Here is a 59907-nt window from a genome sequence, read left to right as displayed (position 1 = left end):
TCGACAGTTCACTCCCCTCCCTCACCCTCGACAGTTCACTCCCCTCCCTCAGTCTCCTGACGTGTTCACTCCCCTCCCTCACACCCCCGACAGTGCTCACTCCCCTCCCTCACACCCCCAACAGTGTTCACTCCCCTCCCTCACCCTCGACAGTTCACTCCCCTCCCTCACCCTCGACAGTTCACTCCCCTCCCTCACCCTCGACAGTGTTCACTCCCCTCCCTCACACCCCCAACAGCGTTCACTCCCCTCCCTCACACCCCCAACAGCATTCACTCCCCTCCCTCAGTCTCCTGACGTGTTCACTCCCCTCCCTCACACCCCCGAGAGTGTTCACTCCCCTCCCTCACACCCCCAACAGTGTTCACTCCCCTCCCTCACCCTCGACAGTTCACTCCCCTCCCTCACCCTCGACAGTTCACTCCCATCCCTCACCCTCGACAGTGTTCACTCCCCTCCCTCACACCCCCGACAGAGTTCACTCCCCTCCCTCAGACTACTGACATTGTTCACTCCCCTCCCTCAACCTCGATAGTTCACTCCCCTCCCTCATCCTCGACAGTGTTCACTCCCCTCCCTCGCCCTCGACAGTTCACTCCCTTCCCTCACACCCCTGACAGCGTTCACTCCCCTCCCTCACCCTCGACAGCGTTCACTCCCCTTCCTCAGACTCCCGAGTGTTCACTCCGCTCCCTCACACCCCCGACAGTGTTCATCTCCTCCCTCAACCTCTCCTCACCCCACCTGAATCCTCAGCCTCTCCCCTCCCCCCCCACTCTGCTATACTCTTCGTGTGGGCGGTGGGTGGGGAGTGGGGAAGAAGGGGTTGAATGCTGTCTGGGGCTCGGGCTGGGGCGAACATTGTCAGGAGGGAACTGAGCATTTCTGGGTAGGGGGGTCGGGGGAGGTAGTGAACATTGCTGTGGGTTTGTGCTTTAACACTCCAGCTGATTGACTTGGAGTTACGTTGGTTTTATACCAGCTATTCCAAATTTTGTATCATCCGGAAGTTGTGAATTTGTGCCTGTACACCACAGTCTGAGTCATTAATATATATCAGGAAGAGCAGGGGTCCTAACACTGATCCCTAGGTTACTCCACCATAAGCCTTCCTCTTTGCTTCCTGTCACTCAGTCAATTTTGTATCCATGTTGCTATTGTCCCTTTTTATAGGGTGGTGGAGACACCAGATGACTGGAGTGTGGCAAGGATGATACCTTTATTCAAGATAAGGTGAACGGACAGTCCTAGGAACTACAGACAGATCAGTGGTGGGTAAGGTTTTGGAAACAATCATCAGGTTGATGAAGGGAATGCAGTGGATGTTGTTTATATGGATTTGAAGAAAACATTTGACAAAGTTCCACATGAAAGGCTGGTTAACCAAACTGATGCTCATGGAATGGGAAGTTCAGTGTCAGTTTGGATTAAAAAATTGTCTTAAGGACAGAAAACAGTGAGTCATGGTAAATAATTATTTTTCAGACAGGAGGATGGTAGACAGTGGTGTTCCCCAAGGGTCGGTGCTGGGTGTATCTGTATGGGACTTGCATCCTGGAATACACAGTGAAATTTCAAAATTTGCTGATGATTCTAAACTTGGAGGTGTGGCTGACTGCGAGGATGAAACAAATCACCTGCGACAGGGCATAGATAGGTTCACACTGGGATGTTCACCACCACCACCCCAACCCCCAACAGTGTACACCCCCCTTCGTCAAACCCCGGACAGTGTTCACTCCCCTCCCTCAGCCCTCGACGGTGTTCACTCCCCTCCCTCAGCCCTCGACGGTGTTCACTCCCCTCCCTCAGCCCTCGATGGTGTTCACTCCCCTCCCTCAGCCCTCGATGGTGTTCACTCCCCTCCCTCAGCCCTCGACAGTGTTCACTCCCCTTCCTCAGCCCTCAACGGTGTTCACTCCCCTCCCTCAGCCCTCAACGGTGTTCACTCCCCTCCCTCAGCCCTCGATGGTGTTCACTCTCCTCCCTCAGCCCTAGACAGTGTTCACTCCCCCCCCTCAGCCCTAGACAGTGTTCACTCCCCTCCCTCAGCTCTCAATGGTGTTCACTCCCCTCCCTCAGCCCTCGACGATGTTCACTCCCCTCCCTCACCCTCGACGGTGTTCACTCCCCTCCCTCAGCCCTCGACGGTGTTCACTCCCTTCCCTCAGCCCTCGATGGTGTTCACTCCCCTCCCTCAGCCCTCAACGGTGTTCACTCCCCTCCCTCAGCCCCCGATGGCGATCACTCCCCTCCCTCAAATGCCGTTTCATGTGAGGGGCCACATTTCAATTTTGTTCTCTCACTCACTGGGTAGGTGAGCAAATTTCCAGAAGGATAGGGAATTGGAAATTTATCTCTCTGTTAATGAAAACAACAACAACAATGTGCATTTTTATGAACAGGCTTCAAATGAGAGGAATAGTTTATTAGCTTACGTTCTCCTCACCTTAATGGATTCCTCTGCAAAGGGCCGGCATGGATTTGATGGGCCAAATGGCCCCTTTCTGTTCCCTGATGATGCTATGACTTTAGGAGCTGAACCTGGGACTGTGGATTCTGAGTTGCGCAGGGAGACAGGATTCCATAGCGGATCCCTGGGAGTTATTGTTATCGCACAGCACGATCCAAGTGTTGGTGATGGATTTATCTCATTGTCAGGAATTCCAGCATCCTACCCTGAAGAGTCTGCAGTGGCAGGACTTCCTCTGGAAGCTCTCAAACACTCCCATGCTGGACAAGTACCTTGACGCACTGGAGGAGGGAAGCGATCGCCAAATTGCGGAGCAAATCATTCAGCAATTCAAGGAGAAGATACTTCCAAATCTCAGCAAGTTCCGTAAAAGTAAGTGGCCACCTCTCTTGGGCCAAAACCCTACGGGGCTGAAATTTCTAAAACCGCTGGAATCGATGTCCCATCAGTTATACGGCTGACTTGACAATCAGATCTACTGTAGTCAACAGAATCGAATATCGGGCTGAGCCTATAACAGGCCGTCCATAGGCCAGTACCCAGAATGCATTCCCACCCCTGGCGATCCTAATACTTTCCATGTGAGGCGGAGAGAAAGTGAGAGTGAATCTCCACCATCCTCTGTCTTCCTATTTGTTAATTTAAACGATATTGATATAAAGCCAGAACAACCGAGGTGCGGCGATCATAGTCGAATTGCCACTCTGCTCCTTATTACTTAGCTTTGGCGGGAGCTGCTCATTTCTGGCCTGACCTTCTGACTCAGGCCTGGTGAGAAATGTGCAGCATTACCGGCTCCTGGGACTCTTCTGTGCAGGGCAGAAGCATCGGGCGGGGGAGGGAGTGCTTTTTACAGCACCAGCTGCCGTAAAGCGGTACGGTTTGCCAGTGACGAGGTAGGTGTGTCAGGTAAGTGGGTAGAATGGGGGTGGGTGGTGGTAGGGTTAGTCTGGAGATTGGGGAGGGTAGTCGGAGGGGGTGGGGTTTGGGGTTAGTTGGGGGTGGGGGGTGTCGGGGCATTGGGGAGTAGTCAGGGAGGGTGGGGGTGTAGTCGTGGGGTGAGAAGAGTAGTTGAGGGGGTAGCTGGGGGTTGAGAGGGTAGTTGGGTGGTATTGGGGGGGTCAGGAGGGCAGTCGGGGTTGAGGGGGGTAGGAGTAGTCGGGAGGGGTAGGTATGGGGCAGTTGGGGGTTGGGGGCATAGTAAAGGGGTGGGAAGGGTAGTAGAGGGGGTATTTGGGGGTTGAGAGGATAGTTGGGTGATATTGGGGGGGTCAGGAGGGCAGTCGGGGTTGAGGGGGTAGGAGTAGTCGGGAGAGGTAGGTATGGGTTAGTTGGAGGTTGGGGGCATAGTAAAGGGGTGGGAAGGGTAGTAGAGGGGGTATTTGGGGGTTGAGAGGATAGTTGGGTGATATTGGGGGTAGACGGAGGCTGGGGAGTAGTCGGGGAGATGAGGGGTAGTGGGGACGGGTGGGTGCGGGGTAGTCGGAGGGGAGTCCGCTGAGGGGTCGAGGAGTCAGTACCATAATTACCCAGGAGTTAGAAGTAGTTTTAGTTCTTCTATCCTGCTTACCAGAGAGTGGAATCACCTTAAATCTCTGATTTAAATCGGAGTATCGGGTGGTTCCAGGTGCACAGTAAATGGAAGTTTAAGCTTCCCGGCCAACTCCGTGCAGTGTTCACCTGGGGACTCCTGGGGGGAGCCCCCACCCATCTCTGGGCTAACCTCCTGGGTACATTCCTCCGGAGATCGGACGTTCTGGGCCCCAGTTTAATTCTGTAATTAGGGCTGAGGGTTTAGATCTGACTGGAATTGTTGCATTTCTGAACTTACTTATTTTGCACAAAAGATTAAGAGGAGATAGATTCCAATTTCACATCCAGGAAAATGGGCTGGGTAACTCAGGTGAAAACCATTGAAATGACTTTAGACTTGAGGTGAGGAAGGTGGAATTAACAAACCTGCAGCAAGTCTTCAGATTGTGTTCTCTGCACAGCTGGGCAACAGGTGGAGAAGACAGTCAGCAACTGGCGGTTAAGGAGTTAACCCAACAACGTAGAGGACAAGAGCTCAAAATCCACCACAGTAAATGGTGAAAATAAATGTTCTCAGTGAGTCAGGTGATACAATAAAGTGTGACAGTGAATGTGTGACCTTTTTATTCTTTCATAGAATGTGGGTGTCACTGGCTAGACCAGCATTTATTGCCCATCCCTAATTGCCCTTGAGAAGGTGGTGGTGAGCTGCCTTCTTGAACCGCTGCAGTCCGTGTGGTGTAGGTACACCCACGGTGCTGTTAGGGAGGGAGTTCCAAGATTTTGACCCAGCGACAGTGAGGGAACGGTGATATATTTCCAAGTCAGGATGGTTTGTGGCTTGGAGGAGAACTTTCAGGTGGTGGTGTTCCCATACATCTACTGCCCTTGTCCTTCTTGGTGGTAGAGGTCACAAGTTTGGAAGGTGCTGTCTAAGAGCCTTGGTAAGTTGTTGCAGTGCATCTTGTAGATGGTACACACTGCTGCTGCTGTGCATTGGTGGTGGAGGGAGTCAATGTTAGTGGATGGGGTGCCAATCAACAGGGCTGCTTTGTCCTGGACGGTGTTGAGCTTCTTGAGTGTTGTGGGAGCTGCACTCATCCAGGCAAGTGGGGAGTATTCCATCACACTCCTGACTTGTGCCTTGGAGATGGTGGACAGGCTTTGGGGAGTGAGGAGCGAGCATGAAACGCGCGCTCGGAGCCTCAGTGCTGCCTGGGTGGGGGCGGGAGGACCGTGAGCGCTGAAGTCTGCACATGCGCGGGGGAGAATGCACTGAAAGCTCCCTGAAGGCACAGGGCTGCCTCAGGGAGCTGAAGAATTTCAAAATGAGAAATAAACATTTTACAAATGATAAAAACATGTGATTCAGTCACATGAAAGGGGGACACGTTCAAAATGATGTTGAAAATTTTTATTGTTTTTTTAGTAACCGTTGGAAACCTCATCCCGCCCGTGAATGAGATTTCGTAAAAAGTGCAAAGGCCGCCTGGCCTATTCACCCGCCCACCAACCGAATGGTTGAGGGGGCAGCGAGAAATACAAATTCATTACTTGTTTAAGGGCCTTAATAGGCCTCTTAATTGTCGGCGGGCGTGCTGCCGCCTCTCGTGTGCGCCCACCGACTGAGAGATCGTGAGTGCGCGATGACATTGGGACGTTATCGCGCACCATTTCGCTCCCGTTCGGGTTGGGCCTGCCCACAGGAGGAAACATTTTGCCCATAGTGACGCCTGCAATCGACACTTAGAACTTTATTTTCCAGATCTTTATGTTAGCCTATCTTTGAATGGGCACTGAGCCATGGTGGATATTGGGTGAGCTGGCATGGTAGGTTTGAAGGAAAAGGGTGGTGGGTGAAGGTGCATAGGTTGGCGCTAAATTGGCATAGGGCCTATAAAGACCCATGAGGGTGGGAACAGGGGCATTGGTTGGCATGGAATTTTAGAGGGGTTATGAGGTGGGTGAAGGGGCATAGGCTCACACAGAGGATACCCTGCCATGGGGGGGTGGTGGGTACAGGGGCATGGGTTGTCCAGAAGGGTATAGGGTCTTATGGGTTTGGATACAAGTCATGAGGTGGCATGGGTTGTCCAGGAGGGTATAAGGTCTTATGGGGGTGGGTACAAGTCATGAGGTGGCATGGGTTGTCCAGGAGGGTAGAAGGTCTTATGGGGGTGGGTACAAGTCATGAGGTAGCATGGGTTGGCATGGGGAGTGTGTGTGGGAGGGTGAGGGCTGGAGGGATGTTTCACGTTTTATTCTTTATTTTTAAGTTTTGGACACAATGCCTGACCCTTCCCTGAGGCAGACCTTCTGCCCAGCCCACCTCTGCCTCCTCAGTTTTTCAGGTTGCCTGACCCGACTTCTATCACAGCCCATCCCTCCAGAACGAAAATCCAACGTCTGGTCAGCCATTTGCAAAGGTCGGGTTCGTGGAGCCGGGAATTCTCCCGGCTCACAGACAAAAATCCAGACCTGAGATTCCAGTGCAGTGCGGAGAGAATGCTGCACTATTGGGGGGTGCCACATGTCAGAAGAAAAGTTAAACTGAGGCTCTATCCACCTCTCATGTAGATGTCAAAAATCCTCTGGGACTAACTGAAGAAGAGCAGAGGAGTTCTCCCTGGCTTCCTAATCAATATTTACCTCTCACCCAGTGACACTAAAACAGATTATCTGATCATTATTTAGTTTTAACAGCAATTGTGCATCAGCGAGTAAAGTCCATGTAGGGAATAGTAATAAAAAAGAAATTAAAGGCTATTAATCTGAATGCGTGAAGCATCTGTAATGATAGATGAGCTAATAAAGGTTTCGGCCTAATCGCTATTACAGAGACATCATTACGTGGTGACCAAGGATTTTTAAAAAATTCATTCATGGGGTGTGGGCGTCGCTGGCTAGGCCAGCATTTATTGCCCAACCCTAATTGCCCTTGTTTAGAGGGCATTTAAGAGTCAACCCCATGGCTGTGGATCTGGAGTCACATGTAGGCCAGACCAGATAAGGACAGCAGATTTCCTTCCCTAAAGGACATTAGTGAACCAGATGGGTTTTTACCACAATCGACAATGGTTTCATGGTCATCATCAGACTTTTAATTCTAGATTTTTTTACTGGATTCAAATTCCACCATTCAAACCCAGGTCCCCAGAGCATTGCGCTGGGTCTCTGGATTACTGGCCCAGTAACAATACCACTACGCCATTGCCTCCCCTTCACCTTTGGGAAATAAATATTCTGGGGTACACAATATTTTGAAAAGATAGGCAGAATGGCAAAGGAGGAGAGGTAGCCCTGATAGTAAAGGATGACATAAGGACATTTGTGAAAAAGGATCTTGACTCAGAAGATCATGAAGTAGAATCAGCATGGGTGGAAATTAGGAATAGCAAGAGTCAGAAAACGCTGTTGAGAGTAGTTTACAGGCCCCCCTAACAGTAGTTATACCTTTGGACAGGACATTAAACATTTGCTAGGAACTAGTGATCATAATGTAATTGAATTCTATGTTAAGTTTGAAAGTGAGGTACTCTAATCACAGACAAGAGTCTTAAACTTAAACAAGGCCAATTACAGAGGTGTGAAGGGGAGAACTGGCCAAGGTTAATTGGATAAACAGACTAAAAATTGCGACGGTAAATAAACAGGAAGTGAGTGACACTTCCGCTCGGGGGCAGGATGATTGGCCACATGTGACCACATGGCAGCTAGCTAATTAGCTATGCATGGTCAAGGATTGCGGAGAATCAGGAAGTGGAGGTGGGCAGGAAGTTGGCGCTCGTGCCATTACCTCAGAGGTTTTAATATCCAGGTGCCATAGCCAAAGGGCAGACAAACCCAGACAGATATTCGTGCCTTGAGAGTCAGCAGCATCAGTGCAGCTGTGACTCGAGGCTTAAGGAATTAAGGAAGTCTTAACAATAATGGTATTGTCAGGCAAAGTCAACATGGTTTCATGAAAGGTAAATCGTGATTGACAAATTTATTAGAGTCCTTTGAAGATGTAACTAATAGGGTAGATAAAGGGGAACCAATGGATGTAACATACTTGGATTTCCAAAAGGCATTCAAAAAGATGCCACAGAAAAGTTAAAATAGGCAAGATAAGGAGTTGGGGGGGACGTAACATATTAGCATGGGTAGAGGATCGGTTAATGGACAGGAAGCAAACAGTAGACATAAACAGGGCATTCTCAAGTCGGCAGGCTGTGACTATTGGAGTGCTGCAAGGATCAGTGCTAGGGCCCAAGCGTAGATAAAGAGACAGAGCGTAATGTCTCCAAGTTTACTGATGATACAAAGCTAGGTGGAAATGTAAGTTGTGAGATACATATGGGTTAAGTGAGTGGGCAACAAGATGGCAGATGGAGTATAATGTGGGGAAGTGTGAAGTTATCCACTTTGGTTGCAAGAATAGAAAAGCAGAATATTTCTTAAACGGCATGAAACCTGTAAATGTTAACATTCAGAGCGACTTGGGTGCACTCGTACATGGAACGCAAAAAGTTAGCATGCAGATACAGCAAACAAATAGGATGGCAAATGGCATGTTGGCCTTTAATGCAAGGGGATTGAAGTACAGGAATAAGGAAGTCTTGCTACAATTGCACAGGGTTTTGGTGATACCACACCTGGAGCACTGTGTACAGTTTTGGGACGGGATTTTAAGGCCCCTTCATGGTGGGATGGGGCCATTCAAAAGCCCATTGACTTCAGCAGGGCTGTAAAATCCTGCAAGCGTAAAATTCTGCCCAAGGTCTCCATATTTAAGGAAGGATATATTGCATTGGAGGCAGTACAGTGAAGGTTCACTAGATTGGGCCCTGGGATGAGAGAGTTGTCCTATGATGAGAAGCTGATTACATTGAGTCCATGTTCCCTGGAGTTTAGAAAATTGGGAGGTGATCTCATTGAAACGTACCAGGTTCTGAAGGGGCTTGATAGGGTGGACACTGAGTTTCCGCTGGTCGGGGAATCTAAAACACGGGGGCACAGTCTCAGGATAAGGGGCAGATCGTTTAGGACTGAGATGAGGAGAAATTACTTCACTTAAAAGGTTGTGGATGTTTGGAATTCTCTACCCCAGAGGGTGGAGGATGCTCCATTGTTGACCATATTTAAGGCTGGGATAGACAGATTTTTGATCTCATGGGGAATCAAGGGATTTGGGGAGTGAGCAGGAAAGTGGCGGTGAAGCCCAAGATCAGCATCATATTAAACAGTGGAGCAGGCTCGATGGGCTGAATGGTCTACTCCTGTTCCTATCTCTTGTATTCTTGTGATATCAGTCTGCTGTTCGCGGGAGCTTGCTGTGCACTAACTAGCCCCTATATTTCCTATATTATCACAGTGCCCACATTTCAAAAGTGCTTCATTGGCTATAAAGGACTTTGGGACATTCTGAGATGTAAAAGGTGCTTTATAAATACAAGTTCTTGCATTCAATCTCCCAGCATCACTGTTCATTCAGACAGGAGAATTAACTCCAAAGATTCTCTGTAAGAAACTGGTTGGAAAATGGTTGCTCTGAGATGCCAGGTGTGAAATCATTGACCCAATGCGACCCTGGCATTCTCCATTTCTTTATAGAATTGTACAGAGCAAAAGGCAGCCATTCAGCCCTTTGTGCCTGTGCTAGCTCTTCGACAGAGCTATCCAATTAGCCCCTTTTATCCTCCATTGCCTCTCAGCCCCACCCACCCTCCATTGCCCCTTGGATAAACCCTCATTTGTCCATTGGTCCCACTCGCCCTCCATTGCCCCTTAGCTCCACTCACCCCACGCTCCATTGCCCCTTAGTCCCACTCGCCCTCCATTGCCCCTTAGCTCCACTCACCCCACCCTCCATTGCCCCTTAGCCCCACTCGCCCTCCATTGCCCCTTAGCTCCACTCACCCCACCCTCCATTGCCCCTTAGCCCCACTCGCCCTCCATTGCCCCTTAGCTCCACTCACCCCACCCTCCATTGCCCCTTAGCCCCACTCAGCTGCCATTGCCCCATAGTTCTGCAGATTTTTCCTTTTCAAATAGGCATCCAATTCCCTGTTGAAAGTTATAATTGAATCAGTTTCTATCACCCTTTATTTCAATGGGCTCCAGATCACAACAACTCGCTGCGTAAAAATAATTCTCCTCATCTCATATCTTGTTCTTTTGTTAAATACCTTAACACGGTGTCCCTTTAGTTAATGGCCCTCCTGTCAATGTAACGTTTCTCTCTTTCCGCTATCTCGAAACCCTTTTCCTTTTGAACACAACTATTACATTTCTCCCGAAACTTTGCTGCCTTAATGGGAAGAATCCCAGCCTCTCCAGTCTCTCCGTGTAACTGAAGCCACTCATCCCCGAGACTCATCCCATCCTCAGCCTCTTGATATGCTGCTGTGGCTACTGAGGATTAACATGTGCGTGTGCGTGTGTGTGTGCACATGTGCTGTCTGTCTGTCTGTGTGTGCGTGTGTGTCTATACGTATACATGGCCAACAGAGTTGGACCAGTGACCAAGCGCAGCCGGGATAAAAGGAATGGGAACAGAGAGGACACAGGACAAAGAGGCGATCATTTGGTGAGTATTACTTCATTTTGTGCTCTTTAAGCTACAGCAATGATTTAAACTAAGAGCTGGGTAACTATACTTAATACATTATTAAAAATCATTAACATAAACTAGATAAACTACTTTGTTAATAAATGTAATATATTGAGTGAATAAAAAGCTAATGAACTAAATGCAAAAAAGAAAATGCTGGATAAGGATGGACGGTGTTGTAAATGCAGCATGTGTGGGAGCTGGTGGACACCTGTGAGATTCTAAACAACCACATTTGCAGCAAGTGCCCTCAACTCCAGAAAATGCAGCTCAGAGTTGATGCATTAGAAGCCGAACTGCAGACATTGCAATGCATCCACAAGGCAACCAGACCTCTTGGGATAAGTAATAATTTAGAGTTTATCCATGGTCAGAGGCAAAAGGGTGTGACTGAGAGTCAGGCAGGTATGGGGATCCAGAATGTAGTGATGGAGGAGCCTTAGACTTCGACTTTGACCAACAGATATGAGGTACTAATCCTGTATAGATTAGAAAAAAGACTGAATTGAGGATGGGCAAATTAATCACGGTACAGTGATATAGGAGACCATTCAAGTTGGGGGCACTGAAAGGGAATGTGGGTAGTTAAACAGTATAGAACAGACACTGCTCTCTGCAACCAAGACTGGGAGTTCCAAAGGTTGTTTGTGCCTGTCCTGTGCCAGGGTTAAAGACATTTCCTTGTGGCTTGTACACAACTTGGAAAATAAGGGGGAGGATCCAATTGTCATGGTCTACACAGGCACCAAGTACAAAGGTAGAATGAGGAATGATGTTCTGCTGAGAGAGTTTGAGTAGCTACGGTATGAATTAAAAATGCAGAACCACAAAGATGACAATTACTGGATTACAACATGAGCCACATACCAATTGGTGTAGTGTGAATCAGTTTAGAGTCAGACCCAAGGCTCAGAGAGTGGCATGGAGACAAGAGTTTTGATTAATTGGACACTGGCACCAGTATTGGGGAAAGAGGGATTAGTTGTGATTGGGACGAGTCCCACATAAACCAGGCTGAGACCAGTGTCCTGGCGCATTGAGTCATTAGGACTGTAGGTCAGGCTTTAAACTAAAAAATGCAGGGGGAGGCTGCAGGAGAAGGAAATTTATAAACATAAAGAGGAAAATCAACACCATGGAGCAGGATCGCGATTTGGATAAAAATAAGCAGAATGTGAGAAGAAGGGATAGAGAGTTTAACGGTAATAGTGAATGAGGTCCAATCACGGGTGTTTTTGTAAGAAAATGAACTAATTAATGGCACAAATAGAAAGAAATGAGTTTTACCTAAATACCATTATGGAGACCTGGTTTCATGGTCACTGTTTCGAGTTCAAAGACAGCAGTGCTTTCTCGTTGTGGGTCTTTCGTGAACTGATCTAAAATGGCAGCCCACAGAGAGTTTGCCTCATGGCAGAGGTCACTTGGCTACAGCAAGCCAGATAGACATGTAGTACAGTTGCATTTCAAAATCCAAACATCATCTTTTTCCTAATAAACAAAAGACAAATTTGCATGCATGATCATGTGTAACTGTGAGTTACCCAAGTTACCCACTATACACCCACTGTTCTTATGCATTAACAACTATTTGTTCTACTAGTCAGTCTCTGCACCTGCATTGCATACATAGTCTTTAAATCATGCAGGCCTCTTAATGGTACGCGTGCACGTTGTCATTGATAGTTCGTCTGGGTGTCATAGAGTCATAGAGGTCTACAGCACAGAAAAAGGCCCTTCAGCCCATCGAGTGTGCGCTGGTCAAACAAGTACCTAACTATTCTAATCCTATTTTCCAGCACTAGGCCCATAGCCATGTATGTCATGGCATCGCAAGTGAACATCCAAATACTTCTTCAATGTTATGAGGGTTTCTGCCTCTACCAACCTTTCAGTGAGTTCCAGATTCCCACCACCCTCTGGGTGAAAAAATACTTCCTCACATCCCCTCTAAACTTTCTGCCCCTTACCTTAAATCTATGCCCCTTGGTTATTGATCCCTCCACCAAGGGGAAAAGTTCCTTCCTGTCTACCCTATCTATGCCCCTCATAATTTTGTCCCCCCTCAATCTCCTCTGCTCCAGGGAAAATATCCAATCTCTCCTCATAACTAAAACTCTCCAGCCCAGGCAACATCTCCTCTGCACTCTGTCTAGTGCAATCACATCCTTCCTATAATGCAGACTCCAGAACTGCACGCAATATTCTAGCTGTGGCCTAACCAGCGTTTTATACAGTTCCAGCATAACTTACCTGCTCTTATATTCTATCCCACAGCTAATAAAGGCAAGTATTCCATATGCCTTCTTAACCACCTTATCTACCTGTCCCGCTACCTTAAGTGACCGGTGGACATGTATGCCAAAGTCCCTCTGATGCTCAGTACTTCCCAGGGTCCTACCAAGGCGATGTTCCTTGACCAGAGAATGTTATTCCCCTAGCATTTGTTGCCGTGGTCACTATTGTTATTCCATTTCCGTTGTTGGGGACAATTGGACCTCTGGGAGTGATGGTCCTACTGTACTCTGTACAGCTGGTGAGATTCCATCTTCCTGACCAGTCAACTGCAGTGAAGGAACAGCTTCGCCAGTTGTTCGTATATACCTGTGTTTGTGTCGGTATTTTTGGTCGTTCACTTCCACTGTGTACAACTGAGGTGACAATTTCTCTACGCATGTCCCAAGTTGCCACATGGGCTGAGTCCTGTTGAGAGCATTGAAGGTTTTCACCCCGACTGGCTCTCCAATGCTCAGCTCTGGCTGTGGTTTGGTAGTCTCGTCAAAATGGAATTTGCCATTTCACTTAGTTTTTATCACTCATGCCTGTTCTTACTTCTGGTTTCAGTAGCATTTTTGACATTGGAATAGTTTGTTTGTTTGTGACATTAGTCTTTGGACTCAACTACTTTCCATGCCTTCAGTCAGTGTATTTCTCCACTCGAGGGTTGCCTTGTGTACATCTGGGCTAGATTTACTCGATTTCTTGGTGGTTCCTTTGGTGATTTTCACTGCCACCTCAGCCTTTCCATTCGACTGGGGATAGTGCAGATGTTTAGTGCTGAATTTCGCAATTCTTTGCAAAGCGGCTGAATTCTTCATTCAATGAACTAAGGGCCATTGTCACACATCACAATGTCTGGAATGCCGTAATGACTGAGTGCGCTTTCGGGCATTCTACTATTTCTCCTGTTATCACTGAAGTAAGCTGGTTTAGCTCCCAGTAGTCAGAATAGTAGTCTACAGTGACAAGATAATTAGTTCTTGCTAGAGTGAAGAAGTCTACTCCCAGTTTCATGCATCATCACTGCTCTCTAGCTTGTTTGGCTTGGTACTCATTACAAGCACTGCACTGGCCTATGTAGTTTTAAATTATATTGCTCATGTTTGGCCAGAGCACTTCTCATGCCTTTCTCAGGCTCAGTTCAATTACTTGATGGCTTGCATCTCTCCTCTCATCTCCTTCGGGATGATCACTCTATTTCCTTTGTATGAGATGCCATCTTGGGCTGCCAATTCATCTTGGTATGCCCAATATGCTCTTGTGACCACTGGTGTGTCCTTGATGCTCTCAGGCCTCCTTTCATCGCTACATCTTGTAGCACTTGAAGAGTTGCATCATATTGGGTAGTTCGCTGATTTGAGCAGGACATTTGTCCATCAGGTTCAATTTCTGTGCTGGGTTGATGACTTCCAGATCATGTCAAGCTGCTGTTTCACGTTAAACCTGGAAGATTTCACATTCTGTTGTAGGATCCTCAACTTTCTTCATGGGGAGTGCTGCTCTCGACAGCTTGTCTGCAATGTACATCTGTGTCCCTTGCTTGTATGTCCCTGTAAATTAAGTAACATTCTTTGCAGATGCCTTGGAGCAGATAGTAGCGGTTTGAGGAAAATGCATTGAAGTGTCTTGTGGTCGGACTCCACTGTTACCTTGTCTCTCCATGCAGGTATTGATGAAAATGCTTACAAGCAAAAACAATAGTTTGGCATTCTTTCTTGATATGAGTGTAGCATCATCCAGTGCTTCTATCTTGTCTTTTAGGCTTGACTTAAAGGCAACTGGAAATCTTCTTGGCAGGTGCTGAATTGGTCTTACACTCTCATCTACTTCAAGATGATATTCTCCTAGTAGACACGCCAACCCTGTAAACACATCTTTGTTTTCCTCTAGGATCTGTTCAACAATGAATGGTTTTGTGTAAATCTCTGTTGGCACGTTCAGGGTTACCAGTCCAAGCTTTAGACTCGCTTCAGCTGAGATGAGTGACTGTTGTGTCCCATCTATAATCTGGAACTCTAGATCTCCCTTTTTGCCATTACTTTGGGCTCTCAGACTAATTTGTCCTCTCGGTGTGAGTATCATGTCATCATATAGCCTCAACCTTACTTTCGAGGGTTTCATTTTCGGATCATCATGTTGAGCCACTTCACACAGGTCTGTGAAAGTCAAGATGTTGCAGGATGCACCAGTGTCCATCTGACACTTCTTGTTCGATACTCTCCTTCTGAAGTCATCATTGTGACAGTCACAAACCATTTGTCACCTATAAACTTGACTGAACCAACCTGTTGTATTGTGTACAGTGCTTCATCAGGCTCTTCTGCTGATACCTCTCCAGTGGCCATCTGTATTGGTTTGTTTTGCCTCTTTCTAGCCAAACACGTGTGTGAAATGATTCAGCTTCTTGCAGCTAAAACACTGCTTTCTCCATGCTGTGTTATCCTTCTTTTCCTTTGTACGATGTCCTCCACGGTATTTGCATCCTGCCCTCTGTCCATGATGGCTCTGATCTTTTGGCCAGGAATGTCTCTCAGCATAAGGTATCTCCTGGTCTGCTCTGCCATACATGTGCTCTAGCTGACATTTTACAAGCTCTGCATTTCTACACATGTCTATCACTTTCCTGAGTGTAAATTTCTCCTCTTTCAGTAGACTTTTCTCACTGGGGAGTCTGATGCCTAACAGTATTCTATTTTTAATCGGACGATCTGCTGGCTGCCCAAATTCACATGGTTCTGTAAACTGTATTACTGCAGTCACATACTGTTCAATAGTTTCCTTTTCATCCTGAGCTATAGTGTTAAGTACATAGCGTTCATAAGTAACATTCACTCAGGGTTCAAAATATGTGTTCAAGGCTTTCAAAATCTTTGTTGTCTGTTTCCTTTGTTTGTCGGCTAGATTTAGGGTGGTATACAATTTGTAGCAGTCCCTCCCCAGCAGCATTAGAAGTGTAACTACTCGTATCTATTCCAGCCTGTTAATTAAATCTATTGCCAGCTTGTAGTTTTGCCATTACATGTGGAAAGATTGCTGGTTCTGCCACATATCGCCTTTCATTTCTACCTGAGACGGGACTGGAAAGTTTACTGCCATGTTTACTCACCCAGTATTTCACTTGCAGCCTTTGGCATGTGTTTGATTTTCCTTGTCCTTTTTCAGCAGCTTTTCGCAAATTTGAGCATTTTTGTGTGCCTTTCTAAGCTGTGCCTTCTCTGCAACATTTCCAGGGCTTCAAAACTCTATTTTTTCTCCACTCCTTGACACTGTGTTTCAAGTTCAAAGACAGCAGTGCTTTCTCACAGTCAGTCTTCATTGAACTGATCTAAAATGGCAGCCTACTGAGAACTGGCTTCGTGGCAGACGTCACAGGACTACAGCAAGCCAGATAAGACATGTAGCACTATTGCACTTCAAAACCCAAACAGTGACCAAAGGTGGAGCTATTCCAGGGTACTTGACATTTTGAAAAGAATGACAAATTTGAAAATGTTGGCAGATTTGGGAGGAGAGCGGGGTGTTGTGATAATGAAGGATGACATAAGGACAGTAACAAGGAAGGATCTTGGCTTAGAAATTCAGGAAGTAGGAGGAGAGAAGAATTAACAAGAGGCAGAAAATGCTGGTGGGAGAAATTTATAAACCACTGTGACAGTAGCTATACTGTTGGACAGAGTATTAATCAGGAGATAAACAGAGCTTGGAACAAAGGTAACACAATAATCATGGGGAAGTTTAATCTCCATATAAGCTAGGCAAATCAAATTGGAAAAGTATTTTATTATTATTGTTATTATTCATTTATGTGTAATTTTTTTTTAACAAATGAGCAATATTATCCGAAATGAATCTCCGCATGAATTTCCACATGGATAATATAATGAAATTGATTGGTTTGGTGAAAGAGTTCCTGTAATGCATTCCTAGAACAAAACATCATCGAACCAGAGAAGATTATTTTAGATCTTGCCAAGTTATTAATGATATCATTTACGTAATTTTCATGAACATACATTCCATTGAGGAATAAAACCTATACGGGAAAAGTGATCCATTTTTAGCTAACTAAAGGTAGTGATAGTATTAGATTAAAAGAAAAAGTTTATAATGTAGCCAAGAAGAGCCTGAAGATTGGGAGAGTTTTAGAAACTAGCAAAGGACGACCGAAACATTGATAAATAAAAGAGTAAACTTGGAAAAAATATAAAAAAAGACAGTAAGATCTTGTACAAGTGTATAAAAAAGGTAACATGAAAGAAAATGTGAGTTCCTTGGAGGTTGTGACAGGAGGAGTTGTCATGGGGACTAAGGAAATGTCAGAGATATTGAATAAATATTTTGTGTCTGTCTCTAAGTAGAGTGAATAAAAACATACCTGAAATAAAGGGGAACCAAGGAGCTAATGAGATTGAGGAACTTATAGGGGGAGCCGATGGTGAAGTGGTATTGTCGCTGGACTAGTATTCCAGAGACCCAGGGTAATGCCCTGGGGACCCAAGTTTGATGCCCCACCACACCAGATGGTGGAATTTGAATTCAATAAAAATCTAGAACTAAAATGAGGACCAAGAAACCATTGTCGATTGTTGTAAAAACCCATCTGGTTCACTAATGTCCTTTAGGGAAGGAAATCTGCCATCCTTACCTGGTCTGGCCTACATGTGACTTCAGACCCACAGTACAGCAATGTGGTTGACTCTTAAATGTCTAGCAAGTGTCACCCACATCCCATGAATGAATATTTAAAAAGTAATTAGTTGGGAAATAAGACTGGAAAAAGTAATGGGACTAATAAGCTAATAAATCCCCTGGACCTGAGTGCCCACATCCAACATTCTGGATACATAGGTTGTGATCTTCCAAAGTTCTCTAGATTCTAGATTGGTCACAGTAGTTAGGGAGGTAGCAAATGTAACATGATTATTCAAGAAAGGAATGAGAGAGAAAACAGGGAACTACAGGCCAGTTAGCTTAACATCAGTCATTGTGGTAACAAGGTACTTAGAAAATCATAATATGATTAGGCAGGATCAACATGGCTTTATGAAAGGAAAGTTGTGTTTGACCAATTTATTGAGTTTATTGGGATTGCAAGAGTAGGGAAGCTTTGGTACAATTGTACAGGTCCTTGCTGAAAGCATACCTGGAATACTATGTACAGATTTGGTCTCCATGCCTAAGGAAGAATATACGTGCCTTGATAGATGGCCTAATGTAACAAGGTTGATTCCAGGGATAAGAGGGCCTAGTTCAGCTCCTATTTATGTTCTTCAGTGTCAGTTTTTATAAAACCAGTGGACTAGCTGAATGCACACCTACTACTAGACCCACCAACATCTTCCCCATCAACCCATTAATGGGGAATGCCCACACGAGTGTGATGAACAAATATTTTGACACATGCCACGAAAAGTAGGTTTGAGGTCTCCTGTGATGCAAATTCAAAATGCCAAAGAAATTAGTGGAAATGGTCCATTTATTGTCCAGAAGTTAGGTGGTTATCATACAATAATCATGTCACACACAGTTTTATCAGGGTTTAATGTGTCTGCAGCACTCTGGAAGATTAGGCTCGTTATCTCTATGCACAGAGACAACTGGGCAACCAGTAAATGTCTGGTTTTCCATTCAGTCCTCAATTTCTGCTGGTACAGAAAGAGTTAAACTGCTGAATGGCCACAATCAACCTCAAGGGTGGGGGATAGGCTGTGGCAGTATTTAGGAACATAGGAACAGGAGGAGGCCATTCAGCCCTTTGAGACCGTTCCACCATTCAGTTAGATCATAGCTGATCTCTAGCTCAACTCCATTTGCCTGCCTTTGTTTCATCTCCCTTGATACCCTTACCCATCTAACCATCTCAATCTTGAAAGTTTCAACTGACCCTCAGCATTCACGGCCTTTCAGTGGAGAGAGTTCCTGATTTACAGCTGTCCTTTGTGTGGAGAAGTGCTTCCCAAATACCCCCGCTCTAGCTTTAAAGGTACATCCACCCTATTGAACACTTCTTAAAAACATTTTAAACACCTCAGTCAAATCGGCTCTCAATCTTCTGAACTCAAGGGAGAACAAGCCGTCTGTCCTCATAATTTAACCCTTTTAGCCGTGGTATTATTCTGGTGAATCCGTACCATGCCCCCAAAGCCAATTTATCCTTCCTGAGGTGTGGGGCCCAGAACTGACAGCAGTCACTCCAAATGGGTCTGACCCAGGCTCAATTTGTCTCACTCTCGTATCTGAACCTGATGAATAGTGCCCAGGTCAGCCTAATTTAAACACGGTGAGGGTCTCCTCTGTAGTGTTTCACCCATGGGCAGGGTCCTGGGTGGAGAAGCCGTAGGTTTGCTGCACTCTGGACTGACACAATAAGAGTGGTGTTGCACAGGAAAGGAATCAAGTGCAACTCTGGGGAAAATTCCGCCCAGGATATTCTGACACAGGATGTTCTGGGATGGGGCGTTCAAACGCATTCAAACCTAAGGGGAGGTTTACCATCTGACCTCCTCCTCCTCCCAGGGATCAGGTGTCAATGGGAGGCAGCCACTTACCCCCAAAGAGGGTATTAAACAGGCTCAGCAGCGTTTACAATAGATCAGGTGGTCTGGGGTCTATGGAAGGGTCAGAAGTAGGCTGAATGGCCTTTTCCTGATCCTAGCTTTCTTCTGCTTAACTCTTGACATGAAAAAGAGAAGTTGTTGAAGGAAATGTAACTCTGCTCAGCTGTTTGAGGGGGACTCGTACTGTTGGAGGTGATACAATAATAGTTCTGAGATCTTTGCCCTGCCTGTTGAAGATCTCGTTATCATTGCTGAAAAGAGACATGCTGCCAAATCTTTTCATCTTCCACTCATCAGGGAAAATGCAAGAATACCAAATTTCAAACAATCACAACAATTTATGCCACAGCAGAAAAGGGTGCTGATTGGTTGACAAGTCGACTCTGATTGGCTGAGGCATTGCCATGGAGAAACCAACAGGGAACTATAAGCTCTCCAAGCTCCTGGGTAATTGAAGAAAGGTGTGTGGCTTGAACAGATTCCTTTTGTTTGCAGAGAATGTCCTTTCATATTACTGATAATGACGCACGCACTCTAGTTCTGATAGGAATCGGCTATATCAAACCAGATCCTTTCCACTGCCTCTTTACCCGCTTCCCATAGTTGATGCAGATGCCTCCAGCCTTTTCTCGCCGTGATCATGATGTATTCTTCATTCTCTGGATCGAGCAGGACACTATGCCCAGCAATAAGCAGCGACTGAGAAAACCTACAGAGCACCAGCAAGAACAGGGCATCTCTCTCCTCCTCCGTCAGTGGGATCACGCTCTCAAAACCGGCAATAACATGGCCACCCACCCCTATGGGGTCCTGGCTGTCAATCATCAGAGACATGATGCTGATAACTAATTCATAGACAAGGCAGCTGTAATTCATGTCTCCAAAGTCTAGGATAGCAGAAATCTGGAATTCTGGTTGTGGGTGGGTCAGGCTGGGTCTCTCCACCGTACCTCCAGCTGATAGATCCACAGGCTCCAGCAGGATGTTGTATTCGTTGCAGTCTCCATGAATAATACCTGGAAGAAATAGAAAAACCTTTGATCCTACATTTCTGAGGGAAGAACACTGGTTAGCTAATATCAGGAACCAGAAAGTATTGACTCATTCAGGTAAGATTTCTTGAAGAAAACAGTATTATAATGCGATGCAGTATATGAGTAATTTAAAACATGATACGTTAAGTGTAACATGATTGGAAGGAACAAGCGACTTTGGACTTCCATCACTCAGCATTTCTTCACCTCATGTCTGGGTCTGTTGTAGATTAATTGTCATAGACTAATTGATAAAGAGTGATAGAGAGTGTATTTAAGACCGAGCTAGATAGGTTCTTGATTGGTAAGGGGATCAAAGGTTATGGGGAGAAGGCGGGAGAATGGGGTTGAGATGGGCCGAATGGCCTAATTTCTGCTCCTATGTCTTATGTCTTATCACTAGGATTACTTATACAAACATACATATGAACATGAGAATTAGGAGCAGGAGTAGGCTGCTCGACCCCTTGAGCCTGCTCTGCATTCAATAAGATCAAGGCTAATCTGATTTTAACCTCAACTCTACATTCCTACCTACCCCTGATAACCTTTCACCCCTTTGCTTATCAAGAATCTACCTAGCTCTGCCTTAAAAATATTCAAAGACTCTGCTTCCACCGACTCTTGAGGAAGAGAGTTCCAAAGACTCATGACCCGCTGAGAGAAGGGCGACCCCTTATTTTTAAACCCTAGTTCTAGATTCTCCCACAAGAGGAAACATCCTCTCCACATCCACCCTGTCAAGACCCCTCAGGATCTTAAAGGTTTTGATCAAGTTACTCTTCTAAACTCCAGCAGAGACAAGCCTAGCCTGTCCAGCCTTTCCTCATAAGGCAATCCACACATTCCAGGTATTCATCTAGTAAACATTCTCTGCACAGCTTTCAATGCATTTACATCCTTCCTTAAATAAGGCGTCCTGTTCTATACACAGTACTCCAGATGTGGTCTCACCGATGCCCTGTATAACTGAAGCATAACTTCCCTACTTCTATATTCAATTCCCCTCGCAATAAATAACATTCTATTAACTTTTCTAATTACTTTCTGTACGTGCATAACTAACCTCTTGTGATTCATGCACTAGGACACACAGATCCCTCTGCATCTCAGAGCTCTGCAATCTCTCACGATTTAGATACTATGCTTCTTTTTTCCTGACAAAATGGACAATTTCACATTTGCCCACATTATACTCCCATTGGCCAGATCTTTGCTCACTCACTTAACCTATCAATATCCCTTTTTAGCCTCCTTTTGTCCTCTTCACAACTTATTTTCCTACCTATCTTTGTGTCATCAGCAAATTGAGCAACCAATTCTTCAGTTCCACAGGGGAGATAGAGAGGGGCTGCAGGGGAGACAGACAGGGGGCCACAGGGGAGACAGACAGGTTGTGCGGGGGAGACAGACAGGCTGCACAGGGAGAAGGGCTCTGTTGGACAGATCTTTACCTTCAGTATAAACAGGGAATGAGGGAGCAGTTTTAACATTGAAGAGTTTGTGGATTTAGGTGCGGGTGGGGGTTAAATTTGGTGTAAAATCTTATTAAATTTCCATAAACTTTTATTTCTCTACATTTTAAACAGATAGTCCCAAGCAGACATTTTACTGAAATTTATTCAAGTTGCAAGTTCAAAGTTCAAATGGGAATTCTGAAGAGCACTTTTGATTACCGCAGTTTCATGAAGCCAATAGTTTGCCAGTTGTATGAGGATCTGCAAAATTTCCTTATAATCAAGTACTTAGCTTAATTACGCACACACTACTTACAGTATTCAGTAAACACTGATGGTAAGTGGTAAACTGTGTGATGGAAAAAGCTGAGATAGCTCAGCATATGGATGCAGTAGTCCAAGGTCCCAGTTCTTTTGTAAGTGAGTATGCTTTGCATGATTTGCTATAATGCACCTTACATTTTGAAGGGACTATAGTACATGTTTGGATGGTGGGTCTTGGACTTCAGGATTTAACTCGGGTTTGCTCTGTTTCACTAGCTCCACCCTGAGAATCAGGGTAATGATTAGAAAATTTAATTCCGTGCATTTTAACCAGTTTTTAAGATATTTTTTAAATTTAACAGCACATCAACAGGTTCCCCAGCTTCCTGAAATTCACCAAAGAAAGAATCGAAACACCAAATCGTGGGGCTCAGGGATTTCCGATGATAAATACTCAGTGTTCACAGCTGCTTCCCTATCCAGCATTGGGAAAGGGCTTGTTGGGAATAATTGTGTTACCCGGCTAATTTGTGCATGTTGGAGGTATTGAGATTCAGATCAGGATGGGGGAGGGGGTCGCCTTGTTGCCTTGGATTGTCATCTTGCTCCTGGTCCAAGGTCCAATCAGGGGTAGCAGAGTAAAAAGTGGGGAGGGCCAGCAGAGAAGAAAGGGGGGCAGACAGGGGGCAACAGAGCAAGGGGGGACTGAGAGGGGCAGCAGACAGGGGGCAGCAGAGCAAGGTGGGGGTCATGAGGGGCAGCAGTCAGGGGCAGCGGAGATTTGAGCAGTAGGGGAGAGGGCAGTGGAGAAGGGGGCAGTGGGGGAATGAAGCTCACCGGAGGCACTACCCATGGAATGGGGCAGAGGCTCAGTTTCTGATGTCTGGGTGGAGCAGTGATTCTGGAAGCTGAGGTTTGTCAGGAGATTGACATCTGAAGCCCTCTGGAAGACCTGCTCTCTGCTGGAACTGGTGGTCGTACAGCACCAGGGGCTGGCAAATTGACCCTGAGCTCAAGGCTTTGCTTCCTGATCCTTCCAGGGTTCTACCAGCGACATTTCCAGGCTGCACCCCAATACATTTAGCAGATCACTGATGGGTTGCTTGTCAGGGTTGCCAATTGTGTCAACTTTACCTGTGATAATGCCAGTCAGGATGAGCATGCTCTTGGGTTTGTGTCTCTGACTGCCTTCCCACAGATACAGGGGGTCATTGGCTGCCCAAGTGTGGTAACCATGCACTCCTACTTCAAACCAGGCGTGTTTGTAAGGCACAAGAGTTTCCAATCCATCAGTGTGCAGCTGGTGTGCAGCCACAAGGAAAAGTTTCTGCAAGCGTGTGCCAGATACCCAGGAGTGGCCATGATGCTTTCATCCTGCAGTAGTCATCGATCATCAGTTAAGTGATGGAAGGGGTCATCCACAGTGCTATCAAGCGACACTCGCTTCACAATAACCTGCTCACTGACGCTCAGTTTGGGTTCCGCCCAGGCCACTCAGCTCCTGACCTCATTACAGCCTTGGTCCAAACATGGACAAAGGAACTGAATTCCAGAGGTGAGGTGAGAGTGACTGCCCTTGACATCAAGGCAGCATTTGACTAAGTGTGGCATCAAGGAGCCCGAGCAGAACTGGAGTCAATGGGAATCAGGGGGGAAACTCTCCGCTGTTTGGAGTCATACCTAGTACAAAGGAAGATAGTTGTGGTTGTTGGAGGTCAGTCATCTCAGCTCCAGGACATCACTGTAGGAGTTCCTCAGGGTAGTGTCCTCAGCCCAAACATCTTCAACTGCTTCATCAATGACCTTCCTTCCATCATAAGGTCAGAAGTGGGGATGTTCACTGATAATTTCACAAAGTTCATCACCATTCGTGACTCCTCAGATACTGAAGCAGTCCATGTCCAAATGCAGCAAGACTTGGACAATATCCAGGCTTGGGCTGACAAGTTGCAAATAACATTCATGCCATACAAATGCCAGGCAATGACCATCTCCAACAATTGACATTCAATGGCATTACCATTGCTGAATCCTCCACTATCAACATCCTGGGGGTTACCATTGACCAGAAACTGAACTGGACTAGCCATATAAATACTGTGGCTACAAGAGCAGGTCAGAAGCTAGGAATCCTGTGGCAAGTAACTCACCTCCTGACTCCCCAAAAACTGACCGCCACCTACAAGGCACAAGTCAGGAGTGTGATGGAATACTCCCCACTTGCCTGGATGAGTGCAGCTCCCACAACACTCAAGAAGCTTGACACCATCCAAGATAAAGCAGCCCGCTTCATTGGCACCCCATCCACAAACATTCACCACCGATGCACAGTGGCGGCAGTGTTTATCATCTACAAGGTGCACTATGCAGGAACTCACGAAGGCTCCTTAGACAGCACCTTCCAAACACATGACCACTACCATCTAGAAGGACAAGGGCAGCAGATACATGGGAACACCACCACCTGGAAGTTCCCCTCCACGCCATTCACCATCCTGACTTGGAAATATGTCATTGTTCCTTCACTGTCGGTGGGTCAAAATCCTGGAACTCTCTCCCTAACAGCACTGTGGATGTACCTACACCACATGGACTGCAGCGGTTCAAGAGGAAGGCTCACCACCACCTTCTCAAGAGCAATTTGGGATGGGTATTTAATAAAAACAGAAAATGCTGGGAAAACTCAGCAGGTCTGACAGCATCTGTGGAGAGAGAAAGGGAGACAATTGTTTCAAGTCCAATATGACTCTGCTTTAGATTTACAGCATCAACATTCTTTTGCTTTGATTTTATGGGCATTAAATGCTGGCCTAGCCAGTGATGCCCACATCCCATGAATGATTAAAAATAAGTCACTGCTCAGTGATCTCTTTGGACCAGGGAGCAGACTTAACAGGTAACTGCAAGGGGACGAAGATTATCCCCTTCAAACTTGACTGGTGACACCCATGAGAAGCCCAACCTCTGAAGACCAAGAGCCTTGAGAACCAGGTGTGGTCCTGAGCAAGCGATCGGCATGTTCAAGATGTGAGTCATGTGCCTGAACAGATTAGGAAGCTCCCCTCGGGCATCTACCAGTTGGGGGTGGGGGGTGGGAGATCGGGGGAGTCTCCAGAAACATTGCGATCTGCTACACCCTGCACAGCAGCTGTGAGGATTGTTGGAGGAGGAAGATTAGAAGAGGCAAAGGGTTAGATGAGGAGGATTGGAAGATGAAAAGGAGAAGGATGAAGATGCTGACACCAATTTAATATCAGCTGTTCATAAGCCTGCTCTGGATACCAGCGATTACCTTCCATCTCCAAGCTTCAGTTAGTTACCAGCTCTGGACTGATCTAACAATGGCACCCAAAGCCCACTCTCCCACCCCCAATCTCACTGATTTAAAACAGTCCTGCAACCAACCATCCACCCATTACACATCCCTCCTCCAGTGCTCCCAGTAATTCCTGTCCTCCCACTCATCGACAAACAACTAAAATGGTGATGCCACTGAGCAACCTAGAATGGGCAACACTCGGAAAGTGGTGTAAAATTATAAGTTTTATGTGATCATGTTAAAGAACAGAAACTTCTCAATATCACATTTTGTCAGAGAGCCTCACACAGACCCTTTTACACCTACAAAGCTTTACTCTTCCTTTTGCAATAGCTCCAGCACAGAGCAGTCCCAGTGGCTTCAGCAGAGTAAGAGGTGGCTCCTCAGACCCCCCACTCTGTTCTCAGATCCTTGCTTTTACTGCTCAGATCCCTGATGGGTGTTAGATTCTGTGAGGGACCTGCCAAAGATTGCTCCAGCCTTCTGCTTCTTTTGTGGAAAGTGGGTGTGTTGTTGGCAAGACCAACATTTGTTGCCCATCCCTAATTGCCCTTGAACTGAGTGGCTTGCTAGGCCGTTGCAGAGGGCATTTAAGAGCCAGCCATATTGCTGTGGGTCTGGAGTCACATGAAGGATAGCAGATTTCCTTCTCAAAGGACATTAGTGAACCCAGATGGGTTTTTACAGCAATTGATTGGAGTTTCGTGGCACCATTACTGAGGCTAGCTTTCAACTGCAGATTTTTTTGATTAATTTACATAATTTATTAATTAATTGATTTTAAATTCCACCAATTGCCATGGCGGGATTTGAGCCCATGTGCCCAGCGCATTAGCCTCTGAATTGCTAGTGCAATAATATTTCCAGTATGCCACCACCTCCCCTATAGCTGCACCTGTACACGGGCAGACTTGACCATCGGGGAAGAAGGTAGTGTTTTGGATACCTGCTGAGAAATGGGAGTGTTTTGAGTGGAGTTCGGAATTCCATGGCCCCTTTCATCAGCATCATCATCATCCCTTTCAGGAGTCAGCCTCCCTTCGCTGCTGGGGAACAGCTCACTGTGAATCAGTGAGGAACTGTAAGGATAAGGCTAGGGTGACTATTGTCCTTTTAAGGCAGCAGATACATCCAGAGTCTGCAGAGCAAGGATCAATATTAGAACAGAAGTAGGAGCAGGAGGAGACCATACAGCCCCTAAAGCCTACTCCGCCATTCAGTAAGATCATGGCTGAACTTATACATCAACTGCACTTTCCTATTTCAATCTGAATTACCTCGATTCCCTTGAACCTATCGATCTCAGTCTTGGAACAAACTCAACAACTGAAGATCCATAGCTCTCCACATTCGAGAATTCCAAAGATTCACAAAGCTTCATTTCAGTCCTCAATGGTTAACCTCTTAACCTGCCCCCTCGTTCAAAATTCTCCAGCCAGAGGAAAAGCCGCTCAGCATCTACCCTGACAAGCCCTTGAAGAATTTTGAACAATTGAGCCTATACTGGAGTTTAGAAGAATAAGAGGTGATCTCTTATTCTTCTAAACTCCAGAGTATAGGCTCAATTTACTCAGCTTCTCATTCCTGGAACTATTCTAGTGAACTTTCATCCCACACCCTCTAGGACAAATAAATCTTTCCTTATTTATGAAGATCAAAACTGCACACAGTACTCCAAGAGTGGTATCACCAAAGCCCTATATAATTTCAGCAAACTGCCCTTACTCTTTCTACTCCAACCTCCTTGCAACAAAGGCTAACATTCCATTTACCTTCCTCTGCTTCTCTTAGGTAGTCCCTCACAATTGAGGATGACTTGCTTCCACTCTGATGGATTCTGAGATGGCTGATAAGTGCAATAGATGATCGGTACATGGGGCAGGGGGTCCTGGAGGTTTGGGTAGATGAGGTTTTTGGAGGTTTGCACCTCGATTTTGCTTTTGTGTGCTCCCAACGACGTCTCTCAAGGTGTCCGGTGTCTTCCCAAATGAACCTTCTCCACTTATGTCAATCACAAACCAAGGACTCCCATGAGTCGATGGGAATGTTTAACCTTTTCAGGGTTGCTTTCAGGACATCGCTAAAGCATTTCCGATGTCCTCCTGGGGGTCTCCTGCTGCAACCAGTTCTGAGCAGAGCATTTGCTTCAGAAGGTCTGGTGCCAGGCATACGAATGACATGTCCTGCCCAGCGGAGCTGCTTTTGCGTGATTAGTGCCTCAACCCTGGGCATGTTGGCTTGGGAGAGGACACCGCAGTTGAACCACCTTTCTTGCCACTAGATTTGGAGGGTTTTGTGGGGGCACTCCTGGTGGTACTTCTCCAGTGCTTTGAGATGCCTGCTGTAGGTTGTCCAACTCTTGTAATTAGCTTTCCTAATTGTTTGCTGTACCTTGCATGTTAACTTTGTGCTTTGCGATACCAAAATCACTCTACAAACCAACATTACTCAGAGGCCGTCAAATCCGAAATGAACTCATTTGATCGTCCACAGAGCTGGACACTCTATCCATGGAAGAAGCAGTCCTCTCTGTGCCCTGTGGTATTAACCCACTCATGTTTGAGGTGGACTCCTCTATTCTCTCTGCAATCTTGGTCCGTATGTTCTCTGCTGCCCCTCAATGGTTCTCCTTTTCACCGATGGTTCCCCCGAGGTACAGCATCTGTGTCCAGGTAGTTCAGAGAGGGCTATATTCTCTGCCGTGAACTCTCCAACCTTCTCCCTCCCAGACAACATGACTGGCTGTTGCATCACATGTGGATCATTGATATTTAATTATTTCACTGGGTCACTAGGAGATCCCTGTCTCTTCATCTCTATTGACCAAGGACACTGAAACACCACTGGATCGCCAACACTTCCTCCTGTGCAGTTGTCATCTGTGAGCTCTGTGAAGGACCACCTCCTGTTCTCTCCCTCTCTCCATGTCCTGTGCTCTCTTCTCCTGCAACAGCAGAAAGATCAGATCTTTGAGTGAGCGTTTACCCGATAGATGCAGGGCATTTGGTGAGGGAGAGATGTCAAACAGCATAAGGATGAGGGAGAGTGGCAGAGTTGGATGGATAGATGGAGATGTGAAAAAGTGTAGGGAAAGAGAAGGGTGTTTTTCTTATTCATTCATGGGATGTAGGCATCGCTGGCTAGGCCAGCATTTCTTGCCCATCCCTAATTGCCCTTGAGAGGTGGTGGTGAGCCATCTTCTTGAGTCGCTGCAGTCCACGTGATATACCCATTGTGCTGTTAGGAAGGGAGTTCCAGGATTTTAACCTAGTAATGCTGTGAGTGGGTTGGTGTGATGGAGTCAGCTTAACAAGAGAGTGTGGAGGGAATGATGTGCACAGCAGGGTGTGGGGTGAATGTGCAACTGTACTTACCTTTCCTGACCTGGTGAGGTTATTAAACATCTTCCTGTGTTGAATCCGGCAAATGTGGCACTGGACTCCTGATACTTACCTCCTCAACCACCTCCAGTCATGTCTTCTTCATGTCAGCAGGAGGTTTCCTCTTCTCGGACTGGGGAAGAAAATCTCTCTCCCATCTCGTCAATACGTCAGGAATGAATCACTAGATTGAGGCCCAGGCCTCAATGACGAAATTCTCTCTCTCTTTGTTCAAACTCCTCCTAATTTCACCTTTAAATAGTGGAGTTGAGACAGTTTTTTTGGTCTGCACCATGTCTGCTGATGTGAATTCAAAGTTTAAGCCGGATGTAATATTATAATTAGGCGGCTGTATTAAAATGCCACAGATAGATACACTGAATGTACTTTGGGGTCTCCCAACCAATATTGCATCCTCCACCCTCCTGTAACCACCCTACCCCAACTCCACCCACAAACTCCCCAACCACCGAATCTCCACTCCTCTCCCCCAACCCTTTAACCCCATCCCCAAACTCCCAACCTCCGCCCCTCCACAGTCTCCTGACTTCCTAAACCCACCCGCAAAGTCCCAGCCTTCTCAGACCCCACCCACTCCCAACACCTCAACCCCATCCCCAAAATCCCAACCCCATCCCTCCCCAACATCTCTACTTCCTAAGCCCACCCTGAAAACTCCCAAGCCTCTCAACCCCCACCCCCAAACTCCCAATTCTCTCAGCACCCACCCTCCTCCCCCAACCCTTTAACCCCCATCCCTAAACTCCCACCCTCCACCCCTTCCTGACTTCCCTAAACCCACCCGCAAACTCCTAACCTTCCCAGACCCCACCCACTCCCAACACCTCAATCCCATCGCCAAACTCCCAACCCCATCCCTCCCCAACATCCCAACTTCCCTAAACCCACCCGCAAACTCCCAAGCCTCTCAACCACCCATCCCCAAACTCCCAATTCTCTCAGCACCCACCTCCCTCCCCCAACTCTCCCAACGCCCACCACCAGCCCCAGCCTCACCCCCATGTGCCTCAGAGTTATTACTGGGGCCAGATAATCTTCATAGGTCAATAAGACAGTAATGAAAGGGCACAAATTTAACTTGATTGCAAAAAACAATGAGAGGTCAGGGTTAAAGAAACATTTTTCAGACAAAAGGGAGTTACAAGGTAAAAATTCGCTGCCACAAGCCATTGGTGAAATAAGGGCCATTGAAAAAATATTCCACTTCACCACTGATTTCAACAGAATAAAGATCGTGTAGCTTCCATAACAGAGATGAGGGGAAGGTGAGAATAGGCTGGGATGGGTGAGGGGGGCTAGGTGTAAGGTTAGGCAGGTGATGATGAGGGGTTTGGGGTGGAGTTAGGTGGATGACGTGTTGGAGTGAGGGGCTGGGTGATGGGGATAGGGGGTGAAGGGGCGGGAGAGAGTTTGGGAGTGGGATTGGTGGTGAGGGTTTAGAGGGTGGATTGGGGTGAGAGACAGTGGTGAGGGGGTGGGTGTGGGGCGGGAGGAGTGGGTGATGGGTGAAGGTTTGGGAGGGATGGGGGTGTGAGGGGGTGAGGGGTGTGGGTGATGCGGTGGGTTTTGGGGGATGACTGCACCTTGGGGAGGAGGGATCATCTGCTCCTCCAGGTTCCCAAACCACACACCCCTACCCCCCCACAACCCCACCTCCATGGTGAAGATAAAAGCTGCCACCTGTCCCTCCATGAAGTCTTTCAATGAGGAGTTAAACAGGGCTGTGGGCATGGGGAGTGAGTGGGATTAGTCTAGGTGTTGAGGCAAACACTGGATGGGCCAAATGGCCTGGCTCTGTGCTGGAACATTCTACCTCCCTGTGACCTGTCAGCATCGGGAACACAACCAGTTTCTCAACAAGGACGAACTTACTTCCACGAAACTTGCTGAGGTTAGGGAGAATCTTTTCTTTGAACTGTTGAATAACTTGCTGGACGATTAAGCGTGTGTCACCTTCCTCCAACTCATGCAGGTACTTCTCCAGGAGATGAAGATTTGAAAGATTCCACCTGAACCCTTCACGGTGCAGGCTCTTTGTGGTTGGGTGCTGGAACTCCTAACAGTGGGATAAATGACCAATTCGTAAGGGTGTGGGTTAGTGTGAATGAGGAAATGCTGGTCAACCCATCCTCACCATTTCATTCCTTTTTGCAGACTGGAGGCTGATGTCAACCTCACATCTTTTGAACTGAAAGAGCAGCTGGTGGAAACTCTCGGCGGGTAAGCTCACCAGAAACAATGTGCCTGAAATGTTAACTCTCTCTCTCTCTCTCTCTCCACAGAGGCTGCCTGACCTGCTATTTAGAGTTTTTATTTCAGATTTCCAGCATCTGCAGTATTTTGCTTGTTTCTCCTTCTGTTCCTTGTTGACCTAACTGCCCAACATAGGAACATAAGAACATTAAAAAATAGGAACAGGGATAGGGTAGGCCATTCGGCCCCTCGAGCCTGCTCCACCATTCAATAAGATCATGGCTGCTCTTCCTGTGTTTCGAATACCACATTCCCATCTACCCCCGATCACCTTTCATATCTACCTCTGCCTCAAAAATATTCAATGACCCCCACCTCTACCGCCTTCTAAGGCAGAGAATTCCAAAGTCCTCTGAGAGAAAAAAATTCTCATCTCTGTCCTAAAAGGACAACCCCTAATTTTAAAACAGTGTCCCCTAGTTCTGGACTCACCCACAAGAGGAAACATCCTTTCTACGTGCACCTTGTTAAGGCTGTTTAGGGTCTTATGCTCTTCACTCTTCTAAACTCCAGTAGAAACGAGACATGTCAGCGCTTCTGACATGTCTTCCTTCTTCCTTAACGAGGTTTCCGACCCACCATGTTTGACAGGACCCTCAACCGTGTCCGATCCATCTCCCGCGCCTCTGCCCTCACACCTTCCTCTCCCTCCCAGAACCACGATACAGCCCCACTTGTCCTCACTTTTCACCCCACCAGCCTCCGCATTCAAAGGATCATCCTCCGCCGTTTTTGACAACTCCAGCTTCACGCCACCACCAAACATGTCTTCCCCTCCTGTTGGCATTCCGTAGGAACTGTTCCCTCCGGGACACCCTGGTCCACTCCTCCATCACCCCCAACACCTCAACCCCCTCCCATGGCACCTTCCCATGCAACCGCAGAAGGTGCAACACCTGCCCCTTTACTTCCCCTCTCCTCACCATCCAAGGGCCCAAACATTCCTTTCAAGTGAAGCAGCATTTCACTTGCACTTCCCTCAATTTAGTCTACTGCATTCACTGCTCCCAATGCAGTTTCCTCTACATTGGAGAGACCAAATGCAGACTGGGTGACCGCTTTACGGAACACCTTCGGTCTGTCCGCAATCATGACCCAGACCTTCCTGTCGCTTGCCATTTTAACACCCCACCCTGCTCTCATGCCCACAGGTCCATCCTTGGCTTGCTGCATTGTTCCAGTGAAGCTCAACGCAAACTGGAGGAACAGCACCTCATCTTCCGACTAGGCACTTTACAGCCTTCCGGACTGAATATTGAGTTCAACAACTTTAGATCATGAACTCTCTCCTCCATCTTCCCCCTTTTTAATCCCTTTTTTTGAAATTCATTTTTATTTTTTATCCATTCATTTTTATTTTTATTCGTTTTCATTTCTATTCGTTTACTCATTGTTTTATCCCCACTTTTTAATCCTATTTTCGAACTTTTTTCCCACCACCGTCCCCTCCCCCCACCCCACCCCCATAGGTCCATCTGTTACTTGTTCATGTTGTTATTTTCAGGGTGCTTACCCCTATTCTGCTATTGTCACATTCTGCTTTCTTACCTTAAGGCCACTATCAGCACCTCCTTTAGCCCTTAGCACCACCATTAACACCCCCTTTGTCCTTTTGTTCATGACATCTTTGTTAATCTCTCCTTTGCCCCCACCTATCGCTGATCTTCTATCCAGCTTCACCTGCTCCAACCCCCCCTTAAACAGTATAAATTTCATCACATTTTTACTTCTCTTTAGCTCTGAAGGGTCATACGGACTCAAAACGTTAACTCTGTTTATCTCTCCATAGATGCAGTTAGACCTGCTGAGTTTTTCCAGCATTTTCTGTTTTTGTTCCAGTAGAAACAAGCCCAGTCTGTCCAACCTTTCTTCATAAGACAGCCCATCATTCCAGGTATCAATCCAGTAAACCTCCTCTGAACCACCTCCAATGCATTTACATCCTTCCTTAAATAAGGAGATGAAAACTGCGCACAGTATTAGAGATGTAGTCTCACCAATGCCCTGTATAACTGAAGCATAACATCCCTACTTTTATGTTCAATCCCTCTCGTAATAAAGGATAGCATTCCATTAGCCGCCTTAATTACTTGCTGTACCTTATTACTAACTTTTTGTGACTTATGTACTAGAACACCCAGATCCCTCTGCACCTCAGAATCAGCTATCCTCCATTTAATACTCTGCTTATTTGTTCTTCCTGCCAAGGTGAACAACTTCACATTTTCCCACATGAAACTCAAGTTGCCAGATGTTTTCCCACTCACTCAACCTCTCTATATCTGAATACAACCTCCTCATGTCCTCTTCACAAGATACTTTCCTACCTATCTTTGTGTCATCTGCAAATTTAGCTACCATGCCTTCACTCCCCTCATCTAAACCATTGATGTAAATTGTAAAATGTTGAGGCCCCAGCACAGACACCTGTGGAACCCCGCTTGTCACATCCTGCCAGTCCAAAAAAGACCCATTTATGCATACACTCTGCTTTCTGCCAGCCAGCCAATCTTCTTTCCATGCTAATGTGTTACCCCCTATACCATGTGCTTTTATTTTCCGCAATAACCTTTGATGTGGCACCTTATCAAACCAAGAGTCTTCTGGGAATCCAAGTACAGTACGTCTGCAGGCTCCCCTTTATCCACAGTGCATGTTACTCCTTCAAAAAACTCCAATAAGTTGGCTAAACAAGATTTTCCTTTCACAAAACGATGCTGATTCTTCCCGGTTGCCTTGAACTCTTCTAAGTGCCCAGCCATAACCTCCTTAATGATCGATTCTAGCAACTTCTCCATGACAGACAGGATTTTGTCCTTCACTGTCGCTGGGTCAAAATCCTGGAGCTCCCTTCCTAACAGCGCTGTGGGTGTACCTACACCAAATGAGCTGCAGCGGTTCAAGAAAGCAGCTCACTACCACCTTCTCAAGGGCAACTATGGATGGGCAATAAACATTGGCCCAGCCAGCGAAGCCTTCATCCCATGAATGAATAATTTTTAAAAATTCCCTTTAAGAGCAGTTAAGAGTCAACCACATTACTGTTTGTCCAGAATCACATGTAGGCCAGATCAAGCAAGGATGGTAGATTTCCTTTCCTACAGGGCATTAGTTCACCATGTGGGTTTTTATCAGGACCAATGATAGCTCCAAGGTTATCGTTGCTGAGACTAGCTTCCAATTCCAGATTGTTTTTTAATTAATTGAGTTTAAACCAGCTGCAGTGGTGGGCTTTGAACCTATGTTACCAGATGATCAACCTGGATTGCTAGTCCAGTGAACTATACCCAGGGTGAGTCATTCCAATTCCAAGTTGGTGGTGTGATTTTTCTCTTTTATTCTCAGTGGGCCATCCCATTAATTATCATTCTATCTCATTCAGGAGCCCTGGAGGACTTTACTGGCCAATTCAATGTTCTCATAATATGGTGTCTTTAAATCAGTGACAGAAGTATTTGCAATCAGTTTGGAAATAACTCCCATATCTCCCGTTCTCAAGCACTTCGTCTTTCAAAGATAACAAATAGGATAAAGTCAAATCTTTAAAAGGTGGAGTCTTTAGTTCAAATCGTCACCATGTTGTCAGTGGAGAGGGTTAACTCCTCTGCTTGTTTACAGAAGGGTTGGAGCTCAGATGTGTGCACAATTGTGTCAACATTACATAACTTGATTTTCAGATCAAAGACAAACCAAACACCATTTTTATCCTTGTTTTTTTCAATTCCATCACCTCCATCTGAGGTAAATGGGTTTCATCAGTGGATATGGTGCAACTGGTGAAGGAATCTGGTGGAAAACCGACGTGGGACACTGATGTTGCTGTCACACCAAGAACTACAAAAAAAATTCTGAGCCCATGTCTACATTTACTAAAATAAGGACCAAAATATTCAAATACCTCATGAAGAGCCTTGTCCATTTGGGCAATAGTTCTACCCATTCTGTAGAGTGTCCGGTGAGTCAAAGTGAGTTTGGCAAATGGGACACCAGGCAGGTATGTCAGCATCCTGATCATGTGTTGTCTACATTCATTCCCTTGTCCTGTAAAGTATTTTGAGTATTAGTCAGCTTTAACATTAGATTTTTAACCTTTCCCATTCTAAGGTTTTGGGCAAGAGATGTAGGGAGAGTGTGAAAAGGAACTCTTTTTTTTTCATTTGTTTGTGGGATGTGGGTGTCACTGGCTAGGCCACCATTTATTGCCCATCCCCAAATGCCCTTGTTAGGAGGACATTTTTAAGAGTCAAGCACATTGCTGTGGGTCTGGAGTCACATGTAGGCCAGACCAGGTAAGGATGGCAGATTTCCTTCCCTAAAGGACATTAGTGAACCAGATGGGTTTTTACAACAATTGGCAAAGATTTCATGGTCATCATTAGATATTTATTGAATTCAAATTCCACCACCTGCCATGGTGGGATTAGAACCCGGGTCCCCAAACCCTGGGTCTCTTTTACACAACGAATGGTGATGACCTGAAACCCGCTGGCCAAGAGGGATATGCAAGCAGAGACGGTCAATGATTTCAAAAGGAAATTGGATGGGCAGTTGGGGGAAATAAACTGCAGGGCTATGGGGATAGAGTGGAGGAATGGGGATAGAGTGGATTGGTCTACAGAGAGCTAGCAAAATGGAGAGAGGAACTTAGAATAATCACAATTAGTAGAGAAAAAGTACAAGGCAAGTTAATGAGACTAAAGGCTGGACCAGATGACCTGCATCCTAGGGTCTTAAAGGAAGTGGCTGCAGAGACAGTGGATGCATTGATTGTAATCTTCCAAAATTCTCTAGATTCTTGGAATGGTCCCAGTGGTTTAGGAGGAGGTAGGAGCAGGACATTTAGAAAACCATGATACAATCAGGTAAAGTCAACATGGTTTTATGAAAGGGAAATCGTGTTTGGCAAATTTATTAGATTTCTTTGAGGATGTAACAAGCAGGGTGGATAAGGGGGAATCAGCAGGTGTAGGGCCGTAACTTCCAAGTTCCCCAGTGTCGAATTGGTGGGGGTACCCCAAAGATGCACTGGGAAATCCCTCTCAGAACTTCACAGGTAAGGGTTTGCATGGCAATTGCCCAGAAGCGCAAACTTCCCATGCTGAGAAACATCCGAAAATGCTATTTAAATCACAAACTTCGGATGGTTCCAGCTGTGTTACACAAATAGTTACCCAGAAAGTTTAGAAGAATTAAAACCTCTTCTAACTTCTGGGTAACTATTGTAAAGACCCAGGCCGACCTCCTCCGTGGGACTCCAACCCCCCCACAACCCTGAACCCCTCCCACTCCCCAGGGAACTCCTCCCACACCCCTGACACCCCCGCCCCAGGGGGCCCGCGCTACTCCCCAACTAACCATCCCGACACCACAGTATTCCCCACTCACCAGAATGCCCATAGGATTCACCCTTCCACCCCACCCCCGCAGGCCCAACCTGGCCCGACACTCCCTCTACCTGACCCAACCCTCTATCCAGCACGACTGACCCCCAACACAACCCGCCCCCACCCCCCCCACCCCAGGCCCAACAGGCCACTACCCAACCCAACCCACCCCCTCCCCCCATCGCAGACCAGGGCAGGCCCAGCCCAACTCGACTACCTCCCCCTCCACCCCACAGGCCTGACCCACCCCCAAACCGAACCGACCCGACCACCCCAACCTCCACCCCCTCCCACCCGAGGTCTGACCCCCGCAAGCCCCCACCTTGAGGTTCAACCCCCACTGCCAATTCCAACGGGACCTTGAACTTACCTGATTTAGGGCAGTTAGTGTCGTAAAAAAGGGGTATGTCTTTCTTCAACCCAACTCTGCTGGATTGTGATATTAGGCCTCGAGGAGAGCTGTGCTGCCTGGATCTCGCCTGGTCTGAGTCAGGAGGTCAGGCAAGACAGGCGCAGAAGAAATTTACTATAAGTAATTGGGCACAGAGTGGCAATCCAATGCTGACTGCCACTCCGAGGGAAGTTACTGCCCGTAGTGTATTTGGATTTCGAAAAGGCATTTGATAATATGCCACATAGAAGGTTACTGCACAAGATAAGAGCTCATGGTGATATATTAGGATAGAAGATTGGCTAACTAACAGGAAAGAGAGGGGGCATAAATGAGTCATTTTTCGGATTGGCGAACTGTAACTAGTGGAGTGCCACGGTGATCAGTGCTGGGGCCTCAACCATTTATGATCAATATTAATGACTTGGATGAAGGGAATGACTGTATTGAAGCTCAATTTGCAAATGATACAAAAAATAGGTAAGAAAGCAAGTTGTGAGGAGGGTACAAAGTGTCTGCGTACAGATACAGTCAGGTTAAGCGAGTGGACAAAAATTTGGCAGATTGAATATAATGTGGGAAAATGTGAGGTTATCCACTTTGGCAGGAAGAATAGAAAAATAGAACATTATTTAAATGAAGAGAGATTACAGAATGCTGTTGTATGGAGGGATCTTATTAATGAATTGTTAAAAGTTAGCATGCAGGTACAGTAAGTAAATAGGAAGGCAAAGGGAATGTTGGCCTCTATTGCGAGGGGAATGGAATATATAAGTAGGGGAGTCTTGCTAATACTGTACAGGGTGTTGAGTACCTAGAGTACTGTGTACAGTTTTAGTCTTCTTACTTAAGGAGGCATATATGTTCATTGGAAGCAGTTCAGAGAAGGTTCGCTACTTATTGGAGTTTAGAAGAATGAGAGGTGATCTTATTGAAGCATGTAAGATTCTGAGGGGTCTTGACAGGGTAGATGCTGAGAGGATATTGCCCCTTGTGGGGGAATCTAGAACTGCGGGGCACAGTTTAAAAATAAGAAGTCTATCATTTTAGACAGAGATGAGGAAGAATTTCTTCTCCCAGTAGATCATTAATCATTGGAATTTTCTACCCCAGAGAGGAGTGGAATTTGGGTCACTGAATATATTCAAGGCTGAGTTAGACAGATTTTTCATCGAAATAGGTTACGATGGGCAGCCAGGAAAGTGGAGTTAAGGCCACAAACAGATCAGCCAACATCTTATTGAATGCCGCAGGGAGTTTAAGGGGCTGAATATCCTACTCTTCCTCCTATTTCTTATGACCTTATAACTTGATGGGCTAATTTACCTCCTTCTGTGCCTTAATGACTCTATGACTGTTGACTATTGTAGCTGATTATAATAATTCTGCTATCTAGGTTCCAGTGTAAAGCTTAAAAGGTTCATGTGCTCTGTTAAAACATTTATGGCAACAAATTACATGCTTCACAAACTGCGTTCCTTCAGTGTCGCTGGGTCAAAATCCTGGAACTCCCTCCCTAAAAGCACTGTGGGTGTACCTACATTACATGGACTGCAGCATTTCAAGAAGGCAGCTCACCACCACCTTCAAAGGAAATTAGGGATGGGCAATAAATGCTGGCCCAGCCAGCGACACCCACATTCCATGAAGGAATGAAAAAAAGGAACTTAAGGCATGTTGGTCAGGCTCCACCCAGAGTATCATGTTCAGTATGGAGCACTGGACCCTTGGAAGGATATATTGACTCTGCACAAAGATTTGTGCAGAATCCATGGAATTATTCTAGGGCTTAAAGAATTCATTAGTACAGGTTGCTACAATATTCTTGTTAATGTTAGACTAATGCAGAATATTTACTGAGCCTGCTGAGGTATGAGAAACAGGAGCTATATTGAGAAACATCTTTTTGCTGGCTGCATCTTACACTGGGCTTCATGAGAGAGAGAGCAGACCATGTGATGTTGCATCACTCCCTATGATGATTATCAGTATCCGATTAGCATATTACACAGTTAGAATTAACCCCTTATACTACATCTGCACCCCCACCCCCGCCGGCCCCCCCAAGTCTCTGACTTCCATTTCTATATTGCGAAGATCAAACAAATCACGACTAACTCTGGCGAGTTTCAGTTCTTCATCTTTTTTTTTTCTCAGGACCTCCCCTTTCCTCCAGTCTTTTTTATACAAGGACAACCGTTGTGGTGTTTTCACAAGTCCGCCAGAATGGGTCATCCTAGGCCTGAGATGATTGGCTTCCAACAGTCGCAACCATCTTTCCTTTGTGCTACGTATGAGCCCAACCAGTGGAAAGTTTTCCCATTGACTCCAGTTTTGCTAGGGCTCCTTGACGCTACACTTGGTCAAATGCAGCCTTGATGTCAAGTGCAGTCACTCTCACCTCACCTCGGGAGTTCAGCTCTTTTGTCCATGTTTTATCCAAGGCTGAAATGAGGTCAGGAGCTGAGTGGTGCGGGCAGAACCCAAACTGAGCATCAGTGAGCAGGTTAATGTTAATGCTGCTTGATAGCACCGTCGACTGTTCACTGATGATCGCGAGGAGGCTGATGGGGCTGAATTGGATTTGTCCTGCTTTTTGTGCATCTACTCGTTGGGTAGATGTCAATGTTGGAGCAGTTTGGCTGGGGGAACAGCTGGTTGTGGAGCACAAGTCTTCAGTACCGCTGCCAGGATGTTGCCTTTGCTGCATGACTGACTATATCCATCTCCATGACATTGCCCATATCTGCTCCTGCCTCAGCTCAACTGCCGCTGAAAGCCTCATTCATTCCTTTGTTCCCTCTAGACTCGACTAGTTCAATGTTTTTATTGCTGGACCCTCGCCTTGTCCTGTTCGTAAACGTGAGCTCATCCAAAGCTCTGCTGCCCGTGTCCTAACTTGCAACAAGTCTAGTTTACCTAGCACCCCTGTGCTCACTGGCCTACACTGGCTCCCAGTCTGGCAATATATCAATTTAAAATTCTCATCCTTGTTTTCAAACTCTATAATCTCCTCCAACATTATTGAACATCTTGCTCTTCCTCAATTTCTACTCTTCCACCGTTGGTGGCTATAACTTCAGTTGCTGATGTCCTCAGTGTTGGAATTCCCTCCCTAAACCTACCCCTCCCTACCCCCCTTGACCTCACTTTCCTCCTTTAACATGCTCCTTAAAACCTACCTCTTTGACCAAGTTTTTGATCACATATCCTAATATCTCCTTACGTAGCTTAATGTCAAATTTTGTTGGATAGTGCTCCTGTGAAGAACTTTGGGATGTTTTGTAACATAAATTTGCTGCTGTTAATATTGTACTTGGGCAGATAAATGGAGTTAAGTTAATAACCATAAACTAATTAAATGCTGGAACAGGCTTAAACAGAAAACATAAGAGCATGAGAAATAGGAACATGAGTACAGATCCACTCCACCATTTAATCAGATCATGTTGGTCTGATTTTGGCCTCAACTCCATTTTCTTGCCGTTCTCCATAACTCTTATCACCCCTACAGTTCAAAAATCTGTTTATCTCAGCCTTGAATATGTTTAATGACCCAGCCTCCACAGCTCTCTAGGGTTGTGCATTCCAAAGATTCATGACACTCAGAAGAAATTCCTCCTCACCCCTGTCTTAAATGGGAAACTTCTTATTCTGAAACTGTTCACCCTAGTTCTAGATTCTTCATGGGGAAAACTTACCCGGTCAAGCACCCTCAGAATCTTATATGGTTCGTTAAGATCACCACACATTGAGCAGGTTGGGCCTATACGCACTGAACAACCTTTCCTCATAAGATATCCACTTCACCCCAGGAATCAGCCTGGAGAACCCTCTCTGAACTTCCCCCATTCCAAGTATATCTTAAATAAGAAAACCAAAGCTGCACACAGTACTCTGGGTGCAGACTCACCAGTGTCCTGTACAGTTGTAGCAAACTCCATTGCCCTCATAATAAAGGCAAACATTCCATTTGCCTTCCTAATTACTTGCTGTACCTGCTCTATGCTGACCTTTAGTATTTCATGCCTGAGGGCACCCAGATCCCTCTGTACCATGGAATTCTGCAGTCTCGTTCCATTTAAATAATATTCTGCCTTTCTATTCTTCCTGCCAAAGTGGACAAGTTCACATTTTCCCACATTATACTCCATCTGCCAGATTTTTCCCCATTCGCTTCACATTGCAGACTCTGTGTCCTGCTCACACATTGGCAACACCAAAATGTTCACTTTGAGCTCCAACTAGTTTTGTCCTTTCTTGGGTTTATGCAAATATGGGTAGTAATAAGAGCGCAGATGAAGGGGGCAAATGTGTGAACTGAACAAGAATCAGCTTCAGGAGGATTTGAATATATTTGGGTACAGCCCTGGGCACCTGAAATCCAAGGCAAAGAATGCAAAATGTTTAATAAGTCCAGGAAAGGCCCATCACCCAAAGGAAGAGAAAATAAGGTTAATGGAGTAAGAAAAAGATTGGGGGAGGGAGGGTCGGGCATCCTGACTGACAACAAATTGAAGTTATCGCAACAATACATGATGATAAAAAAAAAACCAAGATATGGAGATGCATTAAATGGCCAATTTTGAGTTGAAATAGTCAGATAACCCCATAACTTTCTAAATCATTGGTGCAAACGCAGTTCTGATTGATATCTGCTATTGAAAGGATACCAAATAGAATAACCAGAATGACTGAGGGAACGGAAGGATTGCATTATGAGAATCAATCATATAAACAGGACATGTTTTCATTGAAAAAGAGAAGTTTAAGGGGTGATAGGACTGCAGTTTTTCTGATTTGAAAGGGACTCTATAATGTCGGCCATGACGAGCTGTTTCACCTTGTTCAGAACAGTACAGAACAGAGGACAGTACAAAACAGAGGACACAACCTGCGTTTGAAAGAGTAAACTCAAAACTAATCTGAGGAAATAATATTTCAGTGGGCAAGTGGGTGTTTTCAGGGCACCTAGAATATCAGAATGCGATTAGGCAGAGTTAAAACAGTTTTATGAAATGGAAATCATGTTGGATAAATTTATTCATGTATTTTCAGGATGTAATGAGCAAAATCAAGGAGAACCAGTGGATGTACTATATTTAGATTTAGAAAAGGCATTCAACAAGGCGTCACATGAGGAGGAAGTGAAGGTCCTTGAGATGGTGGAGAGGACATTTACCAGAATGGTTCCAGCATGAAGGATTTTAGCTACAAAGTTAGGTTGGAGAACCTGGGGTTTGTTCTCTTTGGACAAAGAAAAATGAGAGGAGATTTGAAAGAGGTGAACAAGATTATGACAGATTTAGATAAGGTAGAGAAAGAAAATCTGTTCCCATTAGCTGATGGTGCAAGAACTAAGGGAAACAGGTTTAAGGTTTTGGCAAATCGAACTGATGGTTAATCTACAGAGTACTGGCATGGACTCAATGGGTTGAATGGCCTTCCTGTTTGCTGCAATGACTCTATGAGTGGTCAACCTATGTAACAGGCTCCCAAGAGACATGGTGGAAGCAGATGATATTGATCAATCCAAATGCAAATGAGATAGATTTCCCTGGAATATATTGATAAATGTCATGTGCTTGAGGTGAATTTGGTTCCCAAAGCTTTCCATCTCTGTGTACTTCCTTACCTCATGTCTGGGTCTGTCATAGATGAACTGATGGAGATTGATCACTAGGATTCATGAACAGGCCCATCACTATTGTATTACGTGATTACTAGGATGCTAAAAGATGAATTAAATAGACCCCAGTCTTTTATCATCTAACAATTTCTATGTAGGAAATTCAAAGTTTGACATTTTGCAATTTGACTTTAACCTGAACCCAGTAACCAAGAACTAATACTTACCAATAGTTTCCAATGACATAATCTTGCCATCAATGGCCGGGATTGGTGTGGGTGAAGGAAATCCTTTCTCGTTCAAAAACATCATGGCTCGTGTTTGTGCTTCAATTAAATCGGTGTCTTGGCTATCAACAGCGTTCATCACTTTGAGGACATAGCTCTTACTGTGATCTCCGATCTCCTGGCTCTCAGACACCAGGATGTGGAAGTTCTGGTCAATGTAACTGGGCATCGGTTGGACACTGGAGACCTTCAGACCATACAACCGCTCGACCATCTCAACAGCCTGGGCCTCACTCAGCGAGGGATTGTTTAGAACAGGTTTCTTCACAGAGGACATCTGAGAAACACCAAAATAATGAAGATGATTAAATAAGGGAATGCGATGCACCAACGAATGGTGGTTGCTTCTTTGTGGGCAACTAATATGGCAACTAATAATATAATTGATGGGTTAAAATGTCATTTACTACAATAACAAAAACTGGAAACATGCTCAATAATGAGTCTGACATAGTGTCATTACAGCAAAGGATGAGGCCATTTGTGCCATCAGAATCCATGCTGGCCCTCTGAAGAGCATTCCAGGGAATCCCATTCTCCTTCTCTATCCCATCAGCTTTGTAAGTTTATTTGCTTCAAGCATCCATCCAATTTCCTTTTGAAATTGTTGATAATCTCCTCCTCCACCACCCTTGTAGGCAGTGCTCCAGGCTGTTAACACTTGCTACATAAAGTTTTTCCTCAAATTCCCCCTCTACACCTCTTGCCCAAAAGATTAAATCCATGTCCCCTAGACTTTGCACGATCAACCAATGGGAAAAGCTTTCCTCTGTCCACTGTATCTAAATCTTTCATTTTCTTATACAGCTCCTCTCAATCTCCCCTACTCCAAGGAGAACAATCCCAGCTTTTCCAATCTCATCTTGTAGCTAAAATCCCTCATCCCTGGAACCATTCTGGTAAATCTCCTCTGCACCCTCTCAAGGACCCTTACATCCTCACTAAAATTTGACAGCCTAACCAGATTTTAAAGGTTCAGCATAACTTCCCTGCTTTTGTACTCGATGCTCCTATTTATGAAGCCTGATATCCCATATGCTTTGTTAACCTCTCTCTCAATACATCCTGCCATCTTCAAAGGTCGATGCACATGCACCCCCAGGTCCCTCTGTTCCTGCACACACTGTAGAAAATTATGCTATTAAGTCTATCCTGCCTCTCCCTATCCCATCTGCCAAAATGCATCACCTCACACTTCTCCGTGTTAAATTCCATCTACCACTTGTCTGCCCATTCTGCTGGCCTATCTATGTCCTGTTACAGTCAATTGGTATCATCCTCAATGTTTGTCATAACTCCAAGCTCAGTACCATTGGCAAATTTTGAAATTTTATTCTGTGTTCCAATCTCCAAATTATTTATACATGTCAAAAAAGGCTGCATTCTAGCACTGCATCTTGGGGAACACCACAGACTACCATCCCCCAGTCTGTAAGCAACCATTTCCCGGGACTCCCTGTATTCTGTCCTTAACCAATTTTTATCCAAGTTGACTCCAATCCTCCAAAGGCACGAGCCTCAATTTTGTTAACCAGCCTTTTATGTAGTATTATGTTATCCCTTCCTTAAAATCCATGTAGACAAAATCTATTACATTGCTTTCATCAACATTCTCTTTTACTTCATCAGAAAATTCGATTAGATTAATGAAACAAGATCTGCCTCTAAGCATATATCATCTTCATTATTCCTTAATAGGACCCACCACGCCTCTTAATATCCATACCAGTAGGAGATTTTTGGATTCTCTTTTATGTTGAACGTCATTTTATTCTCATGTTCTCTCTTTGTCAGTCTTATTTTCCACTTCAATTCCCCTCTCAACCTATAGTATTTAACCTGGCTCTTGCTTGAAGAATTCACCTGGCATCATAGACCCTCTTCTTTTATTTCATCATGTTGTCTATCTCCCTTGTCATCCAAGGAGCCTTTGGTTTTGCTACCTTTCCCGCCTGTTGGAATGAACCAAGCCTGGACCAGAAATACCTCTTCCTTAAAGATCGCCCATTGTGCCACTACAGGCCCAAATCTTCCGATCAGCACCAAAAACCCCATTTCCAACCCCGATCAGACAAAAAAATACACACTTGCCTTCCTCCAATTTTTCTGAGCAATCTTCTGATGGGAGATCGTAAAAACCCATCTGGTTCGCTAATGGCAGAAAAACACATCTGGTTCCCTAGTGTCCAAGGGGAGGTGGTGGCACAGTGGTATTGTCAGTGGGTTAGTAATCCAGGGACCCAGGGTAATGCTCTGGGGACCTGGGTTCAAATCCCACCATGGCAGATGGTGGAATTTGAACTGCATAAAAATCTGGAATTAAAAGCCTAATGATGACCATGGAACCATAGTTGATTTTGGTTAAAAACCAATCTGGTTGGCTAATACCCTTTAGGGAAGGAAATCTGTCGTCCTTACCTATATTTGACTCCAGAGCCACAGCAGTGTGGCTGACTCTTAATGCTCTCTGAAATGGTTGAGCAAGCTGCTCAGTTGTATCAAAGCCTATAAGGAACGAAACAGGATGTCTCATGGCATCAGATCAAACATGGGCAAGGAAACCTCCTGCTGATTACTATGTACCATCCCCCTTCAGCTACTCAGTCAGTACTGCTCCATGTTTGAACACCATGTTGAAGCACTGAGGATGGGCAAGGGTGCAGAATGTACTCTGGGTGGGGTCTTCAATGTCCATCACCAAGCATGGCTCGGTAACACCACTACTGACCGAGTCCTGAAGGACATAGCTGCTAAACTGAGCCTGCGGCAGGTGATGGGGGAACCACAAGAGGGAAAAACATACTTGAGCTCATCCTTACCAATCTGCGTGCTGCAGATGTGTCATTGCATGACAGTATCGGTAAGGGTGACCGCCGCACAGCCCTTGTGGAGACGAAGTCCCGTCTTCACATTGAGGATACCCTCAATCGTGTTGTGTTTTTCTACTACTGTGCTAAATTGGATAGATTTTGAACAGATCTAGCAACTTGAGTCTGGACATCCATGAGGTGCTATGGGCCATCATTAGCAGCAGGTATGTACTCGAACACAATCTGTAACCTCAAAGCCCAGTATATCTCCTACTCTACCATTACCACCAAGCCAGGGGATCAACCCTGATTCATTGAAGAGTGCTGGAAGGCATGCCAGGAGCAGCACCAGGTATACCTAAAAACGAGGCGTCAACCTGGGTGAAGCTACAACTCAGGACTACTTGCGTGCCAAACAGCATAAGCAGCATGAGATAGACAGAGCTAAGTGCTCCTACAATCAATGGGACAGATCTAAGTTCTGCAGTCCTGGCACATCCTATTGCGAATGGTGATGGACAATTAACCAACTCGCTGGAGGAGGAGGCTCCACAAATATCTCCATCCTCAGTGAGGGGGGAGCCCAGCACTTTAGTGCAAAAGATAAGGCTGAAGCATTTGCAACCATCTCAGCCTCCTCTGTCGGTCCCCAGGATCACAGATGCCAGTCTTCAGCCAATTCTATTCACTCCACATGATACCAAGAAACGGCTGAAGGCACTGGATACTGCAAAGGTCATGGGCCCTGACAATAGTCCAGCAATAGTACTGAAGATTTGTGTGCCAGAACTTGCCACCTAATGGTGTTATGGCGTGGCAGATAACGTGTGTCAGGTGGATCAAATCCACGAGGGAACTTGATCACACGGTCACAACTATTTTGCAATTTGTATTTTATTTTGAGATGCGTGCCCTGATTTCAGAAGTAATAAGACTACCATGGCTTCAAAAGTTTTTAGAAAACTAAACTAAACATTTGTTAACAAAAGATTTCAAGCACATAAATAGGTCTACAAATTACTACGAAAATAACTCCTAAAGCCCCTAATTAATCTGGCTCCCAGTTACACCTCCATTAAGGCAACAAATAAAAACAAATAGATTTAAAGAGACCCAGGCAAAGCAGCACTATACCCTGGATAGGAGAATTCAAAGTGAGCTTTCTTAGCTTCGGTCCCGAATTGACACAGAGGCTGGAGGCTTTTCACACTTGTTAGATCTTAGAATTCCTTCTCCTCCTTGACACATAGCCTCATACTCCTTTATACGTGTTTTCCCCTTTTAATGGTTGGAGTCATACCAAGCACAAAGGAAGATGGTTGTGGTTGTTGGAGGTCAATCATCTCAGCTCCAGGACGTCACTGCAGGAGTTCCTCAGGATAGCGTCCACGGCCCAACCATCTTCATCTGCTTCATCAATGACCTTCCTTCCATCATAAGGTCAGAAGTGGGGATGTTCACTGATGATTGCACAATGTTCAGCACCACTCATGGCTCCTCAGATACTGACGCAGTCCATGACCAAATGCAGCAAGGCCTGGACAATATCCAGGCTTGGGCTGACAAGTAGCAAGTAACATTCATGCCACACAAGTGCCAGGCAATGACCATCTCCAACAAGAGAGAATCTAACCATCACCCCTTGACATTCAATGGCATTACCATCACTGAATCCCCCACTATCAACGTCCTGGGAGTTACCATTAACCAGAAACTGAACTGGACTAGCCATATAAATACTGTGGTCACAAGAGCAGGTTGGAGGCTAGGAATCCTGCGACAAGTAACTCACCTCCTGACTCCCCAAAGCCACCATCTACAAGGCACAAGACAGGAGTGTGATGGAATACTCTCCGCTTGCCTGGATGAGTACAGCTTCAACAACACTCAAGAAGCTCGACACCATTCAGGACAAAGCAGCCTGCTTGATTGGCACCACATCCACAAACATTCACTCCCTCTACCACCGACGCACAGTAGCAGCAGTGTGTACCATCTACAAGATGCTCTGCAGGAACTCACCAAGGCTCCTTAGGCAGTACCTTCCAAACCCACAACTGCTACCATCTAGAAGGACACGGGCAGTAGATGCGTGGGAACACCACCACATGGAAGTTCCCCTCCAAGCCACTCACCATCTTGGCTTGGAAATATATCGCCATTCCTTCACTTTCACTGGGTCAAAATCTTGGAACTCCCTCCCTAACGGCACTGTGGGTGCACCTACACCACATGGACTACAGCAGTTTAAGAAGGCAGCTCACCACCACCTTCCCAAGGGCACTTAGGGATGGGCAATAAATGCTGGCCTCGCCAGCATGAATAGAATGGGATCCTTCACAACCAACTTGGTGCAGAAAACCTTGGAAGGAACAGTGGAGAGAATCCGCGTGGAAACCATGCCCCCTTTTTACCACACGAGATACCGTATTCTGGCAAGTAAAGACTTTACGTGTCCCAAAGCTTCTTTGAAAAACCATGGAAAGAAGGTAAGTGTGTATGGGGTTTGGGTGGGCGGAGGGGTAGGCTGGGTAAGTGGGTGGGGTGAGTAAGGGGGTTGGATGGGTGAGGTAAGTAGGTAAGGGGGCGGGGTGGCATATGGGTAAGGTTGCAGGTGTGTAGGGTGACAGGATGCCAGGTGGGTGAGGTGGGTAGGGCGGCAGATGGGTGAAGTGGATAAGTGGGTTGGGAATTAGTTAAGTCAGGTCTGGAGTGGTTGTCAGGTCGGGTCAGGGGGAGTTGAAGGTTCAGGGAGGCTCGAGTCAGGTGGTGGAGTCGGGTCATGGAGGGAGTCAGGTCGGGGATGGTCCGGCCAGGTCTGGGACTAGGCGAGTCGGTTGGGGAGCCAGGGGGGCAGTCAGGGGGTCAGAGGGGTTGTCCAAGGGGATCAGTGGGGGCAGTCATCAGGTCAGGAGGGTCAGAGTGGCCAATGTAAGTGGTTGGGAATGTTAGTTGTGTAGTTACCCAGGAGTTAGACTCGGATTTTCTGTATAACATTTCCTGGGTAACAATTCAAGTAAGCAAGTCAGAACCATCCTGAAGTCTTTGACTCTAACTCAGAGTTGGAGACTTTTTTAGAGGGTCGTGGAGAGCAGGGGAATTGCCCATCAGAAGTTCAAACTTCCCTGGCAGTTCCCAGAGTCATTGCATTGGGACTTCCGAGAGGTCCTCTAGCACATCTTCCAGGGTACGTCCGGTCTCCAACCATCCAGAGACCAGAAGATCTGGGCCACAGCTTTCCCCGTCAGTCTTTGGTTACATTTTACACTGGCTAGACCCCTTCTCATCCCATTGAAATTAGCCCTCTTCTAATTTAGATTGTTCCTTGCTCTTCTCTATTTACTTATCTAAACACTATATGATGATCACTCTTCCCCAAGTGTTCCCCCACAGACACTTGGTCCACCTCTTCTCCCAGCACCAGATCCAGTATTGCCTCCTTTCTAATTGGGCCGAGAACATACTGATCAAGGAAATTTTCCTGACCACATTTCGCACATTCTTCCCCTCCTTTCCATAGAACCATAGAAAAGTTACAGCACATAAAGAGGCCATTCGGCCCATGTTGTCCATGCCAGCCCGAGGACACCCAGGTGCCCTTTCTAATCCCACCTTCCTGCACCCGGCCCATAGCCCTGCAGCTTACAGCACTTTAGGTGCAGATCCAGGTACTTTTTAAATAAGTTTAGAGTTTGTGCCTCTACCACCAACTTGGGCAGCAAATTCCAGACATCCACTACCCTCTGCATAAAAAAGTTCTTCCTCATCTTCCCCCTATACCTTCTGCCACTTATCTTGAATCTATGTCCCCTGGTTCTAGAATTCTCCATCAAGGGAAACAATTCTATCTATTCCCCTCATAATTTTGTACACCTCAATCAATCACCCCTCAGCTTTCTTTGTTCTAAGGAGAATAACCCCAACCTATCCAATCTCTCCTTGTAGCTACACTTTTCTAACCCTGGCAACATTCTTGTAAACCTCCTCTGCACTCTCTCCAGAGCTATTATGTCCTTCCTGTAATGTGGTGACCAGAACTGCACACCATACTTCAGTTGTGGCTTCACCAGTGTTTTATACAATTCCAACATTATATCCTTACTTTTATATTCTTTACCTCTGCCAATGAAGGAGAGCATTCCATATGCCTTCTTTACAACCTTGTCTACTTGAACTGCTGCCTTCAGGGACCTGTGTACTTGTACGCCAAGATCTCTCACTTCATCTACTCCTTTTAGTATATTCCCATTTATTGTGTAATCCCTGTTACTGTTTGACCTCCCTAAGTGTATGACCTCACACTTCTCTATGTTAAAATCCATCTGTCACTTTACCGCCCACTCCACCAACCCATCTATATCGTTTTGGAGATTATGGCTATCCTCTACACTATCCACTACTCAGCCAATCTTTGTGTCATCTGCAAATTTCCCAATCGTGCCCCCCACGTTCACGTCCAAATCATTAATATATGACACAAACAGCAAGGGTCCCAACACTGAACCCTGTAGAACACCACTTGAGACAACTTTCCATTCGCAAGGGCATCCATCAACCATTACCCTTTGTTTCCTGTTACAAAGCCAACCTTTTATCCAGTTTGCCACATTACCCTGACTCCCATGGGCTTTTACTTTCCTGACCAATCTGCCATGTGGGACCTTGTCAAATGCCTTGCTAAAATCCATGTACACAACATCCACTGCACTACCTTCATCAACCCTTCTTGTCACATCCTCAAAGAATTCAATCAAATATGTGAGGCAAGACCTTCCTTTAACAAATCCATGCTAACCATCCCTGACTAGTCCATGCCTTTCCACATGACAGTTAATCCTATCTCTCAGGACTGATTCTACTAATTTGCTCACCACCGATGTAAGACTAACTGGCCTATAATTGTTTGGCATTTCCTTTGATTCCTTTTTAAACAATGGAGCTACATTTGCATTTCTCCAGTCCTCCGGTACCTCCCCTGTATCTAGTGAAGATACATTAAAATTAACATTATTCCATTCAACATTGTTGTAAATAAAGTCCTGCCCAATATCTCCACTCTATCAACATTGTCTGCAAAGACCTCAACATTAAAGTGAAAATTTAAACACAAAATGCATTTTTAAGATCCTGGTAACACCATTGAATCAAAATAGGGGATTTCTTGTCTTTGCTTTTGTCAAATAAGCTGAAGTTTAAAATGGAGACCACAACTTCACCAGGTATACAATGGAATGCAGGAGATACTGAGAAAAAATTCAACTACAGGAAGAGAGGTTAAAGGAGAGAGAAAGAAGAAATGCAGAAACTAGAGCACCAAAGAGTTTAAAGGAGCAAAATTCTAAAGGACTGTGTCATCTATACAGTACGAGGGCAAAGTCTGCGTAAAAAGATCTGCATTGAGATACAGTCCATAAGAGAAGGAAAGAAAGATTTGCATTATTTAGTTCTGAGGTGTCGTCGCTGTAGGAAATGTGGCAGCCAATTTGCCCACAGCAAGCCCCCACAACAAGACAATCTCTTTTACTGATGTTGGTATCAAGACGATATTAGTTTGTCTCACTGCAGTCAAGTTGAAGGAGGAAATCTTGCTAGTTTGTTAAATATTTTGAGTTTTGATTTTTAAAGCTTACCCTCAGCCCAAAATAAAATCAGGCCCTGAATATTCGCAGATAAAGTGTGTCACCTCTTCAGCTTTCCCTCTTGTCTTACCTGTGAAGCTTACTTCTTCAGTAGGACGTGCAATCACTGGTTAACAGGAGCTCTTTAACTAAGTAACTCCTACGATTCAGTGCATGAGATCGATGTCAATTATCAATTAAAAGATTCATCAAGAGATTGCAAGTATGCTGTCTTTGCTTTTGCTACCCTCTCAGGAGTGGTTTTAAGTTCTCCAGTTACATTTTTATAGATTCAATTAGGAGGAAAAATATGGGCTCCATATCTCTCTACATTTGTTCGCACAGCTGCTGTCAGTCATCACCATTTGTTTTGCATGCCACTAATGTTTTAACACGTTCCTTTATCTCCCCGGGATCACATTCAATCAATTCTTTTCTCTCGCACCCTCCTGCTGCGCTAACAGCAACTTCAGCGCAGTATTATATAATTCCAATAAAATTCCAGCCTTTCCTTGGTCAGACATTCACTTTCTATGCTGCGTAAACTTGAGCTCTGCTGCCCGGGTCCTAATTTGCACCAAGTCTTCACCCATCACCTCGGCTTTGAAATTCTCATCCTCGTTTTCAAATTCCTCCTTAGCCTCACCCTTCCCTAGCTCTGTAATCTCCTCCAACCCCACAACCCTCTGAAATATTTTCATTCCTCTAATTCTGGCCTCTCGACCATTCCCCATTTTGTTCCCTTCACCGCTGAGGGCCTCTACAATTACAAACATCACACCAACAAGCTCACGTTTCACTCAGACTGAAAGCTGTTCAACCTTGAAAACAAAACCCCCTGATCAACACAGAAGATTCACTAATAGATTTCCCTTTCTGATGCAGGAGTGAGTGGCCCACAACACAAGCCAGCAGATTTCCCCCCATGACCAACCAGCACATCTGTCTATGTTACTCTTAGCCACCCTCTTCCTCAATAAATTTATTAAAAAACTTGGTGCTCTCTTTGATATCCCACACGAGTCTTTCCTTGTATTCCTCCTTAATCATTTTTACCACTGTCTTCATATCCTTTTGCTGTTCTTTGAATCTTATCTTTGCCACATAGTAACCCTTTCAGTTTTAGCCTCTCTCTCACATTGCTTGTTGACCAAGGTTATCTCATTAAACTAGAGCTTTTGCCCTTTATGGGAATATACAGGTCTTGGATTCTACCAAATACTTTTATAAACACCTCCCCTATTCATTAGTCGTTTTATCTGTTTATAATAATTCTGCCCTGTCAATTGTGGTCAATTCTTGCTTCTTTCCTCCAAAGTCATCCTTCCTTAAATTTAAGACTTGGTTTTTGACTTGCTCTTCTCTTTCTCAAACCCTAAGATTAAATTCTATCACAGTACTGCCAGTGTTAGCTAGCTTTACCTTACTGTTAAGATTATTGACTAATTCAGGCTCATTATGTACCACAAGTGGTCTTGTGGAATAGCGGGTAGCATCCTTGCCTCTGAGCCAGAAGCTCCAGGTTCAAGTCCCACCCCAGGACATAATGGTTAAGGAAGGTGTGTCCATAATGTACCCAGACAGGTCAAGTATCAACCGGCAAATCCTTCCAACGCACAACAATGGCAGAAAGAGCTGGAGAGATTCCTGGCCAGCCATGTTATGGAAAGAACGATGGAGCCTCTACCATCACTATCCATAGCTCCAGGCTACAACATGCATGGAAAAGTGTATTTGGACTTTGAGTGACCTGTAACACATCACCACCACTTGCTATTAAATCTAAATGGCCTGATCTCTTATTGGTTCAGGAAATTGTGTGTCTGAGAGAAAGCTGAAGTCTCCTATTATAACTACTGTTTTCAATCTCTGCATTTATGTATCCTGCTACTTTATCACTCACTGCTCTCTGAAGGTCTGTAAACAATTCCCACCCAAGTTTTGCATCCTTTCCTATTCCTCAATTTTACCCAGGGCATTTCTAATCATCCCCATTGGATATTTCCCTTTTCTAACATTGTAATAATGCCCCTCGTCAGTAATACTCAACCACCTCTTCCAATTTCCAAAGACATTCTGACCTAGAATATTTATTCCCCAGTCACGCCCAGCTTGTAGCCAAGTCTCAGTAATGGTCACTACTCTTCAAGCTGAATCTGCACCTCAAATTCACTTGTTTTATTTCTTCAGTATGTACAATAGTGTAAAGAACATTTCATTGGGCAACAGGGTCCGTCCTGCTTTTGTGCCCTTGTAGCTTTACAAGTGTGTTTTAGCTTATCACATGCCTTGTTTTTATCACCGCAGTTGTATTTTGATCATATATTTCATGATCGGTTCCAATTTTTTTCTCTGAACCCGGTACACTTGTATTATCTTTGACCCTATTGATGACCTGGTCTTTGCACTCACATCTGTTCTTATCCTTCAGGCTTTTTGTAAAGATTTCAGTCTGACCCCATGACCCACCCCCCAAACAACCCCCACAATCTTACACTTTCCACTATGACATTGGTCCCAGCCGGGTTCGAGTGATGTCTGTACGAGTGGTTCAGCTCCTTCCTGTTCCAGTGTTGTTGCCAGTTGTCCTGTGAAACTGAAATCCTCTTTCTCATACCAATCCATTAGCCATGTGTTAACTTTCCCAATCTGTTGGCCCCTTTCCAAATTGCAGTGGCTCAAGTAACCCTTTAGGTCCTGCTTTTTAAGTGAGCTCCGATCTCCTGGTATTCCCCCAGCAAGATCTCCTCTCCTTTCTATACTTTCTCATTGATCCCAACATGGGAGAACTGGGTCCCTCCCTTTTCAAATTCACATCAAGATATCTCTGACCCTGGTACCAGGCTGGCATCACACTCTTTAGGACTGATAATTGTGACTACAGAGGATGCTATCAATGCAACTAATCCCTATAACTACTAGATAAGAAACAGGACTAGACCATTCGGCCCTTTTGAGTCTCCTCTGCCATTCAATAAGGTCCCAACTGATCTTCTATCTCAACTCCTGCACCAGATCCCTTGATTCCCTTAGTATCCAAAAATCCATTCGATCTCCGTCTTGCATATACTCAATAACTGGGCATCCACATACCCCTAGGGTAGAGAATTCCAAAGATTCACAATCTTTTGAGTGAAGAAATTTCTCTTCATCTCTGTCCCTTTATTCTGAGTCTGTGGCCCCGATTTCTAGATTCTCCAGTCACGGGAAACATCCTCCCAGCATTTACACTGTCAAGGTCCTAAAGAATTTTATGTATCAATGAGATCACCTCTCATTATTCTAAGCAAGTGATTATAGACCCAGTTTGCTCAATCTCTCCTCATAGGAAAATCCCCCTCATCCCAGGAATCAGTTTAGTGAATCTTCCCTGCTCTCCCCCTTAGGCAAGTCAGTCCTTCCTTAGGGCTAACAAGCCATTGACCTTCCTCATTACTCCATGTTAACTTTCTGTCATTTGTCTACAATGACACCAGATCCCTCTGAACACGACCATTTTCCAGTATCTCATAATTAAAAAACAATTCTGCTTTTCTATTTTTCCTACCAAGGTGGATAATTTTACATTATGCTCCATCTGCCTTATTCTTGCCCACTCACTTAACCTGTCTATATCAATATGCAGCCTCTTTGTCTCCTCTTCACAGCTAACTTTCAAACCTAGTTTTGTATTGTCAGCAAATTTACAGACATTACACTCAGCCCTCTTATTTAAGTAACTGATAGAGATAATAAATTGTTGAGGCCCGAGCACTGATCCTTGCAACGCTCCAGTAGTTACAGCCCGCCATTCTGAAAATGACCCAATTCTACTCTCTGTTCTCTGTCCGTGAACCAATCCCCAATCCTTGCTAATGTGGTGCCCAAATCCTTTGATCCCTTTGTGTAATAATCCTTTAGGGGGCACCTAATTGAATGAGTTTTGAAAATCTAAATACACTACATCCACTGGTTCCCCCTTACCGATCCTGCTAGTTATAACCTCAAAAAATTAAGATCTGTCAAACACAATTTCACTTTTATAAATCAGTGTTGATTCTACCCAATGATCTTATGATTTGCTATGTTCTTGCGTTTTCCCTAACACTAATGTTAGGCTAAAACAAAAATAAAAATACCTGGAAATACTCAGCAGGTCTGGCAGCATCTGCGGAGGGGAACACTGTTAACGTTTCGAATCCGTATGACTCTTCAACAGAACTAGGTAAAAATAGAAGAGAGGTGAAATATAAGCTGGTTTAAGGGGGGTGGGACAAGTAGAGTTGGATAGAGGGCCAGTGATAGATGGAGATTGCCAAAATATGTCATAGACAAAAGGACAAAGGGGTGTTGAAGGTAGTGATATTATCTAAGGAATGTGCTAATTAAGGGTAGAAAACAGGACAAGCAAGGTACAGATAGCCCTAGTGGGGGTGGGGTGGGGTAAAGGAATCGAAATAGGCTAAAAGGTAGAGATAAAACAATGGATGGAAATACATTTAAAAATAATGGAAATAGAAAAGAAAAATCTATATAAATTATTGGAAAAAAAAGGGGGGAATCGGAAAGGGGGTGGGGATGGAGGAGAGAGCTCATGATCTAAAATTGTTGAACTCAATATTCAGTCTGGAAGACTGTAAAGTGCCTAGTCGGAAGATGAGGTGCTGTTCCTCCAGTTTGCGTTGAGCTTCACTGGAACAATGCAGCAGGCCAAGGACGGACATGTGGGCACGAGAGCAGGGTGGGGTGTTGAAATGGCAAGCGACAGGGAGGTCTGGGTAATGCTTGCGGACAGACCGAAGGTGTCAAACTGGAGGAACAGCACCTCATCTTCCGACTAAGCACTTTACAGCCTTCCAGACTGAATATTGAGTTCAACAATTTTAGATCATGAGCTCTCTCCTCAATCCCCATCCCCTTTCCGATCCCCCCTTTTTTCCCAATAATTTATATAGATTTTTCTTTTCCCACCTATTTCCATTATTTTTAAATGTATTTCCATCCATTGTTTTATCTCTACCTTTTAGCCTTTTTCGATTCCTTCACCCCACCCCACCCCCACCTAGGGCTAGCTGTACCTTGCTTGTCCTGCTTTCTACCCTTAATTAGTACATTCCTTAGATAATATCACCACCTTCAACACCTCTTTGTGCTTTTGTCTATGACATCTTTTGGTTATCTCCACCTATCACTGGCCCTCTATCCAGCTCTACTTGTCCCACCCCCCCTTAAACCAGCTTATATTTCACCTCTCTTCTATTTTTACTTAGTTCTGTTGAAGAGTCATACGGACTCAAAACGTTAACTGTGTTCCTCTCCGCAGATGCTGCCGGACCTGCTGAGTTTTTCCAGGTATTTTTATTTTTGTTTTGGATTTCCAGCATCCGCAGTTTTTTGCTTGTATACTACTGTTAGGCTAACTAGGCCTTTAGTTCCCCATTTTCATTCTCCCTTCTTTCTTAAACAGTGGGGTTACATTTTGTTGCCTTTCAATCCACAGGGACTTTTCTAGAATATAAGGAATTCTGAAAGATCAAAACCAACACCGGAACCATCTCTTTTAAAACCCTAAGGTATAGACCATCAATTTCAGTCTTGTAGGCGTTTAGTCCCTTTAATTTCTCCAGTGCTATTTCTTTACTAATACTTATATTTTAAGTCCCTCATTTTCACAAGGCCCTTGGTTCCCCATTACTTCGGAAATGGTTTTGTATGTTCTACCATGAAGGCGGATGCAAAGTATTTGTTTAACATTTGCCATTTCCTTATTCTTCATCAGAATATTTCCTGTCTCTGCTTGTGAGGGATCCACATTTCTTTTCACTGAATTCATCATTTTTGCATACTCATTGCAGCTTTCACAATCTATTTTAGTGTTTCTTGCTAGTTTACTCACATTCTATCTTATCAATTTCTTGTTCATCCTTTCTGGATTCTAAAAATCCTCCCAAATCTATTCTGCTCCTCAAATGGACTATAGGCCCAGTTTACTAAATCTCTCCTTCAAGCCTAGCATTGTATTGTCAGCAAACTTGGAGACATTACACTAGGGACCAGGGCCCCTTTCTAAGTCATCGATTGAGTTAATAGCACGGATTATTTTGCACAGTGGACGGGTCAGGTGGGTTGTGGGGGGAGGGGGGTGGGGGAGGGTGGTGGGGTAGGTGGGGGGCAGGTGGTGGTGTTGTACCTGTGTTTGCATCCAAGCTGTGAGTCTGTGTTCGAGTAAATGATCAAAAAGTTCCCCTCCAAGCCCTTTGTAATCTTTAACACACACTACAGTTCAATGCCTCTGAGCCAGAATGATTCAAGGCAAAGGCATTTCCTGTAAGTTTGGCACGTCCCAGAAGCTCTCAAGTAGGAACGCACTTGTAAAATTAAAAACAAAGCAGCTCTAAGTGCAGCAATTTTCGAACTCTGCCTGGTTCTCAGCTACTAATCAATCCATTACTTGTAAAGCCTGACACATTCATAAACATATAACATTACCTTGCAACTTGAAATTCTGATCACTGCTATGCCATTCAGAGCCATGAGAGTTTGTAACTCACTAGTTACCAAGAGAAATAAAGGTCAGTGCAAAGGGTTGAGTCTTTATTTGAATTGGCAATAGTCGAACAGAAATTCAGTGGAAGCTTGCAAGTCAGGTTTTTCAACTGACATCACTTAACCCTTTTAAAAGCTGAGTACTATTTGCTACTGATACGATTATTGCCGTAAACTATAATCAAAATGCACAGAAGGCCAATCAGCCCATCTTGCCTGTGCCCGCTCTGAGTTATTCACTTAGTCCCACTTGCCTGCTTATTCCTCATAGCCCTGCAAATCTCTCCTTTTCAAATATATATCCAATTCCTTTTTGAAAGTTACTATTGAATCTACTGGGAAATTGGACAGCAGCAATTACTGTGGCATCGCGATATTGCGATCTCCAGATAAATTTTCACCTTCGTCTATCACAGTTGACGTTTCTCCTTTAATGTAGCGCAGGTTTTGATCAGGATATGTTCTTTGTCTCAGGGTAAATGTAGGAGTGCTGCATGTATGGCTTGGGCCTGTGCACAGTTCATATTGATCGAATTAAGATCTTGAGTATTGCTGAAAAAAAGACATACTGTCGAAGCTTTTCATCTTGCACTCATCAGGACAGACACAAGAATTCCAAACTCAAAGAGAATAACAATTTACACTGCATGAGATGAGAGTGCTGATTGGTTGGCAAGTGGAATCTGATTGGTGGAGGCATTGCCATGGAAAATGCACCAGGGAACAATTAACTGCCAAGCTTTTGTTTAAATTTGTCAATGATTCCACATATACAACAGCTTCTAAAGTCAAAAGAATTCTCCCCTCTTCAAGTGTGAACTCTGCTTAGAAGCACCAGATTCCACTTGTATCTCCATGTTTGGGTTCTTAATCAAATTTAGCCATTCGTGTGCCCACATTCTACAAAGTTAAAGTATGAATTACCCAACTGAGTTAGAGTTGCACTAGGGAAAGTGAGGAAGAGCACCATTTAATTTTGGTCCAACACTTAACAGATGTGAAGGCCCTTCTGGCATTTGATGTTCACCCTCTGTTACCCCCATACTCTGATGTACAGACACTGTTAGAGGCATTAACACCACTTGATCTAGAAAACCAACTAGATAAGGCACCATTCAGATTGTCCCGTGTTGAATTCATTTTATCTTTTGCCAACTCACTTAGCCAACACACTCTCAAAGCGTTCAGAACTCTTAGGTTGCGAGATAATTCTCTATAAATGTGTGTACAAACCCTTAACCTGTTCGTCGGAAGTTCCTTTGGTAGCTTTTAATGGCGGTGTTACCCCATTTATTTTAAATATCTAAAGTAGTGATCAAAGTGTTCTCACACTGCTGCACTGTGCTCATATGTTGCTACTCACGCAGTACGATTTCAAAGCCCAATTACAACAGCATGCTTCATCTTGTCCCATTGTTTCTGCTAACCAAAGCTTTATAATGGTTCAACATAACTTCCCTGCTTTTGATTTCAATATCTCTATTTATGGAGCCCAAGATCCCATATGCTTTGCTAATTACTTTCTCAATATGTCTTGCTGCCTTCAACAATCTATGTATGAGGTCCCTCTGTCCCGGCTGTTACATTCTCCATAGAGACTGATGACTTTTAAAAAGAATTTCGAACCTTCAGTCAATAGCTGGAAGGATGACATGACAAGATGTCACATTGTAAGACTAAACACTATCTTTGGAGGTAACTCGTAGTTTAAACCACAAAATAGAACACTTTTCTTCTAGCATATAACCGAAACCATGCAGATATACTTTGCACCGTCCTCTACCACTCTCCCCTCAGCTAACGAATCAGTGCTCCTCTATGTTGAACACCACTTTGAGAAAGCACTGAGGGTTGCAAGGGCGCAGAATATACTCTGGGTGGGGGACTTTAATGTCCATCACCAAGAATGGCTCGGTAGCACCACTACTGTCAGAGCTGGCCGAGTCCTAAAGGGCATAACCATTAGACTGGGGCTGCAGCAGGTGGTGAGGGAACCAAAAGAGGAAAAGACATAGTTGACCTCATCCTCACCAACCTGCCTGCCGCAGATGCACCTGCCCGTGACAGTATCAGTAGGAGTGGCCACCGAGCAATCCT

General features: G+C 45.2%; 1 protein-coding gene across 7 annotated transcripts; it reads right to left on the bottom strand.

Annotated features, from left to right (window-relative positions):
* Positions 1 to 18339: 18339 nt before the first annotated feature.
* Positions 18340 to 58157, bottom strand: LOC144670105 (hydroxylysine kinase-like). 7 transcript variants are annotated; one of them, XM_078532532.1, is made up of 6 exons: positions 57754 to 58148; positions 45276 to 45362; positions 42798 to 43134; positions 35065 to 35207; positions 30786 to 30969; positions 18340 to 20454 (listed from the first exon to the last, which is right to left on the bottom strand). In XM_078532532.1, the coding sequence occupies exons 3-6, from the start codon at positions 43132 to 43134 to the stop codon at positions 19973 to 19975; spliced, it is 1146 nt and encodes a 381-aa protein (XP_078388658.1). In that variant the 5' UTR covers positions 45276 to 45362; positions 57754 to 58148; the 3' UTR covers positions 18340 to 19972. The 7 variants fall into 7 exon arrangements, with proteins under 7 accessions (XP_078388658.1, XP_078388655.1, XP_078388659.1 ...); XM_078532529.1 differs by lacking the exons at positions 45276 to 45362; positions 57754 to 58148 and adding exons at positions 53781 to 54050; positions 54101 to 54207; XM_078532533.1 differs by lacking the exon at positions 57754 to 58148 and adding an exon at positions 46968 to 47116.
* Positions 58158 to 59907: the final 1750 nt, after the last annotated feature.

This window comes from Cetorhinus maximus, chromosome 30 (genome assembly GCF_964194155.1).
Source record: "Cetorhinus maximus chromosome 30, sCetMax3.hap1.1, whole genome shotgun sequence".
Classification (NCBI taxonomy): domain Eukaryota; kingdom Metazoa; phylum Chordata; class Chondrichthyes; order Lamniformes; family Cetorhinidae; genus Cetorhinus; species Cetorhinus maximus.
Note: the sequence above shows the minus strand (reverse complement) of the source record. Positions and strands in the feature narration are given on the sequence as shown.

Coding starts and splice junctions, on each gene's coding strand:
- LOC144670105 (XM_078532529.1), bottom strand. CDS start 53,900: ATGAGAAAGAGGATTTCAGTTTCACAGGACAACTGGCAACAACACTGG. Junction 35,208..42,797: donor TATGTCATTGGAAACTATTG/GTAAGTATTAGT, acceptor AATACTTTACAG/GACAAGGGAATGAATGTAGA. Junction 30,970..35,064: donor TGGACAAGGCTCTTCATGAG/GTATTTGAATAT, acceptor TCCCACTGTTAG/GAGTTCCAGCACCCAACCAC.